Raw genomic sequence first — 72,089 nt, 5'->3', positions numbered from 1 at the left:
GACTGCCCTTTCACCTTTCACCTTTGCTAAATTGTAAATTGAAGAAAATGATATGGATTGATGATGCACGGTTTTGTTTGTTAAGTAATGTCCTTTAGTATCATAGCATATTCAATTACCTATAAATCACCTTCCGTATCCTTCATTATCATTCTGCCATCCAGGAGAATTGTTCATTTATTTGTTTACCTCACCTCAAAGTGTTTCAGGAACCACCTCTCCTATTACCACCTGGATGATGAGTAACATAAACAACATCCTATTTCCCTAAAACATTATCCTTGTCTGTCCATCTTTAGTACCACGTTGAGGCTGGGTTTTGCCCATACAGACAGGCATTACCTTTACAAGTGTCCAGCTGTACCTACGGGACTTGGACTAATACACCGTGGAAGGGCTAATAGCCCAGAAAGACATACATTATTGAAACCGTTTGCTCGTCGTAGGAAATTCTATTCTCACGGAGGTTTTAATGCACACGGTAATACAATTATAAAAATATTAAATACAATTAAACCTTTTAAAACTACTAATGATCTGAGATACCGTACCTGAGGCGAACCGTACTTATAGAAACAAATACGCATGTCAGTCTCTCTCGGCTAACGGTTGAGGAGAGACTGACTGGTGCACTTCTTGTTTTGATAAGAAAACATTAATGTGTTGGAAATTCCAAATCGCTTGCGTTGTGAACTTACACACAGCCCTGGCACACACACACACTTACCCCACCAGACATGCCACCAGGGGTCTTTTCACAGTCCACATATCCAGAACAAATTCAAGAAAGCGTACCGTATTATATAGAGCCCTTCTTGCTTTGAACTTCCTTTCATCTCATATTGCTCAAATAAACAGCAAACCTGGTTTCAAAAAACAGATATAGCAACACCTCAGGACACAATGCCTCTCCTCTATTTGACCGAGATAGTTTGTGTGTATACATTGATATGTAGGCTGGTAGGCTGTGTGTGCCATTTTTTAATTGATGTAGTTCTGTCCTTGAGTTGTTCTTGTCTATTAATGCTATTTGAAATGCCAATGACAGTTGATTTAGTGGTCTATATTCTCATACCAGTTGATTTAGTAGACTATATTCTCATGCCAGTTGATTTAGTAGACTATATTCTCATGCCAGTTGATTTAGTAGACTATATTCTCATGCCAGTTGATTTAGTCAAAATGATTCTCATGCCAGTTGATTTAGTAGACTATACTCTCATGACAGTTGATTTAGTCAAAATGATTATCATGCCAGTTGATTTAGTAGTCTATATTCTCATGCCAGTTGATTTAGTAGACTATATTCTCATGCCAGTTGATTTAGTAGACTATATTCTCATGCCAGTTGATTGAGTAGACTATATTCTCATGCCAGTTGGTTTAGTAGTCTATATTCTCATGCCAGTTGATTTAGTAGACTATATTCTCATGCCAGTTGATTTAGTAGACTATATTCTCATGCCAGTTGATTCAGTAGACTGCATCCATGTGTATTCTAGAAAATACCTGAGAACGTTCAGTAGATATGTATTGAATACATACAGCACCATTCCAGAATGAATGTAAAGGTCTTTACATTGTAGACATTTATTCTTACCCAGAGTGCCTTGCAGCTCATCTTAAGGTGGCTCAGAATGACAACCGCCTCTTACAGTCAGTGTCAAAATAACAATAAGAGTCATACTTTCCTCAAGCTGTACATAGTCCATCGGTAAATAGCCCGCCCATTTTCACCTACCTCATCCCCAAACTGTTTTTATTTTATTTACTTTTCTGCTCTTTTGCACACCAGTATCTCTACCTGTACATGACCATCTGCTCATCTATCACTCCAGTGTTAATTTGCTAAATTGTAATTACTTTGCTACTGTGGCCTATTTATTGCCTTACCTCCTCACACCATTTGCACACACTGTATATAGACTTTCTTTTTTTCTACTGTGTCATTGACTTGTTTTTTGTGTTATTGTCTTGTTTATTGTTTACTCCATATGTAACTCTGTTGTTGTTGTCTGTGTCACACTGCTTTGCTTTATCTTGGCCAGGTCGCAGTTGCAAATGAGAACTAGCCTACCTGGTGAAATAAAGGTGTTCTCAACTAGCCTACCTGGTGAAATAAAGGTGTTCTCAACTAGCCTACCTGGTGAAATAAAGGTGTTCTCAACTAGCCTACCTGGTGAAATAAAGGTGTTCTCAACTAGCCTACCTGGTGAAATAAAGGTGTTCTCAACTAGCCTACCTGGTGAAATAAAGGTGTTCTCAACCAGCCTACCTGGTTAAATAAAGGTGTTCTCAACCAGCCTACCTGGTTAAATAAAGGTGTTCTCAACCAGACTACCTGGTTAAATAAAGGTGTTCTCAACTAGCCTACCTGGTTAAATAAAGGTGTTCTCAACTAGCCTACCTGGTGAAATAAAGGTGTTCTCAACTAGCCTACCTGGTGAAATAAAGGTGTTCTCAACTAGCCTACCTGGTGAAATAAAGGTGAAATAAAATAAAGCAGCTATCGGCAAAGTTATTGGGGAAAAGAGCCACGTGTTCATCTTTACATGGCGTTTCCTATACATCAGGAGAAGGACCAACATTAGAAGTTGGATGATAGTACAGCTCACAGTAATAACACTATTGACCACTGAGTGAACCGTGCCCTATAATGTTCCTGTAGTGCTTGTTAGCGACCTGATGCAAATGTACCTAATGCATGTGTTTTTTTTAAATGTCATTAACAGAGACAGCCAATGTGCTTCCAAGACTCAGCAACAAAAACAAGCATACATCCCAAATTGCACCCTATTCCCTATATAGTGAACTACTTTGGACCAGAACCCAATAGAAACCCTAGTCAAAAGTAGTGCACTATATAGGGACTAAAGGTGCCATAGGGTTCCTGTCTAAATAGTGCACTATGTAAGGAATAGGGTTTCCATAGGGCTCTGGTCTAAAGTAGTTCACTATATAGGGAATAGGGTTCCATAGGGCTCTGGTCTAAAGTAGTTCACTATACAGGGAATAGGGTTTCCATAGGGCTCTGGTCTAAAGTAGTGCACTATATAGGGAATAGGGTTCTATAGGACTCTGGTCTAAAGTAGTGCACTATATAGGGAATAGGGTTTCCATAGGGCTCTGGTCTAAAGTAGTGCACTATATAGGGAATAGGGTTTCCATAGGGCTCTGGTCTAAAGTAGTTCACTATATAGGGAATAGGGTTTCCATGGGCTCATTAGTTCACTATATAGGGAATAGGGTTTCCATAGGGCTCTGGTCTAAAGTAGTGCACTATATAGGGAATAGGGTTTCCATAGGGCTCTGGTCTAAAGTAGTGCACTATATAGGGAATAGGGTTCTATAGGACTCTGGTCTAAAGTAGTGCACTATATAGGGAATAGGGTTCCATAGGGCTCTGGTCTAAAGTAGTGCACTATATAGGGAATAGGGTTCTATAGGACTCTGGTCTAAAGTAGTGCACTATATAGGGAATAGGGCCCCATCAGACTCTGGTCTAAAGTAGTGCACTATGTAAGGAATAGGGTTCCATAGGGCTCTGGTCTAAAGTAGTGCACTATATAGGGAAGAGGGGTGCTATTCGGGACGCAAATCCCAAAGCCTTAATGGGAGTAGATGAGTTGAGGCTCCCATTTACCTACAGCCATAAGAGCTTTGTAATAGCCATATTAGCCGTGTATTATCCATGCAAACCTCACACTGATAACTTCTATTGGATTAACTGGTACCTTGATCATCTAGGCAAATGGAACAGAATATGTTTAATGGTGTATTACATTCTCAACATCAAGCTTGATGGACATCATTAAAAAAAAACTTTTCTGCTGAGTTATGAAGAATCTGTATGATTATAAGCGATCACACAAGTTTTGTTGGAGAAGGAGTGTGTGTTCAACTGGACTGCTGGATTGTTGTACTGCTGGTGAAAGAGGGATATTGCAAATGTAATGATTGTTTCCAAGTCAACCTTATCAATGGCAGCTAAACAGTGCCCCCTATTGGTGCAGTAATAAATTACAGTTAGAAGGCCCAGGACCGTCAATGTTTTCCTCTTCTGGCCTCTGAGAAAGACTGTAGGTGTTCTGGCCTTATCTCAACGAAACTAAACTGTAGTCTATAATGTTATGATGATGATGATTACAGAAACAAGGACTAGGCAGGTAGCCTAGTGCTTAACGCGTTGGGCCAGTAACCCGAAGGTCTCTTGATCGAATCCCCAACCTGACAATGTAAAAAAAGGCAGTTGACCCACTCTGGTAGGCCGTCATTGTAAATAAGAATTTGTTCTTGCCTAGTTTTTTTGTAAAGTACAAAGGAAAAAAAGAAGCAGGTTTGGAAAAAGGACACAGTTGTCATACTTGAGTGAATGATAAGATACCTTCATAGAAAATTGCATACTTGAATAAATGATTAGATACCTTCATAGAAAACGGCAAAAGGGAAAGTCACCTGGTAAAATACTACTTATACTACTTAAGTATCAAAAGTAAAAGTAAAACTCATTTCCAAACCAGACGTCACCCTTTTCTTGTTAATTTATATATTTATACTACTTTTAGTATCAAAAGTAAAAGTAAAACTCATTTCCAAACCAGACGTCACCCTTTTCTTGTTAATTTATATATTTATGGATGTTCTCTGTTTAGTGAGTCCTCCAGACCAGAGGCAGTAGGTATGACCAGGGATGTTCTCTGTTTAGTGAGTCCTCCAGATCAGAGGCAGTAGGGATGACCAGGGATGTTCTCTGTTTAGTGAGTCCTCCAGGTCAGAGGCAGTAGGTATGACCAGGGATGTTCTCTGTTTAGTGAGTCCTCCAGATCAGAGGCTAGTAGGGATGACCAGGGATGTTCTCTGTTTAGTGAGTCCTCCAGATCAGAGGCAGTAGGGAAGACCAGGGATGTTCTCTGTTTAGTGAGTCCTCCAGATCAGAGGCTAGTAGGGATGACCAGGGATGTTCTCTGTTTAGTGAGTCCTCCAGATCAGAGGCAGTAGATGACCAGGGATGTTTTCTGTTTAGTGAGTCCTCCAGATCAGAGGCAGTAGATGACCAGGGATGTTCTCTGTTTAGTGAGTCCTCCAGATCAGAGGCAGTAGATGACCAGGGATGTTTTCTGTTTAGTGAGTCCTCCAGATCAGAGGCTAGTAGGGATGACCAGGGATGTTCTCTGTTTAGTGAGTCCTCCAGGTCAGAGGCAGATAGGGATGACCAGGGATGTTCTCTGTTTAGTGAGTCCTCCAGATCAGAGGCAGTAGATGACCAGGGATGTTCTCTGTTTAGTGAGTCCTCCAGATCAGAGGCAGTAGGTGACCAGGGATGTTCTCTGTTTAGTGAGTCCTCCAGATCAGAGGCAGTAGATGACCAGGGATGTTCTCTGTTTAGTGAGTCCTCCAGATCAGAGGCTAGTAGGGATGACCAGGGATGTTCTCTTGATAAGTGTGTGAATTTGACCATTTTCCTGTCCTGCTAAGCATTTAAAACGTAAAGAGGTACTTTTGGGTGTCAGGGAAAATGTATTGAGTAAAAAGTACATAGTTTTAATGAGGAAAGTAGTGAAGTAAAAGTAAAAGCAGTCAATAACTTTACCTTTTGTACATAAGCAATGAACAGTGTAAAAGTCTACTGAACGTTAATAGCACAGAAATAACACCGGAATAGGATTATTTACAAGCCGTGACGCTAGGTGGAACCCGTTCGCCTTTACAGCATAGACGCGCATTAAACATATCAACGAAGAAGAAGTACAGCAACATGGCGTCCGCTGTCACAGTGTTTATGTTGTCATTTTTGTCCAACGTATTGTTTATTTTGGAAGCAGCGGACAGCGATTTCCTGAGTACGTTAGGCGCATGCTACAAACCTATCCGGGACGGTAGACCTACATCTGTCAAGTAAGTGGTCGTTGATCAGAGATAGATTTTCTCAGTCGACTACTGTGAAGTTACATAAGGGAGTGAATGTTATTTATAGTTAAATTGAGAAAATCGTACCCATTCAATTAAAATGAATGGCCATCCCTTCAGCAAAATATACATTGAACAAAAATATAAATGCAAAATGTAAAGTGTTGGTCCCATGTTTCATGAGCTGAAGTAATAGATCACAGAAATGATCAATGTGCACAAATTTGTTTTTACATCCCAGTTAGTGAGCATTTCTCCTTTGCCAAGATAATCCATCCTCCTGACAGGGGTGGCATATCAAGAAGCTGATTAAACAGCATGATCATTACACAGGTGCACCTTGTGCTGGGGACAGTAAAAGTCCACTCTAAAATCTGCAGTTTTGTCACACAACACAATGCCACAGATGTCAAAATGTTTCAGTGAGCGTGCAATTGACATGTTGACTGCAGGAATGTCCACCAGAGCTGTTGCCAGAGAATTTAATGTTCATTGCTCTGCCATATTCCGCCTCCAACCGCCCTCCCAACCGCAGACCACGTGTAATCACGTGTAACCACGGCAACCAAGGGCCCTCATTTACCAACGTTATGTAGAAAAGATTCTAAATGAACTCGGACAAAGAAAATGTAGAATGTTCGCATGTACAAAAAAAGATGCTGGCATGCTTGGATTTACACATACCTGTAAGTATTTTTGCCTTGATAAATCAGACGCGTTCTAAAACACCGTGCTAGTACACGTGAAGTCTCATTTACATAAAGAACTGCCCTAAATGGCCATTTATGGTCACAAACCTTCCATTTAAATCTGCAAGAAATGTCACGAGTTTCTGTCCTCCAACCAAGAAGAAATCAAAGAAGACAAAGAAAAACAACTTTTCGGACGCGGAAATAGAACCTTTGATCACCAAAGTGGAAGCAAAACAAGCCGTACTTTTTGGAGCCCTCAGCAATAGCTGGTCAAATAAGAGAAAATATATGACTTGGGAGCAGGTTAAGAGCTTTGGGAAATTCTGCCTCATCTGAGTGCAGAACAGTTAATGAAATTAAAAAGAAATGGTTTGATTTGAAAACGTAAAACAAAATGATGATATAAGTACAACAGAAGAAGGGCAGAGAGACTCTTCACTGTCTGCTATGGACCAACACACTGTCTGCTATGGACCAGCACACTGTCTGCTATGGACCAGCACACTGTCTGCTATGGACCAGCACACTGTCTGCTATGGACCAACACACTGTCTGCTATGGACCAGCACACTGTCTGCTATGGACCAGCACACTGACCAGCACACTGTCTGCTATGGACCAGCACACTGTCTGCTATGGACCAACACACTGTCTGCTATGGACCAGCACACTGTCTGCTATGGACCAACACACTGTCTGCTATGGACCAGCCCACTGTCTGCTATGGACCAACACACTGTCTGCTATGGACCAACACACTGTCTGCTATGGACCAGCACACTGTCTGCTATGGACCAGCACACTGTCTGCTATGGACCAACACACTGTCTGCTATGGACACTGTCTGCTATGGACCAACACACTGTCTGCTATGGACCAGCACACTGTCTGCTATGGACCAGTCCCACTGTCTGCTATGGACCAGCACACTGTCTGCTATGGACCAGCACACTGTCTGCTATGGACCAGCACACTGTCTGCTATGGACCAGCACACTGTCTGCTATGGACCAGCACACTGTCTGCTATGGACCAGCCCACTGTCTGCTATGGACCAACACACTGTCTGCTATGGACCAACACACTGTCTGCTATGGACCAGCACACTGTCTGCTATGGACCAGCCCACTGTCTGCTATGGACCAACACACTGTCTGCTATGGACCAACACACTGTCTGCTATGGACCAACATACTGTCTGCTATGGACCAACACACTGTCTGCTATGGACCAGCACACTGTCTGCTATGGACCAGCACACTGTCTGCTATGGACCAGCACACTGTCTGCTATGGACTGCTATGGACCAGCACACTGTCTGCTATGGACCAACACACTGTCTGCTATGGACCAACACACTGTCTGCTATGGACCAACACACTGTCTGCTATGGACCAGCCCACTGTCTGCTATGGACCAGCACACTGTCTGCTATGGACCAACACACTGTCTGCTATGGACCAACACACTGTCTGCTATGGACCAGCCCACTGTCTGCTATGGACCAGCACACTGTCTGCTATGGACCAACACACTGTCTGCTATGGACCAGCCCACTGTCTGCTATGGACCAGCACACTGTCTGCTATGGACCAACACACTGTCTGCTATGGACCAGCACACTGTCTGCTATGGACCAGCACACTGTCTGCTATGGACCAGCACACTGTCTGCTATGGACCAGCACACTGTCTGCTATGGACCAACACACTGTCTGCTATGGACCAGCACACTGTCTGCTATGGACCAACACACTGTCTGCTATGGACCAACACACTGTCTGCTATGGACCAACACACTGTCTGCTATGGACCAGCACCACTGTCTGCTATGGACCAGCACACTGTCTGCTATGGACCAGCACCACTGTCTGCTATGGACCAGCACACTGTCTGCTATGGACCAGCACACTGTCTGCTATGGACCAACACACTGTCTGCTATGGACCAGCACACTGTCTGCTATGGACCAGCACACTGTCTGCTATGGACCAGCACACTGTCTGCTATGGACCAACACACTGTCTGCTATGGACCAGCACACTGTCTGCTATGGACCAGCACACTGTCTGCTATGGACCAGCACACTGTCTGCTATGGACCAGCACACTGTCTGCTATGGACCAGCACACTGTCTGCTATGGACCAACACACTGTCTGCTATGGACCAGCACACTGTCTGCTATGGACCAGCACACTGTCTGCTATGGACCAGCACACTGTCTGCTATGGACCAGCACACTGTCTGCTATGGACCAGCCCACTGTCTGCTATGGACCAGCACACTGTCTGCTATGGACCAGCACACTGACCAACACACTGTCTGCTATGGACCAGCACACTGTCTGCTATGGACCAGCACACTGTCTGCTATGGACCAGCACACTGTCTGCTATGGACCAACACACTGTCTGCTATGGACCAACACACTGTCTGCTATGGACCAGCACACTGTCTGCTATGGACCAACACACTGTCTGCTATGGACCAACACACTGTCTGCTATGGACCAGCACACTGTCTGCTATGGACCAGCACACTGTCTGCTATGGACCAACACACTGTCTGCTATGGACCAGCACACTGTCTGCTATGGACCAGCACACTGTCTGCTATGGACCAACACACTGTCTGCTATGGACCAGCACACTGTCTGCTATGGACCAGCACACTGTCTGCTATGGACCAACACACTGTCTGCTATGGACCAACACACTGTCTGCTATGGACCAGCACACTGTCTGCTATGGACCAGCACACTGTCTGCTATGGACCAACACACTGTCTGCTATGGACCAACACACTGTCTGCTATGGACCAACACACTGTCTGCTATGGACCAGCACACTGTCTGCTATGGACCAACACACTGTCTGCTATGGACCAGCACACTGTCTGCTATGGACCAGCACACTGTCTGCTATGGACCAGCACACTGTCTGCTATGGACCAACACACTGTCTGCTATGGACCAACACACTGTCTGCTATGGACCAGCACACTGTCTGCTATGGACCAACACACTGTCTGCTATGGACCAGCACACTGTCTGCTATGGACCAGCACACTGTCTGCTATGGACCAGCACACTGTCTGCTATGGACCAGCACACTGTCTGCTATGGACCAGCACACTGTCTGCTATGGACCAGCACACTGTCTGCTATGGACCAGCACACTGTCTGCTATGGACCAACACACTGTCTGCTATGGACCAACACACTGTCTGCTATGGACCAGCACACTGTCTGCTATGGACCAACACACTGTCTGCTATGGACCAGCACACTGTCTGCTATGGACCAGCACACTGTCTGCTATGGACCAGCACACTGTCTGCTATGGACCAGCACACTGTCTGCTATGGACCAGCACACTGTCTGCTATGGACCAACACACTGTCTGCTATGGACCAGCACACTGTCTGCTATGGACCAGCACACTGTCTGCTATGGACCAGCACACTGTCTGCTATGGACCAGCACACTGTCTGCTATGGACCAGCACACTGTCTGCTATGGACCAACACACTGTCTGCTATGGACCAGCACACTGTCTGCTATGGACCAACACACTGTCTGCTATGGACCAGCACACTGTCTGCTATGGACCAGCACACTGTCTGCTATGGACCAGCACACTGTCTGCTATGGACCAGCACACTGTCTGCTACCAACACACTGTCTGCTATGGACCAGCACACTGTCTGCTATGGACCAGCACACTGTCTGCTATGGACCAGCACCAGCACACTGTCTGCTATGGACCAGCACACTGTCTGCTATGGACCAGCACACTGTCTGCTATGGACCAGCACACTGTCCAACACACTGTCTGCTGGACCAACACACTGTCTGCTATGGACCAGCACACTGTCTGCTATGGACCAGCACACTGTCTGCTATGGACCAGCACACTGTCTGCTATGGACCAGCACACTGTCTGCTATGGACCAGCACACACTGTCTGCTATGGACCAACACACTGTCTGCTATGGACCAGCACACTGTCTGCTATGGACCAGCACACTGTCTGCTATGGACCAACACACTGTCTGCTATGGACCAGCACACTGTCTGCTATGGACCAACACACTGTCTGCTATGGACCAACACACTGTCTGCTATGGACCAACACACTGTCTGCTATGGACCAACACACTGTCTGCTATGGACCAGCACACTGTCTGCTATGGACCAGCACACTGTCTGCTATGGACCAGCACACTGTCTGCTATGGACCAACACACTGACCAGCACACTGTCTGCTATGGACCAACTCACTGTCTGCTATGGACCAGCACACTGTCTGCTATGGACCAGCACACTGTCTGCTATGGACCAACACACTGTCTGCTATGGACCAGCACACTGTCTGCTATGGACCAGCACACTGTCTGCTATGGACCAGCACACTGTCTGCTATGGACCAGCACACTGTCTGCTATGGACCAGCACACTGTCTGCTATGGACCAGCACACTGTCTGCTATGGACCAGCACACTGTCTGCTATGGACCAGCACACTGTCTGCTATGGACCAGCACACTGTCTGCTATGGACCAGCACACTGTCTGCTATGGACCAGCACACTGTCTGCTATGGACCAACACACTGTCTGCTATGGACCAGCACACTGTCTGCTATGGACCAGCACACTGTCTGCTATGGACCAGCACACTGTCTGCTATGGACCAGCACACTGTCTGCTATGGACCAGCACACTGTCTGCTATGGACCAGCACACTGTCTGCTATGGACCAGCACACTGTCTGCTATGGACCAGCACACTGTCTGCTATGGACCAGCCCACTGTCTGCTATGGACCAGCACACTGTCTGCTATGGACCAGCACACTGTCTGCTATGGACCAGCACACTGTCTGCTATGGACCAGCACACTGTCTGCTATGGACCAGCACACTGTCTGCTATGGACCAGCACACTGTCTGCTATGGACCAGCACACTGTCTGCTATGGACCAGCACACTGTCTGCTATGGACCAGCACACTGTCTGCTATGGACCAGCACACTGTCTGCTATGGACCAGCACACTGTCTGCTATGGACCAGCACACTGTCTGCTATGGACCAGCACATTGGCGCCGTAATCGGAGAGACCTGTTTCTGGCATCATTTGTGATGGTGATACTGAGGACCCACTCCCAGACCCTGAAGGAATAAATAAATAAATATAACATTTACATATATATATACATATATACATATATATACATGGGATAACATATTTGATACACTGCTGATTTTGCAGGTTTTCCTACTTACAAAGCATGTATATCTGTAATTTTTATCATGTATATATTCAACTGTGATAGATAGATATCTAAAACAAAAATCCATGAAAATCACATTGTATGATTTTATATAATTATATGCATTTTATGCAGGCAATATTATGTATCTTATGTTATTGTATAATATGCCAGACCGATGTAAATCCCGTTATATTTATTTATATAAAAATAAGGTGGATATTGGGTATGAACTGGGATGTGTTTCATCTCCTTTTCTCCCACTGTGTGTGTTTGGTTGCAGAGATACAATTAAATATGGAAAACTAAGCCACACAGTGGGAGACAAGTATTTGATACACTGCTGATTTTGCAGGTTTTCCTACTTACAAAGCATGTAGAGGTCTGTAATTTTTATCATAGGTACACTTCAACTGTGAGAGACAGAATCTAAAACAAAAATCCAGAAAATCACATTGTATGATTTTTAAGTAATTAACGTGCATTTTAGGCAGGCAATATTCGGCTCTTGGTTGGTTGTGAAATGCCAGACCGATCCGCAATCTCCCGTTGGAATGTTCCAGCGGCCAAAAATCCCAAGGTGGAGAGGCCTTGGGTATGAACTGGGATGGTACGTTTGCAGCTGCCTCGTGATGCAGCTGGGTCAGATCCTCCACAAAGTCACAATGCCTCGTGATGCAGCTGGGTCAGATCCTCCACCAAGTCACAATGCCTCGTGATGCAGCTGGGTCAGATCCTCCACCAAGTCACAATGCCTCGTGATGCAGCTGGGTCAGATCCTCCACAAAGTCACAATGCCTCGTGATGCAGCTGGGTCAGATCCTCCACCAAGTCACAATGCCTCGTGATGCAGCTGGGTCAGATCCTCCACCAAGTCACAATGCCTCGTGATGCAGCTGGGTCAGATCCTCCACCAAGTCACAATGCCTCGTGATGCAGCTGGGTCAAATCCTCCACCAAGTCACAATGCCTCGTGATGCAGCTGGGTCAGATCCTCCACCAAGTCACAATGCCTCGTGATGCAGCAGGGTCAGATCCTCCACCAAGTCACAATGCCTCAGTGTTGCCTTTTTATATAATTTAACAGGTTAAACTCAATTTCCTCCAACCTTACATACCACTCTCTTTCTAATTCACTTTTATTATTCAATTAGACTTAAATGGTTTCATGTTTATAGAATTTGATAGAAATGTATTAGTAGTTTTAAAAGAAATAAAATATATAAAATAAATACATTAATAAACTATTCATGTATTATATTTTTTCTTCATAGTTTTATGATTTGGTCCAGTATGTCAATCCTCTCTATTTTGGTGGATGGTATTTCACTATGCAGTTTGGCTTTTCACCCACAAGATGCTGTGTGTACGCAGGGTCGAGAGGTGTGCTTCAATTTACACACATTCTCAAGTAGAAGTACAAATTGATAAATCACACACTTTGCTTAGAAAGGATCGCACGCAGCGTAAGTTTACCAACGACTTCTGTTCGTAGGCAACATGGATAAATGAGGTCCCTGGACCTCCACTTCCTGCTTCTTCACCTGCAGGATGGTCTGAGACCAGCCACCCAGACAGCTGATTATATTGAGGAGTTGTTCGGTCTGTAATAAAGCCCTTTTGTGGGGGGAAATGATTTCTAATTGGCTGCCTGCCTTCCCAAGCCCACCTATGGCTGCACCTCTGCCCAGTCATGTGAAATCCATACCCCTTCAAATGAGTGGATTCGGCTATTTCAGCCACACCTTTTGCTGACAGGCCCTGTCCTGTTTCAGCATGAACAATGCCCCTGTGCACAAAGCGAGGTCCATACTGAAATGGTTTGTCGAGATCAGTGTGGAAGACCATTGAATGGCCTGCACAGAGCCCTGACCTCAACCCCATCGAACACTTTTGGGATGAATTGGAATGCTGACTATGAGCCAGGCCTAATCACCCTCAACATCGGTGTCCGACCTCACTAATGCTCTTGTGGCTGAATGGAAGCAAGTCCCCGCAGCAATGTTCCAACATCTAGTGGAAAGCCTTCCCAGAAGAGTGGAGGCTGTTATAGCAGCAATGTTCCAACATCTAGTGGAAAGCATTCCCAGAGGAGTGGAGGCTGTTATAGCAGCAATGTTCCAACATCTAGTGGAAAGCCTTCCCAGAGGAGTGGAGGCTGTTATAGCAGCAATGTTCCAACATCTAGTGGAAAGCCTTCCCAGGAGAGTGGAGGCTGTTATAGCAGCAATGTTCCTACATCTAGTGGAAAGCCTTCCCAGAAGAGTGGAGGCTGTTATAGCAGCAATGTTCCAACATCTAGTGGAAAGCCTTCCCAGAAGAGTGGAGGCTGTTATAGCAGCAATGTTCCAACATCTAGTGGAAAGCCTTCCCAGAAGAGTGGAGGCTGTTATAGCAGCAATGTTCCAACATCTAGTGGAAAGCCTTCCCAGAGGAGTGGAGGCTGTTATAGCAGCAATGTTCCAACATCTAGTGGAAAGCCTTCCCAGAAGAGTGGAGGCTGTTATAGCAGCAATGTTCCAACATCTAGTGGAAAGCCTTCCCAGAAGAGTGGAGGCTGTTATAGCAGCAATGTTCCAACATCTAGTGGAAAGCCTTCCCAGAAGAGTGGAGGCTGTTATAGCAGCAATGTTCCAACATCTAGTGGAAAGCCTTCCCAGGAGAGTGGAGGCTGTTATAGCAGCAATGTTCCAACATCTAGTGGAAAGCCTTCCCAGAAGAGTGGAGGCTGTTATAGCAGCAATGTTCCAACATCTAGTGGAAAGCCTTCCCAGGAGAGTGGAGGCTGTTATAGCAGCAATGTTCCAACATCTAGTGGAAAGCCTTCCTAGAAGAGTGGAGGCTGTTATAGCAGCAATGTTCCAACATCTAGTGGAAAGCCTTCCTAGAAGAGTGGAGGCTGTTATAGCAGCAATGTTCCAACATCTAGTGGAAAGCCTTCCCAGAAGAGTGGAGGCTGCTATAGCAGCGACGTTCCAACATCTAGTGGAAAGCCTTCCCAGAAGAGTGGAGGCTGTTATAGCAGCAAAGGGGGGGACCAACTCCATATTAATGCCCATGATTTTGGAATAAGATGTTCTACGAACAGGTGTCCACATACAGTCCTGGTTTTAACTGAACAGCCCTTCACTGACATGGAGGTAGGTTATTTAAAGAGTGCATTGTGGGTGGAGGAATTAACCAACAAATCTATGGATATAGCAGCTTATAGCCTAATGTCTGTCTAACAGGTAGGACCAACTCTCCCTTCTTAAATAGGAAGACATGGGCTCAAACACAAAGCCCTCTTGTTGTTAGTAGAGTCTAATTAAAATGAAGATGGTTTAAATGAATTGTACCTTCTGGAATGTGCCTACTTTCAGCACCGTGAGCTGTCCATTTCCCATTTCCTGTCCATTTCCCATTTCCTGTCCATTTCCCATTTCCTGTCCATTTCCCATTTCCTGTCCATTTCCCATTGATTGTGGCAGCTGCTGCTTCAAGTTTCAGAACCACAATGTCAGTTACTAGAATCTGTCTTAATGTGAGGTCAATAACCCAAGTGCATGTTTTGGGACTAGGCCTAATCCAACATTATTTTCAGAAGAAACCTTCGACTCTCCTCTTGAACTACCACTGTAGACCTATACAGCACAGTCATTGGTTAATAAGGAGCACACACAAAAACCAATGTTTTGATCAGGAAGGGCAGAGCAGGCTGGGGATCAGGGTTGGAATATCCATTGCAGTGTGTAATGCAGCCTCGTTTTATTCACACCGTCCCAGCAGCACAAAAACACTCAGGAAGGAAGTACATTTTCATAGATATATAACTTTGCTATGTGCTTCTCCGAGAATGTACTTTGTTAAACCTGCTGTATAGCCTGCTGTATAACCTTCTGTATAGCCTGCTGTATAACCTGCTGTATAACTATAACCTGCTGTATAACCTGCTGTATAGCTATAACCTGCTGTATAACCTGCTGTATAACTATAACCTGCTGTATAACTATAACCTGCTGTATAACCTGCTGTATAACTATAACCTGCTGTATAGCTATAACCTGCTGTACTGCCTGCTGTATAACCTGCTGTATAACCTGCTATATAACCTGCTGTATAGCCTGCTGTATAACCTGCTGTATAACCATAACCTGCTGTATAACCTGCTGTATAACTATAACCTGCTGTATAACCTGCTGTATAACCCGCTGTATAACCTGCTGTATAACCTGCTGTATAACTATAACCTGCTGTATAACCTGCTGTATAACCCGCTGTATAACCTGCTGTATAACCTGCTGTATAACCATAACCTGCTGTATAACCTGCTGTATAACTATAACCTGCTGTATAACCTGCTGTATAACCTGCTGTATAGCCTGCTGTATAGCCTGCTGTATAACCTGCTGTATAACCTGCTGTATAACCATAACCTGCTGTATAACCTGCTGTATAACCCTGCTGTATAACCTGCTGTATAACTATAACCTGCTGTATAACCTGCTGTATAACCATAACCTGCTGTATAACCTGCTGTATAACTATAACCTGCTGTATAACCTGCTGTATAACTATAACCTGCTGTATAGCCTGCTGTATAACCTGCTGTATAACCTATAACCTGCTGTATAACCCTGCTGTATAACTATAACCTGCTGTATAACCTGCTGTATAACCTGCTGTATAACCTGCTGTATAGCCTGCTGTATAGCCTGCTGTATAACCTGCTGTATAACTATAACCTGCTGTATAACTATAACCTGCTGTATAGCCTGCTGTATAACCCGCTGTATAACCTGCTGTATAACCTGCTGTATAACTATAACCTGCTGTATAACCTGCTGTATAACCTGCTGTATAGCCTGCTGTATAACTATAACCTGCTGTATAACCTGCTGTATAACCTGCTGTATAACTTGCTGTATAACTATAACCTGCTGTATAACTATAACCTGCTGTATAACTGTATAACCTGCTGTATAACTATAACCTGCTGTATAACTATAACCTGCTGTATAACTATAACCTGCTGTATTGCCTGCTGTATAACTATAACCTGCTGTATAACTATAACCTGCTGTATAACCTGCTGTATGCTGTATAACTATAACCTGCTGTAACCTGCTGTATAACTATAACCTATAATTGCCTGCTGTATAACTATAACCTGCTGTATAACTATAACCTGCTGTATAGCCTGCTGTATAACTATAACCTGCTGTATAACTATAACCTGCTGTATTGCCTGCTGTATAACTATAACCTGCTGTATAGCCTGCTGTATAACTATAACCTGCTCAATATCTAGCCTAATAATGAGCAACTCATTCTAAAATACTAAGAAATATTGAAATTTCATCATCATTACAAATGACATGACCCTCCCCTGTGTTAAAACAAATACTAAACACAAAGCATAACCCCTCCCCCCATTTTCCTCCAGGTAACCATTCTGTAAATTATGGTCCATCCCTAAACAGTGTTTTATTAACAAACTAGCATTATTTTGAATCTGTATCTCTATAAATAGTGCAGGAAATGGATATACATGCTGTTTGTTCTGGACATATCCCAGGACATATCCCCGACCACATGAATACATTAATGTATCTGAGCTGTTTGTTCTGGACATATCCCAGGACATATCCCCGACCACATGAATACCTTAATGTATCTGAGCTGTTTGTTCTGGACATATCCCAGGACATATCCCCGACCACATGAATACCTTAATGTATCTGAGCTGTTTGTTCTGGACATATCCCAGGACATATCCCCGACCACATGAATACCTTAATGTATCTGAGCTGTTTGTTCTGGACATATCCCAGGACATATCCCCGACCACATGAATACCTTAATGTATCTGAACTGTTTGTTCTGGACATATCCCAGGACATATCCCCGACCACATGAATACCTTAATGTATCTGAGCTGTTTGGGACTGGACATTGAGGGACAAACTATCCAGCATCACGAGGAACCAACACATTCCAATACCTTAATGTATCTAGCAGCTGTTTTTCTGGACAATATCCCAGGACATATCCTCCAATAATACACATTTGACCATTTCTGGATGAAACTACCTTGTTAAATGTATCAATGAACTTAACGCTGTTTGTTCTGGACATATCCCAGGACATATCAATGTAACCACAACTGTCATTACATTGTTAAAATGTCACCTTAATGTATCTGAGCTGTTTGTTCTGGACATATCCCAGGACATATCCATCAAGCGTGGTGGTACCCATGAATACTGTCTTAATGTATCTGAGCTGTTTGTTCTGGACATATCCCAGGACATATCCTATCAGGCGAAGAACCAAATGGGCCTATAACCTTAATGTATCTGCAGCTGTTTGTTCTGGACATATCCCTGATTTGGACATATCCCTAACTATTTTTCTGTACATGAATACCTTAATGTATCTGAGCTGTTTGTTCTGGACATATCCCTTGGACATATCCCACGACCACATGAATACCTTAATGTATCTGAGCTGTTTGTTCTGGACATATCCCAGGACATATCCCCAGACCTACATGAATGACCTTAATGTATCTGAGCTGCCCAGCAGTTTGGGACTGGAGAAACATTGAGGGTGAAAAAGCTCTATGTTCCAGAGTGTGAGCTGTTCAACATCATGTTCGAGGAACCAACACATTCCACAGTACTGTTCGAGTGTGAGCTGTTCAACCAGTGAGCCATGTTCTACAGGATCTAGCAGTGCAATTGAGCTGTTCAACCAGTAATTTCTCCTCCACAATGTTATACAATGTTGCCAAATTAAACTCCTCCAATAATACACATTTGACCATTTCTGGACTGATAACTCACTGACTTGTTACAATGTAACAATGAACTTAACGTGAACTATTAACTTGTTACAATGTAACAACATTGTAACAATGATCTTAACGTGAACAATTAACATGTTACAATGTAACAATTCACAAGCTGTCATTACATTGTTACAAATGTCACTCCCAGTGTTATATTTTTTACAGGCTATAACCTTGTGATAAAAGTGATCTAATAAACGTATGTACAGTCATGCCTCTATCATATCAATACATTTGTTGTTTTTCCCCCCCAGTGAGCTCTAGACCGTATCAACATCAGCGTGAGTGTGAGCTGTTCAACCAGTGGCCATCAGCCTATCTGTCTGTCCAGAGTGTGAGCTGTTCAACCAGTGAGCTCTATGTTCTACTGTGGCCATGCAGTGGTCCTGTTCTACGGAGCTGTTCAACCAGGACCACACAGGGTGTGTTCACCAGTGAGCTCACCAGAAGGGCATCCCTCTATGTTCTACAGACATGCAACAACTATCAGGCGAAGAACCAAAGTAGGGCCTATAACATGACTTTTAACATTTTGGGTTTTTTATCCTGCATCTTCTTTTGATTTGTGCTGAGTTTCCTCATAACACCTGATTTGGGTGATAAGAGATTTGTTTTTCTAACTATTTTTCTGAGTGTGACTGCACTAGTTTAATTAAAGCAGTGCACTATGGGGGATAGGGTGCATGGATTGTTACATTTGTTCTACAGATTTTGTCTCATAGCATCATCACTCATCCTTGTGCATAATTTACATTCTGTTCAAAGTACACTTTGAGTGTGAGTTTCCATCACTCACCCTTGTGATCTCTCTCAACCAGTGAGCTCTATGTTCAACAGAGTGTGAGCTGTTCAACCAGTGAGCTCTATGTTCTACAGAGTGTGAGCTGTTCAACCAGTGAGCTCTATGTTCTACAGTGTGAGCTGTTCTGTTCTACAGAGTGTGAGCTGTTCAACCAGTGAGCTCTATGTTCTACAGAGTGTGAGCTGTTCAACCAGTGAGCTCTATGTTCTACAGAGTGTGAGCTGTTCAACCAGTGAGCTCTATGTTCTACAGAGTGTGAGCTGTTCAACCAGTGAGCTCTATGTTCTACAGAGTGTGAGCTGTTCAACCAGTGAGCTCTATGTTCTACAGAGTGTGAGCTGTTCAACCAGTGAGCTCTATGTTCTACAGAGTGTGAGCTGTTCAACCAGTGAGCTCTATGTTCTACAGAGTGTGAGCTGTTCAACCAGTGTGGGACCTGTTCCTCTGATGTGTGTGCTGTGGTGCAGAACTACACCCTGTGGAAGGTTGGAGACTACGGGGAGGTGTCAGGACGAAACCAGATGAAGGCTGAGATATACACCAACGGGCCAATCAGGTGAGATCTGTGTTCTTTGGTTCGTCATGTTAACATTTCTCTCAGTCTGAAGAACAAAAGCACAAGTAAAAGTTTTTATTTTTATTTTAATTAATTAAAAAATCAAGAAGTAGAAAATAGGATTTTCCCATTTTGAATCTCAAAATAATATAATATTTTTGATATCAACAAAATGCCCTTTTTTTTTAGCCTTGAGTGTTGAAATGTATAACGTTAGCAATATGTACATGTAATACATGTAGTAAAATGTCCTTTGTAACTTGTGTTCTTGCTTTTGATAAACCTCATTCTCACATTGTGGCTGTTGTTCCGTCCTCTCCTCAGCTGCGGTGTGATGGCTACGAAGGGCCTGGAGGCGTATCGTGGTGGTGTGTTTGCCGAGTTCCACCCCTTGTCTCTAATGAACCATATCATCTCAGTAGCAGGCTGGGGGGTGGCGGAGGACGGGACAGAGTACTGGGTGGTCCGCAACTCCTGGGGAGAGCCTTGGGTTAGTCTCTCTTGTACAATACATTCATTATTTGACTTGTATGGAATATGTACAAAAGTATGTGGACACCCCTTCAAATTAGTGGATTCGGCTATTTCAGCCTCACCCGTTGCTGACAGGTATATAATTTTGAGCACACAGCCATGCAATCTCCATAGACAAACACTGGCAGTAGAATGGTCTTACTGAAGAGCTCAGTGACTTTCAACGTTCCAGAAAAGATGTCTGGGTTTAAACGTGTTCTATTGTACAGAAAGTGAATAGCTTAAGCAAGACGGTGCCGACAGTTATGGCAGCTCTGCTTCTAGCCCCTAAGCAACTTTGCAGTCATTTTTTTTTAACACCACCGGAGGAGTGGATCCTTTGTTCGTACCCCTCAGGGAAATTGAACTTATTCCAGAAGCTACAAGACTCCGCTGGAGGAGAGAAGAGGTATTCGGAGTGGACTTCTAGTCCGACTCAGGAGGCGCGCACATCACCCACCGCTTCCGAGTTTATTACTCGCTAATGTTCAGTCCCTGGACAATAAAGTAAATGAGCTCAGATTGAGGATCTCCTTCCAGAGAGACATCAGGGACTGTAACATACTCTGTTATTCTGTCCCCATCCATACAGCCAGCTGGGTTCTTAGAACATCACACAGACAGGAATAAAGAACTCTGGATATACTGTCCCCATCCATACAGCCAGCTGGGTTCTTAGAACATCACACAGACAGGAATAAAGAACTCTGGATATACTGTCCCCATCCATACAGCCAGCTGGGTTCTTAGAACATCACACAGACAGGAATAAAGAACTCTGGATATACTGTCCCTGTCCATACAGCCAGCTGGGTTCTTAGAACATCACACAGACAGGAATAAAGAACTCTGGATATACTGTCCCCGTCCATACAGCCAGCTGGGTTCTTAGAACATCACACAGACAGGAATAAAGAACTCTGGATATACAGCCAGTCCCACATCCATACAGCCAGCTGGGTTCTTAGAACATCACACAGACAGGAATAAAGAACTCTGGATATACTGTCCCTGTCCATACAGCCAGCTGGGTTCTTAGAACATCACACAGACAGGAATAAAGAACTCTGGATATACTGTCCCTGTCCATACAGCCAGCTGGGTTCTTAGAACATCACACAGACAGGAATAAAGAACTCTGGATATACTGTCCCCGTCCATACAGCCAGCTGGGTTCTTAGAACATCACACAGACAGGAATAAAGAACTCTCTGAGAAGAAAGGCGGGGTGTATGTTTCATGATTAACTACTCATGGTGTGACTGTGACGTACAGAGTCCTTTTGTTCACCCGACCAAGAATACCTCATAATCAAATGTCGACCATATTACCTCCCAAGAGAATTCTCTTTGGTTATAGTCACAGCCGTGTATATTCCCCCTCAAGCTGATACCACAACGGTCCTCAAATAACTACACTGGACTATGCAAACTGGAAACCACATACAGTGGGGCAAAAAAGTATTTAGTCAGCCACCAATTGTGCAAGTTCTCCAGATGAGAGAGGCCTGTAATTTTCATCACAGGTACACTTCAACTATGACTGACAAAATGAGAAGAAAAATCCAGAAAATCACATTGGAGGATTTTTATTGAATTTATTTGCAAATTATGATGGAAAATAAGTATTTGGTCACCTACAAAGAAGCAAGATTTCTGGCTCTCACAGACCTGTAACTTCTTTAAGAGGCTCCTCTGTCCTCCACTCATTACCTGTATTAATGGCACCTGTTTGAACTCGTTATCAGTATAAAAGACACCTGTCCACAACCTCAAACAGTCACACTCCAAACTCCACTATGGCCAAGACCAAAGAGCTGTCAAAGGACACCAGAAACAAAATTGTAGACCTGCACCAGGCTGGGAAGACTGAATCTGCAATAGGTTATGCAGCTTGTTTTGGAGAAATCAATTGTGGGAGCAATTATTAGGAAATGGAAGACATACAAAAAAAAAGTATTTTATCCATTTTAACCCATGACTACGTGGCCTCCAACTCATCGAATGGTCCACACAGACAAACTCAGGAGGCTGAAGAAATTTGGCTTGGCCCCTAAAACTCCCACAGACTTTTAAAGATGCACAATTGAGAGCATCCTGTTGGGCTGTATTACCGCCTGGTACAGCAACTGCAATGTCTGCAACCGCAGGACTCTCCAGAGGCAACAGTCTAGAAGGAGATCCCACATATGCTGAGCACTTGTTGGCTGCTTTTCCTTCACTCTGCGGTCCAACTCATTCCAAACATAAACAAAAAAATTGACTTGATTTGTTTTCATCAATTGATAGACAGAATTGTATTACTCCCCAAGTAAAGTCAGAAATGATTTGTCTCCTCGGCTATAGGAGGTTGTAGTTCAGCCTCGGAATGTCAAAGAAACTTAACAATGACATCTGTCTTCTGTTACAACACTCACTACCGAGTTCCAAACTGCTACTGGAAGCAACGTCAGCACAAGAACTATTCTTCGGGAGCTTCATGAAATGGGTTTCCATGGCCAAGCAGCCAGACACAAGCCTAAGATCACCATGAACAATGCCAAGCGTCGGCTGGAGTGGTGTAAAGCTCGCTGCCATTGGACTCTGGAGCAGTAGAAATACGTTCTCTGGAGTGATGAATCACGCTTCACCATCTGGCAGTCTGTTACAAATCTGGCCCGTTTCATGGTTGAGCACGCTAACTTCCCCAATGCATAGTGCCTATTTTGGTGGAAAGGAAATAATGAAATGGGGCTGTTTGTCCTGGTTCAGGCCCCTCTATTTCCAGTGAAATATTAGGTACAGCATACAAACATTCTAGACGGTAATCCAACTTTGTGGCAACAGTTTGGGGAAAGCTCTTTCCTGTTTCAGCATGAACAATGCCCCCGTGCACAAAGTAACTTTCTAACAAAAATGGTTTGTCCGAGTTCTAACTAGTGTATTTAACAAAGCCCTGACTTAAACCCCATGCCCATTTGGGATTGTCTTGGTTTCCCCTTTTCCCACCAGCAACAAAACACAAACATCATAACCAAAAACAATACTCACAGGTGATGACAAAGTCCTATGCAGCAATGTTCCATCAAAAGTGGAAAGTTCCCTGAAGAGTTGAGGCTGTTAAACAGCAATGTTCCACCATCATGGAAAGCCTTCCCAGAAGAGTGGAGCTGTTTGTTATAGCTGGGCAATGTTCCAACAAATGATGGAAAGCCTTCCCAGAAGAAACTGTGGGTTCCAAATCTAGTGGAAAGCTTCCCAGATATGCTGTTATAGCAGCAATGTCCCAACATCTAGTGGAAAGCCTTCCCAGAAGAGTGGAGGTGTGTCTTCTGAGGCTGTTATAGCAGCAATGTTCCATCATCTAGTGGAAAGCCTTCCCACACACAGGATACATACACAGCACAGGATAACTGTATCCAACATCTAGTGGAAAGCCTTCCCAAATCTGGGTTATGCATTTCCATCATCTAGTGGAAAGCCTTCCCAGAATGCATAGTGCAATGTTCCAACATCTGGTGGAAAGCCTTCCCAAAGGTCTGGGGCTGTTTGTCCTGTTCCAACATTTCCAGTGAAATATTCCCAGATACAATTACATTCTAGCAGCAATGTTCCAACATCTGTGGAAAGTTTGGGGAAAGCTGTTATAGCCAATGTTCCAACATCATGGAAAGCCTTCCCTGAAAAGTGAGGTTCCTACATAAATGTTTGTTGACATCTTGGATGGCCTTCACAGAAGCCCTGGACTTTAAACCCCATGTTCCAACATCTAGTGGAAAGCCTTCCCAGAAGAGTGGAGGCTGTTATAAACATCAATGTTCCAACATCTACTGGAAAGCCTTCCCAGAAGAGTGGAGGCTGTTATAGCAGCAATGTTCCAACATCTAGTGGAAAGCCTTCCCAGAAGAGTGGAGGCTGTTATAGCAGCAATGTTCCAACATCTAGTAGAAAGCCTTCCCAGAAGAGTGGAGGCTGTTATAGCAGCAATGTTCCAACATCTAGTGGAAAGCCTTCCCAGAAGTGTGGAGGCTGTTATAGCAGCAATGTTCCAACATCTAGTGGAAAGCCTTCCCAGGAGAGTGGAGGCTGTTATAGCAGCAATGTTCCAACATCTAGTGGAAAGCCTTCCCAGAAGAGTGGAGGTTGTTATAGCAGCAATGTCCCAACATCTAGTGGAAAGCCTTCCCAGAAGAGTGGAGGTTGTTATAGCAGCAATGTTCCCAACATCTAGTGGAAAGCCTTCCCAGAAGTGTGGAGGCTGTTATAGCAGCAATGTTCCAACATCTAGTGGAAAGCCTTCCCAGAAGAGTGGAGGCTGTTATAGCAGCAATGTTCCAACATCTAGTGGAAAGCCTTCCCAGAAGATTGGAGGCTGTTATAGCAGCAATGTTCCACATCTAGTGGAAAGCCTTCCCAGGAGAGTGGAGGCTGTTATAGCAGCAATGTTCCTACATCTAGTGGAAAGCCTTCCCAGAAGAGTGGAGGTTGTTATAGCAGCATTGTCCCAACATCTAGTGGAAAGCCTTCCCAGAGAGTGGAGGCTGTTATAGCAGCAATGTTCCAACATCTAGTGGAAAGCCTTCCCAGAAGAGTGGAGGCTGTTATAGCAGCAATGTTCCAACATCTAGTGGAAAGCCTTCCCAGAAGAGTGGAGGCTGTTATAGCAGCAATGTTCCAACATCTAGTGGAAAGCCTTCCCAGAAGAGTGGATGCTGTTATAGCAGCAAACGGGGGAACAACTCCATATTAATGCCCACGATTTTGGAATGTGATGTTCGACGAGCAGGTGTCTACATACTGTTGGTCATGTAGTGTATGAGCTTCCCTTTCTGTTGTTCCTGTTTTGGATGATCGTATAGATTAGGGCCAAACTGTGTCTTTTACTCATCTATACATCTATGATGTAACCATGGAGGGTAACGGTGTTTTGTTTTGTGTTTCTGCAGGGAGAGTACGGCTGGGCGAGGATCGTAACCAGTGCTTATAAAGGAGGGAAAGGTAACTGGTACAACCTGGCCATAGAGAAGAGCTGTGCTTACGGAGACCCCATCATTACATAGAGGACAAGAGGAAACGAGTGTCATAACCATCAACTGAATATTAATACTGGAGATTACCGTGCGTCACTCAAAACACTTGATCGGTGCTGCCGTCAACAGGAAGTGGTGTCAAATGGTTCCCATAGTAGGACGTTCAAGTTGATAGGGACAACATTGGGAAGATCTGCCCCCCCGTATTCATTAAAAAAAAACGTCTTAGAGTCAAGATGCTGATCGAGAATCAGTTTAGCCTTTTAGATTGTAGTGAATAAGAACTACATGGACAGAGAGGATCTGATCCGAGATCAGCACTCCTACTGTGAGACGCTTTGTGAATATAGGACCTGGAGCCTACCTCGTCCTTCATTAGTAGCCTCTCCTCCTCCTCTCCTACCTCCTCTCTCCTCCTTCTCTCCTCCTCTCCTACCTCCTCATCTCCTACCTCGTCCTTCATTAGTAACCTCTCCTACCTCCTTCTCTCCTCCTCCTCTCCTAACTCCTCCTCTCTCCTCCTCTCCTAACTCCTCCTCTCTCCTCCTCTCCTACCTCTTCCTCTCTCCTCCTCTCCTACCTCCTCCTCTCCTACCTCCTCTCTCCTCCTCTACTACCTCCTCTCCTACCTCCTCCTCTCCTACCTCCTCCTCTCTCCTACCTCCTCCTCTCTCCTACCTCCTCCTCTCTCCTCTCCTACTCTCTCCACCTCCTCCTCTCCTCCTCTCTCCTCCTCTCCTACCACCTCCTCTCCTCCTCTACTACCTCCTCCTCTCCTACCTCCTCCTCTCCTACCTCCTCCTCTCTCCTCATCCTCCTCTACTACCTCCTCCTTTTCCTCCTCTACTACCTCCTCCTCCTCTCCTACCTTCTCCTCTCTCCTCCTCCTCCTCTACTACCTCCTCCTCTCTCCTCCTCCTCTCCCTCCTACCCTGGCCAGGGAGAGAGATGGAAGGATAGACACATCTAAGATGCTTTTCTATCATTTATAGGTCAGGGTTTTATATTCATAAAGCAACTGAGTTTGAGTGCTGATCGAGGATTAGTGTAGCCTTTTAGATTGTTGTGAATAAGAACTACATGGACAGAGAGGATCTGATCTGAGATCAGCACTCCTACTGTGAGACGCTTTGTAAATACGGGCAGTTCTCTGTAACTAATCGCTAACTTTCCACTGATATTAGGAGTTTAATCTGAACATCAGGCCATGGCTTTCAGTCTTGCGACGGACTCCTTTCAACTCAGTGTTTCAGTCTTGTGACAACACTGAAACACTGTCAAACACAACGACACTAAACCTGTACAGGGCTATTTAACTGGTGTTTATTAATTAACAAATGTCTTTGAAAGAATAAACAATGATTTTTTTGTGTCTTTTTTCTTCTCCGTTTGGTTTGTAGTTTGTACAGCAAAACATGGCTCTAAACAAACCCGGTTTAAGCTGCTAATTGTACCTTAAAGCTGTTCATGGGTCAGGAAAGGTTAGGATGATCAGGATAATCTGGTTAGTTACATTACGCTCCTGATCTTTTCTTAGATTGGATAGTTTGCCAATCTGAGAGTCCAGTCCTGATGGTCAAATCCCAGATACAAACTAATCTCTACAGGCGAGGCGGTTGTCGTTAGTTTAGTAAATTAGATAGCCGCTCTAAAGACGTTAATCTCGTTTAAAGGCCCAGTTCAGTCAAAAACGTAGATATTTTTTAATATATATACTTCCACACTCTGAGGTTGGACTGATACTGTGGAATGATGGAAATTATGACAATGTTATTTTAGAGTAAGAGCTGTTTTGAAAAGGCTGCTTGAAATGCCAGCCTGTTTTCTGTGGGATGGAGTTTATTTGTTTGTCTCCCATCACAATACCATCACACAGCCTTAACTGCTTACCAAACATGTCACGTTGTGTAAGCATTGCAAAATACTTATACACATATATTATTCAATCATTTCATCCAAACTGCTCGCGTACGTCAACAGAGATTTGCGTAACCAGGGGCTAAAATTGAACTTGGTTCTATTTGAACCGAACTATTGGACCAGAACGTGGTTCTATTTGAACAGAACATGGTTCTATTGGACCAGAACGTGGTTCTATTTGACCAGAACGTGGTTCTATTTAAACAGAACTTAGTTCTATTTGAGCGGAACTATTGGACCAGAACGTGGTTTGATTTGAACAGAACCTGGTTCTGTTTTAGAGGCTTGAGATGCTGCAACAAAACTATGGGGCTGGCTTAGATTATTGAACACATGTTTTTGATTTTTATTTTACTAGGCAAGTCAGTTAAGAACAAATTCTTATTTTCAATGACGGCCTAGGAACAGTGGGTTAACTGCCTGTTCAGGGGCAGAATGACAGATGTACCTTGTCAGCTTGGGGGTTTGAACTTGCAACCTTCCGGTTACTAGTCCAACGCTCTAACCACTAGGCTACACTGCCGCCCCTGTGAATGTAAACTACATTTAGTCTCCAATGTTGATTGAAAAAATAAAGTTGCACAATGAGCACTTGTTATCTCTCAAATACATCGTAACAGTTGTTGGTTAGCTAGCTAGCTAAATGACATGAAATTTGTCCAAACACCTCAAGATAAAGATGAAACGAGCCACTTGTGATTCCCCTCGTGGCAGTTTCTTGTTCATTGTTGGTAGCTGTCTGGCCATCCAGACTCACGACAACACACGGTCTCCTGCCCCCATTGAAGCGTAACGCATCGTTTTCCTGATGTTGTCAGGTAACCCATCTACTGGTTTTTAGGAGGACCATGTGGGGGGGTCCACCATGTGGGGGGTTCACACTCCAGTCCAGCTGGAAACGGTGATGCACCTTAAAGGTAGTTGCCAACTGCCATATAAAATCCACAGAAGAAGAAAAGTGAAGATGAGAGATTAATAAGGGAAACTAACTTCCCTTTTATCTGTGGAATGGTTGGGAGTAGAGAAACACACGATTTTGTATAATTCAAAAATGGGTCAAAATTCTATAATAAATCCAGCTAAAAAGAAAAATGACCATATAATTTCAGGTCAAATAAAAACACCATGTTTATCTCCCAGGACAAATCAGCTAGAAACAGCCAGCTAGCTAAATGTCCATGAATGTTTCGTGTGTTTCTACATGTCCCCAAAAAATGAATATAGTTGATTCACAGTTTTGGTATTTTAACTTGCATGTCATGAGGATAGAACAAATCAACATGCAGCACGATGGCCGACGCAGACGCACAGAGCAGAGCCAGTTTGGTCAGCGTGTTACATTAGGCCCATATTGACTATACAGTTTACACCAGACCGTATCATTGGCCTGCACAGTAACGGCCTCAACGTGTTTAACTCAAAACCTTTGTGTATTGACCTTATTGACCAAAAAATGAACTGAAATATGTGTGAACTATATTATTGTAACGACCCTGGGTTTATAATTATTAGTTTATAATTATTAGTTTATAATTATTAGTTTATAATTATTATTATCCTACTATCAAGGAGTCGTTATGACCATTAGACAAGTGTGATGTAAATTCCGGGGGAAACACATTTACATTTACATTTAAGTCATTTAGCAGACGCTCTTATCCAGAGCGACTTACAAATTGGTGACATTTTGGTGACACATCCTCAGGAATTACATAAGAAACTATATTACTGAACGAGCCCTGGTGATAATGCCATTTAAAAGACCGCAGAATCCACAAAGTCTCCCATCAATTATGTCCCCGGAAGTGGTGAAAATATACCCTTTGAAGAGCACCCCCAGAACTCAACCGCTCACCAATCGACCGCTTGATTGGAGGAGATAAGGCTATCCGCCGCGGTCGGATCTTTGAATTTTTAAAAATTAATTATTATAGGCCAATACGGTATTTATATTACATGTTGCACAATGCGATGAGAACGTCACGCAGGCATTGATATTTAGGTTTGAAGATAATAATAAAAAGACGATGCCTGGTGAAGCGCGGCTCCATCAGTGCGCCTCTATTGCAGGTCATCTGAAAACAATAGATATATCATGTCGTGTTTGAGCGTCGCATGCAGCGCTGTTATTGTCCTGTTCGGAGCGGTTTGCAGCGTTTTCATATTCTGTGAGTATCTGATTTATTACGCCGCGATATTACAGTGTGGTTGGCCTGGGATCGACCATGGTGCCCCGGCGAGTGAGAGGAGCGCAGACGGCCAACCAGAGCCGGAGGTTCTCCGCGCTATGGTGCTGTCAGACACGCACCTCCTCGGCGCTGTCGGAGGGCACTGGTTCGACAAACTGCGAAGGTAATTCATCCTCATAAATCTATATGTTATTATGCATTTTATTTTATTGTGAAACAACAACAACAAAAAAGTATGTTCTGCATAGTTTCTAGGGAACGCATGACGCTCGGTGTCAGCCTATATCCACGCTGTCTCTAAGCAGATTAGAGCAGTTCAGTCGTCAGCAATAACAACAGGCAAGGGTAATGCATGGTGCGCTGAGCTGACGGATGAGATTGACTGATGTGTGGTCTGTCTCTGTGCAACCCAGGGAATGGCAGATGGAACGAGCTTTCCAGACCGCCCTGGCCCTGCTCCGACCTGAGGTCGTCTTTATACTGGGGGATGTGTTCGATGAGGGGAAATGGAGCTCTCCGAAGGTATGTAGCCATAACAAGCACCTTGTAGGTCTACTGCAGTGAACTTGGTGGTGTGCGTGTGTGTGTGTGTGGGGGGGGGATTCGAAACATACAACTCTTAGTCGGAGCCATGACGCAAAGAGGACCAAACCCGTTGATGTTAATTCTCGCAACGCTAGGCATCTTTCTGTAATGGTCATAGACCTAAAATATTTAGGTCAGAAACACTATTACATGTATCTGTAATAGTGTTTCTGTAATGGTGTATATATCTGCTATATTTATAACTATTGTTCTACTCTATTCTACTTCATGTATTCAAATATATATAAATATATATATATATATATATATATAGTTGAAGTCGGAAGATTACATACTTAGGTTGGAGTCATTAAAACTTGTTTTTCAACCACTCCACAAATGTCTTGTTGACAAACTATAGCTTTGGCAAGTCGGTGAGGACATCTACTTTGTGCATAACACAAGTCATTTTACCAACAATTGTTTACAGACAGATTATTTCACTTATAATTCACTGTGTCACAATTCCAGTGGGTCAGAAGTTTACATACACTAAGTTGACTGTGCCTTTAAACAGCTTGTAAAATTCCAGAAAATGATGTCATGGCTTTAGAAGCTTCTGATAGGCTAATTGACATAATTTGAGTCAATTGGAGGTGTACCTGTGGATGTATTTCAAGGCCTACCTTCAAACTCAGTGCCTCTTTGCTTGACATCATGGGAAAATCAAAAGAAATCACCCAAGTCCTCAGAAAAATAATTGTAGACCTTCACAAATCTGGTTCATCCTTGGGAGCAATTTCCAAACGCCTGAAGGTACCACGTTCATCTGTACAAACAATAGTACGCAAGTATAAACACCATGGGACCACACAGCCGTCATACCGCTCAGGAAGGAGACACATTCTGTCTCCTAGAGATGAACGTATTTTGGTGCAAATCAACCTTGTGAAGATGCTGCAGGAAAACAGGTACAAAAGTATCTATATCCACAGTAAAACAAGTCCTATATCGACATAACCTGAAAGACCGCTCAGCAAGGAAGAAGCCACTGCTCCAAAACCACCATAAAAAAAGCCAGACTACAGTTTGCAACTGCACATGTGGACAAAGATTCACTCAACTTGTTGTGGGAAGATTGTGGAAGGCTACCCAAAATGTTTGACCCAAGTTAAACAATTTAAAGGCAATGCTACCAAACACTAATTGAGTGTATGTAAACTTCTAACCCACTGGGAATGTGATGAAAGAAATAAAAGCTGAAATAAATCATTCTCTCTACTATTATTCTGACATTTCACATTCTTAAAATAAAGTGGTGATCCTAACTGACCTAAGACAGGTAATTTTTACTTTAAATGTCAGGTATTGTGAAAAACTGAGTTGAAATATATTGGGCTATGGTGTATGTAATCTTCTCAACTTCAACTAAACCATGGGGTTTATTTCCCCCCTCCACAGAACTGGGAGGATGATGTCTGTCGCTTCCAGAAGATGTTTAGACATCCCAGTGACACAGAGCTGGTAGTTCTGGTTGGAAACCATGACATCGGCTTCCACTACGAGTAGGTGAACATCCACCATGAACTGATGGCACATTATACTGTAGAATCAATACTGATGGCACATTATACTGTAGAATCTAGACTGATGGCACATTATACTGTAGAATCTAGACTGATGGCACATTATACTGTAGAATCTAGACTGATGGCACATTATACTGTAGAATCTATACTGATGGCACATTATACTGTAGAATCTAGACTGACGGCACATTATACTGTAGAATCTATACTGATGGCACATTATACTGTAGAATTTAGACTGATGGCACATTATACTGTAGAATCTAGACTGATGGCACATTATACTGTAGAATCTAGACTGATGGCACATTATACTGTAGAATCTATACTGATGGCACATTATACTGTAGAATCTAGACTGATGGCACATTATACAAATTATATTATACTGTAGAATCTAGACTGATGGCACATTATACTGTAGAATCTATACTGATGGCACATTATACTGTAGAATCTAGACTGATGGCACATTATACTGTAGAATCTAGACTGATGGCACATTATACTGTAGAATCTAGACTGATGGCACATTATACTGTAGAATCTAGACTGATGGCACATTATACTGTAGAATCTAGACTGATGGCACATTATACTGTAGAATCTAGACTGATGGCACATTATACTGTAGAATCTAGACTGATGGCACATTATACTGAAGAATCTAGACTGATGGCACATTATACTGTAGAATCTAGACTGATGGCACATTATACTGAAGAATCTATACTGATGGCACATTATTACTGTAGAATCTAGACTGATGGCACATTATTACTGTAGAATCTAGACTGATGGCACATTATACTGTAGAATCTAGACTGATGGCACATTATACTGATGAATCTAGACTGATGGCACATTATACTGTAGAATCTAGACTGATGGCACATTATACTGTAGAATCTAGACTGATGGCACATTATACTGTAGAATCTAGACTGATGGCACATTATACTGTAGAATCTAGACTGATGGCACATTATTACTGTAGAATCTAGACTGATGGCACATTATACTGTAGAATCTAGACTGATGGCACATTATTACTGTAGAATCTAGACTGATGGCACATTATACTGTAGAATCTAGACTGATGGCACATTATTACTGTAGAATCTAGACTGATGGCACATTATTACTGTAGAATCTAGACTGATGGCACATTATACTGTAGAATCTAGACTGATGGCACATTATTACTGTAGAATCTAGACTGATGGCACATTATACTGTAGAATCTAGACTGATGGCACATTATTACTGTAGAATCTAGACTGATGGCACATTATACTGTAGAATCTAGACTGATGGCACATTATTACTGTAGAATCTAGACTGATGGCACATTATACTGTAGAATCTAGACTGATGGCACATTATTACTGTAGAATCTAGACTGATGGCACATTATACTGTAGAATCTAGACTGATGGCACATTATTACTGTAGAATCTAGACTGATGGCACATTATACTGTAGAATCTAGACTGATGGCACATTATACTGTAGAATCTAGACTGATGGCACATTATTACTGTAGAATCTATACTGATGGCACATTATACTGTAGAATCTAGACTGATGGCACATTATACTGTAGAATCTAGACTGATGGCACATTATACTGAAGAATCTATACTGATGGCACATTATTACTGTAGAATCTAGACTGATGGCACATTATTACTGTAGAATCTAGACTGATGGCACATTATACTGAAGAATCTATACTGATGGCACATTATTACTGTAGAATCTAGACTGATGGCACATTATTACTGTAGAATCTAGACTGATGGCACATTATACTGTAGAATCTAGACTGATGGCACATTATACTGATGGCACATTATACTGTAGCCCAAGTTGCCATGTCCATACTGTAAACCTGAATTATGAATGTTATGTCAAGTCAATAAGGCCTTTTCAAAATCTATGTTTTTGCCTTCTCGTTTGCTGATTACGAAAAGGCCAAAGCATAATGTGGAATAGTGAAATAATTCAATGTATAGACCTAGTACCGTACGGTAACCTCTCTGTTACGTGAACATTCTGGTACCATACGGTAACCTCTCTGTTACTTGAACATTCTAGTACCGTGCGGTAACCTCTATGTTACGTGACCATTCTAGTACCGTACGGCAGCCTCTCTGTTACGTGAACATTCTAGTACCGTACGGCAGCCTCTCTGTTACGTGAACATTCTAGAACCGTACGGCAGCCTCTCTGTTACTTGAACATTCTAGTACCGTACGGCAGCCTCTCTGTTACGTGAACATTCTAGTACCGTACGGCAGCCTCTCTGTTACGTGAACATTCTAGTACCGTACGGCAGCCTCTATGTTACGTGAACATTCTAGTACCGTACGGCAGCCTCTATGTTACGTGAACATTCTAGTACCGTACAGCAGCCTCTGTTACGTGAACATTCTAGTACCGTACAACAGCCTCTCTGTTACGTGAACATTCTAGTACCGTACGGCAGCCTCTATGTTACGTGAACATTCTAGTACCGTACGGCAGCCTCTATGTTACGTGAACATTCTAGTACCGTACGGCCTTCTATGTTACGTGAACATTCTAGTACCGTACGGCAACCTCTATGTTACGTGAACATTCTAGTACCGTACGGCAGCCTCTCTGTTACGTGAACATTCTAGTACCGTACGGCAGCCTCTATGTTACGTGAACATTCTAGTACCGTACGGTAACCTCTGTTACGTGAACATTCTAGTACCGTACGGTAACCTCTATGTTACGTGAACATTCTAGTACCGTACGGCAGCCTCTCTGTTACGTGAACATTCTAGTACCGTACGGCAGCCTCTATGTTACGTGAACATTCTAGTACCGTACGGTAACCTCTGTTACGTGAACATTCTAGTACCGTACGGCAGCCTCTCTATTACGTGAACATTCTGGTACCGTACGGCATCCTCTCTGTTACGTGAACATTCCGGTTACGGTAACCTATCTGTTGCGTCAACATTCCGGTACGGTAACCTCTCTGTTACGTGAACATTCGTGATAAATGATGACTTGAGTCAAACTGTTAACGAGATGAAAATAAGCCCATAAAGTCTCACAAATAATCCACACAGCAGTTTGGACTTGGACTGAAGTCTAACTGTCTTGGTTCTTTGTCCTCCTGAAGAATGGACTGGTTCAAGTTACAGCGCTTTGAGAAGGCCTTCAATACCACCTCCACCAGAATGGTCACCAAGAAAGGAGTGAAGTAAGTCACTGCGCTGTTTGACCTCCTTATGTAAATCTCTCCATCCCCACTCTATCATCTCTACCCTGTCTCTCTTATCTCTGTCTCGCTTGTTCCCCTCTCTCTTCCCCTCTCTCTTCCTCTCTTCCCCTCTCTCTTCTTCTCACTCTATCATCTCTACCCTGTCTCTCTTATCTCTGTCTCGCTTGTTCCCCTTTCTCTTCCTCTCACTCTATCATCTCTACCCTGTCTCTCTTATCTCTGTCTCGCTTGTTCCCCTCTCTCTTCCTCTCACTCTATCATCTCTACCCTGTTTCTCTTATCTGTCTCGCTTGTTCCCCTCTCTCTTCCTCTCACTCTATCATCTCTACCCTGTCTCTCTTATCACTGTCTCGCTTGTTCCCCTCTCTCTTCCTCTCACTCTATCATCTCTACCCTGTCTCTCTTATCTCTGTCTCGCTTGTTCCCCTCTCTCTTCCTCTCACTCTATCATCTCTACCCTGTCTCTCTTATCTCTGTCTCGCTTGTTCCCCTCTCTCTTCCTCTCACTCTATCATCTCTACCCTGTCTCTCTTATCTCTGTCTCGCTTGTTCCCCTCTCTCTTCCTCTCACTCTATCATCTCTACCCTGTCTCTCTTATCTCTGTCTCGCTTGTTCCCCTCTCTCTTCCTCTCACTCTATCATCTCTACCCTGTCTCTCTTATCTCTGTCTCGCTTGTTCCCCTCTCTCTTCCTCTCACTCTATCATCTCTACCCTGTCTCTCTTATCTCTGTCTCGCTTGTTCCCCTCTCTCTTCCTCTCACTCTATCATCTCTATCCTGTCTCTCTTATCTCTGTCTCGCTTGTTCCCCTCTCTCTTCCTCTCACTCTATCCTGTCTCTCTTATCTCTGTCTCGCTTGTTCCCCTCTCTCTTCCTCTCACTCTATCATTTCTATCCTGTCTCTCTTATCTCTGTCTCGCTTGTTCCACTCTCTCTTCCTCTCACTATCATGTTTCTCTTATCTGTCTCGCTTGTTCCCCTCTCTCTTCCTCTCACTCTATCATCTCTACCCTGTCTCTCTTATCTCTGTCTCGCTTGTTCCCCTCTCTCTTCCTCTCACTCTATCATTTCTATCCTGTCTCTCTTATCTCTGTCTCGCTTGTTCCACTCTCTCTTCCTCTCACTATCATGTTTCTCTTATCTGTCTCGCTTGTTCCCCTCTCTCTTTCTCTCTCCATCCCCACTCTATCATCTCTATTATCTCTGTCTTGCTTGCTCCCTTCTCTCTCGCTCTCCCTCTCTCGGTGTGTCTTTCTTGCTAGTTCCCCTCTATCTCTTCCTCTCTTTCCCTCTGTCTCTCTCTATTCAACCCCCAGCCTGTATGTATTCTGTGAGGTCAGAATTTAAATCCCTTCATGATGATCCATCCTGTTTTATGTTTGTTGTGTCTCTGTCTCTCTACTGTATAAACCCTAAGGTGTTGTCTCTCTACTGTATAAACCCCAAGGTGTTGTCTCTCTACTGTATAAACCCTAAGGTGTTGTCTCTCTCTCTACTGTATAAACCCTAAGGTGTTGTCTCTCTACGGTATAAACCCTAAGGTGTTGTCTCTCTACTGTATAAACCCCAAGGTGTTGTCTCTGACTCTCTACTATATAAACCCTAAGGTGTTGTCTCTCTACTGTATAAACCCCAAGGTGTTGTCTCTGACTCTCTACTATATAAACCCCAAGGTGTTGTCTCTGACTCTCTACTGTATAAACCCTAAGGTGTTGTCTCTCTACTGTATAAACCCTAAGGTGTTGTCTCTCTACTGTATAAACCCCAAGGTGTTGTCTCTGTCTCTCTATTATATAAACCCCAAGGTGTTGTCTCTCTACTGTATAAACCCTAAGGTGTTGTCTCTCTACTGTATGAACCCTAAGGTGTTGTCTCTCTACTGTATAAACCCTAAGGTGTTGTCTCTCTACTGTATAAACCCTAAGGTGTTGTCTCTCTATTGTATAAACCCCAAGGTGTTGTCTCTGTCTCTCTACTATATAAACCCTAAGGTGTTGTCTCTCTACTGTATAAACCCTAAGGTGTTGTCTCTCTACTGTATAACCCCCAAGGTGTTGTCTCTCTACTGTATGAACCCTAAGGTGTTGTCTCTCTACTGTATAAACACTAAGGTGTTGTCTCTCTCTCTACGGTATGAACCCTAAGGTGTTGTCTCTCTACTGTATGAACCCTAAGGTGTTGTCTCTCTACTGTATAAACCCCAAGGTGTTGTCTCTCTACTGTATAAACCCTAAGGTGTTGTCTCTCTACTGTATAAACCCTAAGGGGTTGTCTCTCTACTGTATAAACCCTAAGGGTTGTCTCTCTACTGTATAAACCCTAAGGGGTTGTCTCTCTACTGTATAAACCCTAAGGTGTTGTCTCTCTACTGTATAAACCCCAAGGTGTTGTCTCTCTACTGTATAAACCCTAAGGTGTTGTCTCTCTACTGTATAAACCCTAAGGTGTTGTCTCTCTACTGTATAAACCCTAAGGTGTTGTTTCTCTCTCTATGGTATGAACCCTAAGGTGTTGTCTCTCTACTGTATAAACCCCAAGGTGTTGTCTCTCTACTGTATAAACCCTAAGGTGTTGTCTCTCTACTGTATAAACCCTAAGGTGTTGTCTCTCTCTACGGTATGTAGACCGCATTATCTACCAAGAGAATTCTCTTCGATTATAATCACAGCCGTATATATCCCCACCAAGCAGACACATCGATGGCTCTGAACGAACTTTATTTAACTCTTTGCAAACTGGAAACCATTTATCCGGAGGCTGCATTCATTGTTGCTGGGGATTTTAACAAGGCTAATCTGAAAACAAGACTCCCTAAATTTTATCAGCATATCGATTGCGCAACCAGGGGTGGAAAAACCTTGGATCACTGTTACTCTAACTTCCGCGACGCATATAAGGCCCTGCCCTGCCCCCTTTCGGAAAAGCTGACCGCGACTCCATTTTGCTGATCCCTGCCTACAGACAGAAACTAAAACAAGAAGCTCCCACGCTGAGGTCTGTCCAACGCTGGTCCGACCAAGCTGACTCCACACTCCAAGACTGCTTCCATCACGTGGACTGGGACATGTTTCGTATTGCGTCAGATAACAACATTGACGAATACGCTGATTCGTTGTGCGAGTTCATTAGAACGTGCGTTGAAGATGTCGTTCCCATAGCAACGATTAAAACATTCCCTAACCAAAAACCGTGGATTGATGGCAGCATTCGCGTAAAACTGAAAGCGCGAACCACTGCTTTTAATCAGGGCAAGGTGTCTGGTAACATGACTGAATACAAACAGTGCAGCTATTCCCTCCGTAAGGCTATCAAACAAGCTAAGCGTCAGTACAGAGACAAAGTAGAATCTCAATTCAACGGCTCAGACACAAGAGGCATGTGGCAGGGTCTACAGTCAATCACGGACTACAGGAAGAAATCCAGCCCAGTCACGGACCAGGATGTCTTGCTCCCAGGCAGACTAAATAACTTTTTGCCCGCTTTGAGGACAATACAGTGCCACTGACACGGCCTGCAACGGAAACATGCGGTCTCTCCTTCACTGCAGCCGAGGTGAGTAAAACATTTAAACGTGTTAACCCTCGCAAGGCTGCAGGCCCAGACGGCATCCCCAGCCGCGCCCTCAGAGCATGCGCAGACCAACTGGCTGGTGTGTTTACGGACATATTCAATCAATCCCTATACCAGTCTGCTGTTCCCACATGCTTCAAGAGGGCCACCATTGTTCCTGTTCCCAAGAAAGCTAAGGTAACTGAGCTAAACGACTACCGCCCGTAGCACTCACTTCCGTCATCATGAAGTGCTTTGAGAGACTAGTCAAGGACCATATCACCTCCACCCTACCTGACACCCTAGACCCACTCCAATTTGCTTACCGCTCAAATAGGTCCACAGACGATGCAATCTCAACCACACTGCACACTGCCCTAACCCATCTGGACAAGAGGAATACCTATGTGAGAATGCTGTTCATCGACTACAGCTCGGCATTCAACACCATAGTACCCTCCAAGCTCGTCATCAAGCTCGAGACCCTGGGTCTCGACCCCGCCCTGTGCAACTGGGTACTGGACTTCCTGACGGGCCGCCCCAGGTGGTGAGGGTAGGTAACAACATCTCCTCCCCGCTGATCCTCAACACTGGGGCCCCACAAGGGTGCGTTCTGAGCCCTCTCCTGTACTCCCTGTTCACCCATGACTGCGTGGCCATGCACGCCTCCAACTCAATCATCAAGTTTGCGGACGACACAACAGGGGTAGGCTTGATTACCAACAACGACGAGACGGCCTACAGGGAGGAGGTGAGGGCCCTCGGAGTGTGGTGTCAGGAAAATAACCTCACACTCAACGTCAACAAAACTAAGAAGATGATTGTGGACTTCAGGAAACAGCAGAGGGAACACCCCCTATCCACATCGATGGAACAGTAGTGGAGAGAGTAGCAAGTTTTAAGTTCCTCGGCATACACATCACAGACAAACTGAATTGGTCCACCCACACAGACAGCAACGCGAAGAAGGCGCAACAGCGCCTCTTCAACCTCAGGAGGCTGAGGAAATTCGGCTTGTCACCAAAAGCACTCACAAACTTCTACAGATGCACAATCGAGAGCATCCTGGCGGGCTGTATCACCGCCTGGTACGGCAACTGCTCCGCCCTCAACCGTAAGGCTCTCCAGAGGGTAGTGAGGTCTGCACAACGCATCACCGGGGCAAACTACCTGCCCTCCAGGACACCTACACCACCCGATGTTACAGGAAGGCCATAAAGATCATCAAGGACATCAACCACCCGAGCCACTGCCTGTTCACCCTGCTATCATCCAGAAGGTGAGGTCAGTACAGGTGCATCAAAGCAGGGACCGAGAGACTGAAAAACAGCTTCTATCTCAAGACCATCAGACTGTTAAACAGCCACCACTAACATTGAGTGGCTGCTGCCAACACACTGACACTGACTCAACTCCAGCCACTTTAATAATGGGAATTGATGGGAAATGATGTAAATATATCACTAGCCACTTTAAACAATGCTACCTTATATAATGTTACTTACCCTACATTATTCATCTCGTATGCATACGTATATACTGTACTCTATATCATCTACTGCATCCTTATGTAATACATGTATCACTAGCCACTTTAACTATGCCACTTTGTTTACATACTCATCTCATATGTATATACTGTACTCGATACCATCTACTGTATTTTGCCTATGCTGCTCTGTACCATCACTCATTCATATATCCTTATGTACATATTCTTTATCCCCTTACACTGTGTATAAGAAAGTAGTTTAGGAATTGTTAGTTAGATTACTTGTTGGTTATTACTGCATTGTCGGAACTAGAAGCACAAGCATTTCGCTACACTCGCATTAACATCTGCTAACCATGTGTATGTGACAAATAAAATTTGATTTGATTTGATTTGATTATGAACCCTAAGGTGTTGTCTCTCTACTGTATAAACCCTAAGGTGTTGTCTCTCTACTGTATAAACCCTAAGGTGTTGTCTCTCTACTGTATGAACCCTAAGGTGTTGTCTCTCTACTGTATAAACCCTAAGGTGTTGTCTCTCTACGGTATGAACCCTAAGGTGTTGTCTCTCTACTGTATAAACCCTAAGGTGTTGTCTCTCTACTGTATAAACCCCAAGGTGTTGTCTCTCTCTCTACTGTATAAACCCTAAGGTGTTGTCTCTCTCTCTACTGTATAAACCCTAAGGTGTTGTCTCTCTACTGTATAAACCCTAAGGTGTTGTCTCTCTCTACGGTATGAACCCTAAGGTGTTGTCTCTCTACTGTATAAACCCCAAGGTGTTGTCTCTCTACTGTATAAACCCCAAGGTGTTGTCTCTCTCTCTACGGTATGAACCCTAAGGGGTTGTCTCTCTACTGTATAAACCCCAAGGTGTTGTCTCTCTCTCTACGGTATAAACCCTAAGGTGTTGTCTCTCTACTGTATAAACCCTAAGGTGTTGTCTCTCTACTGTATAAACCCTAAGGTGTTGTCTCTCTCTCTACGGTATGAACCCTAAGGTGTTGTCTCTCTACTGTATAAACCCCAAGGTGTTGTCTCTCTACTGTATAAACCCTAAGGGGTTGTCTCTCTACTGTATAAACCCCAAGGTGTTGTCTCTCTCTCTACGGTATAAACCCTAAGGTGTTGTCTCTCTACTGTATAAACCCCAAGGTGTTGTCTCTCTACTGTATAAACCCTAAGGGGTTGTCTCTCTACTGTATAAACCCCAAGGTGTTGTCTCTCTCTCTACGGTATAAACCCTAAGGTGTTGTCTCTCTACTGTATAAACCCCAAGGTGTTGTCTCTCTCTCTACGGTATGAACCCTAAGGTGTTGTCTCTCTACTGTATAAACCCCAAGGTGTTGTCTCTCTACTGTATAAACCCTAAGGGGTTGTCTCTCTACTGTATAAACCCTAAGGTGTTGTCTCTCTGCACGGTATGAACCCTAAGGTGTTGTCTCTCTACTGTATAAACCCTAAGGTGTTGTCTCTCTACTGTATGAACCCTAAGGTGTTGTCTCTCTACTGTATAAACCCTAAGGTGTTGTCTCTCTACGGTATAAACCCTAAGGGGTTGTCTCTCTACGGTATAAACCCTAAGGGGTTGTCTCTCTACTGTATAAACCCTAAGGTGTTGTCTCTCTACTGTATGAACCCTAAGGTGTTGTCTCTCTACTGGTATAAACCCTAAGGGGTTGTCTCTCTACTGTATAAACCCTAAGGTGTTGTCTCTCTACTGTATAATCCCCAAGGTGTTGTCTCTCTACTGTATAAACCCAAAGGTGTTGTCTCTCTACTGTATAAACCCCAAGGTGTTGTCTCTCTACTGTATAAACCCAAAGGTGTTGTCTCTCTACTGTATAAACCCTAAGGTGTTGTCTCTCTACTGTATAAACCCTAAGGTGTTGGCTCTCTACTGTATAAACCCTAAGGTGTTGTCTCTCTACGGTATAAACCCTAAGGTGTTGTCTCTCTACTGTATAAACCCTAAGGTGTTGGCTCTCTACTGTATAAACCCTAAGGTGTTGTCTCTCTACTGTATAAACCCTAAGGTGTTGTCTCTCTCTACGGTATGAACCCTAAGGTGTTGTCTCTGTCTCTCTACTATATAAACCCTAAGGTGTTGTCTCTCTCTACTGTATAAACCCCAAGGTGTTGTCTCTCTACTGTATAAACCCTAAGGTGTTGTCTCTCTACTGTATAAACCCTAAGGTGTTGTCTCTCTCTACGGTATGAACCCTAAGGTGTTGTCTCTGTCTCTCTACTGTATAAACCCTAAGGTGTTGTCTCTCTACTGTATAAACCCTAAGGTGTTGTCTCTCTACTGTATAAACCCTAAGGTGTTGTCTCTCTACTGTATAAACCCTAAGGTGTTGTCTCTCTACTGTATAAACCCTAAGGTGTTGTCTCTCTACTGTATGAACCCTAAGGTGTTGTCTCTCTCTCTACTGTATGAACCCTAAGGTGTTGTCTCTCTACTGTATGAACCCCAAGGTGTTGTCTCTCTACTGTATAAACCCAAAGGTGTTGGCTCTCTACTGTATAAACCCTAAGGTGTTGTCTCTCTACTGTATAAACCCTAAGGTGTTGTCTCTCTCTCTACGGTATGAACCCTAAGGTGTTGTCTCTCTACTGTATAAACCCCAAGGTGTTGTCTCTCTACTGTATAACCCCAAGGTGTTGTCTCTCTACTGTATAAACCCTAAGGTGTTGTCTCTCTACTGTATAACCCCCAAGGTGTTGTCTCTCTACTGTATAAACCCTAAGGTGTTGTCTCTCTACTGTATAAACCCCAAGGTGTTGTCTCTCTACTGTATAAACCCTAAGGTGTTGTCTCTCTACTGTATAAACCCTAAGGTGTTGTCTCTCTACTGTATAAACCCTAAGGTGTTGTCTCTCTACTGTATAAACCCTAAGGTGTTGTCTCTCTCTCTACGGTATGAACCCTAAGGTGTTCTCTCTCTACTGTATAAACCCCAAGGTGTTGTCTCTCTACTGTATGAACCCTAAGGTGTTGTCTCTCTACTGTATGAACCCTAAGGTGTTGTCTCTCTACTGTATAAACCCTAAGGTGTTGTCTCTCTACTGTATAAACCCTAAGGTGTTGTCTCTCTACTGTATGAACCCTAAGGTGTTGTCTCTCTACTGTATAAACCCTAAGGTGTTGTCTCTCTACTGTATAAACCCTAAGGTGTTGTCTCTGTCTCTCTACTGTATAAACCCTAAGGTGTTGTCTCTCTCTACTGTATGAACCCTAAGGTGTTGTCTCTCTACTGTATAAACCCCAAGGTGTTGTCTCTCTACTGTATAAACCCCAAGGTGTTGTCTCTGTCTCTCTACTGTATGAACCCTAAGGTGTTGTCTCTCTACTGTATAAACCCTAAGGTGTTGTCTCTCTACTGTATAAACCCCAAGGTGTTGTCTCTGTCTCTCTACTGTATGAACCCTAAGGTGTTGTCTCTCTACTGTATAAACCCTAAGGTGTTGTCTCTCTACTGTATAAACCCTAAGGTGTTGTCTCTCTCTACTGTATAAACCCTAAGGTGTTGTCTCTCTACTGTATAAACCCTAAGGTGTTGTCTCTCTCTACTGTATAAACCCTAAGGGGTTGTCTCTCTACTGTATAAACCCTAAGGTGTTGTCTCTCTACTGTATAAACCCTAAGGTGTTGTCTCTCTACTGTATAAACCCCAAGGTGTTGTCTCTCTACTGTATAAACCCTAAGGTGTTGTCTCTGTCTCTCTACTGTATAAACCCTAAGGTGTTGTCTCTCTACTGTATAAACCCCAAGGTGTTGTCTCTGTCTCTCTACTGTATAAACCCTAAGGTGTTGTCTCTCTCTCTCTACTGTATAAACCCCAAGGTGTTGTCTCTGTCTCTCTACTGTATAAACCCTAAGGTGTTGTCTCTCTCTACTGTATGAACCCTAAGGTGTTGTCTCTCTACTGTATAAACCCTAAGGGGTTGTCTCTCTACTGTATAAACCCCAAGGTGTTGTCTCTCTACTGTATAAACACTAAGGTGTTGTCTCTCTACTGTATAAACCCTAAGGTGTTGTCTCTCTACTGTATAAACCCTAAGGTGTTGTCTCTCTACTGTATAAACCCTAAGGTGTTGTCTCTCTACTGTATAACCCCCAAGGTGTTGTCTCTCTACTGTATGAACCCTAAGGTGTTGTCTCTCTACTGTATAAACCCTAAGGTGTTGTTTCTCTACTGTATAAACCCTAAGGTGTTGTCTCTCTACTGTATAAACCCCAAGGTGTTGTCTCTCTACTGTATGAACCCTAAGGTGTTGTCTCTCTACTGTATGAACCCTAAGGGGTTGTCTCTCTACTGTATAAACCCTAAGGTGTTGTCTCTCTACTGTATAAACCCTAAGCTGTTGTCTCTCTACTGTATGAACCCCAAGGTGTTGTCTCTCTCTACTGTATAAACCCTAAGGTGTTGTCTCTCTACTGTATGAACCCTAAGGGGTTGTCTCTCTACTGTATGAACCCCAAGGTGTTGTCTCTCTACTGTATAAACCCTAAGGTGTTGTCTCTCTACTGTATAAACCCCAAGGTGTTGTCTCTCTACTGTATAAACCCTAAGGTGTTGTCTCTTTACTGTATAAACCCTAAGGTGTTGTCTCTCTACTGTATAAACCCTAAGGTGTTGTCTCTCTACTGTATGAACCCTAAGGTGTTGTCTCTCTACTGTATGAACCCTAAGGTGTTGTCTCTCTACGGTATGAACCCTAAGGTGTTTTCACTCTACTGGTGAACAGGTTTGCGTCTCTCGTTGTTTTTTTCTCTAGCTTTCTGTTGGTCAACAGCGTGGCGTTGCATGGTGACGGTTGTCCTATCTGCCAATCAGTGGAGAAACAGCTTCACACACTGTCCAGGGACCTCAACTGTTCACTACTACAGGTGGGTCTTCTACCACCCACACACCCTGTTCACCCACGACTGCGTGGCCAATCACGCCTCCAACTCAATCATTAAGTTTGCAGACGATACAACAGTAGTAGGCTTGATTACCAACAATGACGAGACAGCTTACAGGGAGAAGGTGAGGTTCTTCACCGCCTGGTACTGCAACTGCACCACCCGCAACCTCAGGGCTCTCCAGAGGGTAGTGTGGTCTCTCCAACCCATCACCGGGGACAAACTACCTGCCCTCCAGGACACCTAAACCACCCGATGTCACAGGAAGGCTGAAAAGATAATCAAGGACATCAATCACCCGAGCCACGTCCTGTTCACCCCGAGCTGGAACAGAGAGACTGAAAACAGCCTCTATCTCAAGGCCATCAGACTGTTAAATAGCCATCACTAGCCGGCTACAACCCGGTTACTCAACCCTGCACCTTAGAGATTTTACCACCCGGTTACTCAACCCTGCACCTTAGAGATTTTACCACCCGGTTACTCAAACCTGCACCTTAGAGACTGCACCACCTGGTTACTCACCCCTGCACCTTAGAGACTGCACCACCCGGTTGCTCAACCCTGCACCTTAGAGGATGCTGCTCTATATACATAGACATGGAAACACTGGTCACTTTAATAATGGAACACTTTAATCATGTTTACATACTGTTTAACTCATAACTACATTTCAGCCTTATTCTAAAATGGATTTTTAAAATGTTTTTCTTCAATCTACACACAATACCCCATCATGACAAAGAGAAAACAGGTTTTCCTAATTTATTCAAATTTAAAAACTGAAATACTTTATGTACATAAGTATTCAGACCCGTTGCTAGGAGACTCGAAATTGAGCTCAGGTGCATCCTGTTTCTATTGATCATCCTTGATGTTTCTACAACTTGATAAGAGTCCACCTGTGGTAAGTTCAATTGAATGAATATGATTTGGAAAGGCACACACCTGTCTGTATAAGGTCTCACAGTTGACAGTGCACGTCAGAGCAAAAAACCAAGCCATGAGGTTGAAGGAATTGTCCGTAGAGCTCCGAGACAGGATTGTGTCGAGGCACAGATCTGAGGAAGGGTCCCAAAAAATGTCTGCAGCATTGAAGGTCCCCAAGAACACAGTGACCTCCATCATTCTTAAATGGAGGAAGTTTGGAACCACCAAGACTCTTCCGGGAGCTGGCTGCCTGGAAAAACTAAGCAATCGGGGAGAAGGGCCTTGGAAAATATTGCACGCGCGATAAAACAGTGTGTATATTGCGACTGTATGTACAACAATGCTCCTCTCCTCTGTTTCACTTTAATGTTTTGTTATCTGCCAGAATTCTGAGTCCAGCATTATAAGAGAATACTGCCAAGACGCGTGGACCTATCCTTCCACTACACCTATCATCCTGCAGGTAGATGCAATCTTTATTACATAGTAACAACCCCTACTCTGTTACATAGTAATAACCCCTGTTACATAGTAACAACAACTACACTGTTACATAGTAACAACCACTACACTGTTACATAGTAATAACCACTACACTGTTACATAGTAACAACCACTACACTGTTACATAGTAACAACCACTACACTGTTACATAGTAACAACCACTACACTGTTACATAGTAACAACCCCTGTTACATAGTAATAACCACTACACTGTTACATAGTAACAACCCCTGTTACATAGTAATAACCACTACACTGTTACATGGTAACAACCCCTGTTACATAGTAATAACCACTACACTGTTCCATAGTAACAACCAATACACTGCTACATAGTAATAACCACTACACTGTTACATAGTAACAACCAATACACTGCTACATAGTAACAACCACTACACTGTTACATAGTAACAACCACTACTCTGTTACATAGTAACAACCCCTGTTACATAGTAATAACCACTACACTGTTACATAGTAACAACCACTACACTCTTACATAGTAACAACCCCTGTTACATAGTAATAACCACTACACTGTTACATAGTAACAACCCCTGTTACATAGTAATAACCACTACACTGTTACATAGTAACAACCAATACACTGCTACATAGTAACAACCACTACACTGTTACATAGTAACAACCACTACTCTGTTACATAGTAATAACCCCTGTTACATAGTAACAACCACTACTCTGTTACATAGTAACAACCCCTGTTACATAGTAACAACCACTACACTGTTACATGGTAACAACCACTACTCTGTTACATAGTAATAACCCCTGTTACATAGTAATAACCCCTGTTACATAGTAATAACCCGTTACATAGTAATAACCCCTGTTACATAGTAATAACCCCTGTTACATAGTAACAACCACTACACTGCTACATAGTAATAACCTCTGTTACATAGTAATAACCACTACACTGTTACATAGTAACAACCCCTGTTACATAGTAACAACCACTACACTATTACATAGTAACAACCACTACACTGTTACATAGTAATAACCCGTTACATAGTAACAACCACTACACTGCTACATAGTAATAACCCGTTACATAGTAATAACCCCTGTTACATAGTAATAACCCCTGTTACATAGTAACAACCACTACACTGCTACATAGTAATAACCCCTGTTACATAGTAATAACCCCTGTTACATAGTAACAACCACTACACTATTACATAGTAACAACCCCTGTTACATAGTAACAACCACTACACTGCTACATAGTAATAACCCCTGTTACATAGTAATAACCCCTGTTACATAGTAATAACCTCTGTTACATAGTAATAACCACTACACTGTTACATAGTAACAACCCCTGTTACATAGTAACAACCACTACACTATTACATAGTAACAACCACTACACTGTTACATAGTAACAACCCCTGTTACATAGTAACAACCACTACACTATTACATAGTAACAACCACTACACTATTACATAGTAACAACCACTACACTGTTACATAGTAATAACCCCTGTTACATAGTAACAACCACTACACTATTACATAGTAACAACCACTACACTGTTACATAGTAATAACCACTACACTGCTACATAGTAATAACCCGTTACATAGTAATAACCCGTTACATAGTAATAACCACTACACTATTACATAGTAATAACCACTACACTGTTACATAGTAATAACCCCTGTTACATAGTAACAACCACTACACTGCTACATAGTAATAACCCCTGTTACATAGTAATAACCACTACACTGTTACATAGTAACAACCACTACTCTGTTACATAGTAATAACCCGTTACATAGTAACAACCACTACACTGCTACATAGTAATAACCCGTTACATAGTAATAACCCCTGTTACATAGTAATAACCCCTGTTACATAGTAACAACCACTACACTGTTACATAGTAACAACCCCTGTTACATAGTAACAACCACTACACTGTTACATAGTAACAACCCCTGTTACATAGTAACAACCACTACACTATTACATAGTAACAACCACTACACTATTACATAGTAACAACCACTACACTGTTACATAGTAATAACCCCTGTTACATAGTAACAACCACTACACTATTACATAGTAACAACCACTACACTGTTACATAGTAACAACCACTACACTGCTACATAGTAATAACCCGTTACATAGTAATAACCCGTTACATAGTAACAACCACTACACTGTTACATAGTAACAACCCCTGTTACATAGTAATAACCACTACACTGTTACATAGTAATAACCCCTGTTACATAGTAACAACCACTACACTGCTACATAGTAATAACCTCTGTTACATAGTAATAACCACTACACTGTTACATAGTAACAACCACTACTCTGTTACATAGTAATAACCCGTTACATAGTAACAACCACTACACTGCTACATAGTAATAACCCGTTACATAGTAATAACCCCTGTTACATAGTAATAACCCCTGTTACATAGTAACAACCACTACACTGTTACATAGTAACAACCCCTGTTACATAGTAACAACCACTACTCTGTTACATAGTAATAACCCCTGTTACATAGTAACAACCACTACTCTGTTACATAGTAACAACCACTACACTGTTACATAGTAATAACCCCTGTTACATAGTAACACCCACTACACTGTTACATAGTAACAACCACTACACTGTTACATAGTAATAACCACAACACTGTTACATAGTAATAACCCCTGTTACATAGTAATAACCACAACACTGTTACATAGTAATAACCACTACACTGGTATAGTAATAACCCCTGATAAATAGTAACAACCCCTGTTACATAGTAATAACCCCTGTTACATAGTAATAACAACTACACTGTTACATAGTAACAACCCCTGTTACATAGTAATAACCCCTGTTACATAGTAATAACAACTACACTGTTACATAGTAACAACCCCTGTTACACAGTAATAACCCCTGTTACATAGTAATAACAACTACACTGTTACATAGTAATAACCCCTGTTACATAGTAATAACAACTACACTGTTACATAGTAACAACCCCTGTTACATAGTAATAACAACTACACTGTTACATAGTAATAACCACTACACTGTTACTTAGTAATAACCCCTGTTACATAGTAACAACCACTACACTGTTACATAGTAACAACCACAACACTGTTATAGTAACAACCCCTGTTACATAGTAACAACCCCTGTTGCATAGTAACAACCACTACACTGTTACATAGTAACAACCACTACACTGTTACATAGTAACAACCACTACACTGTTACATAGTAATACCCACTACACTGTTACATAGTAACAACCACTACACTGTTACATAGTAATACCCACTACACTGTTACATAGTAACAACCACTACACTGTTACATAGTAATAACCACTACACTGTTACATAGTTATAACCCCTGTTACATAGTAATAACCACTACACTGTTACATAGTAACAACCACTACACTGTTACATAGTAATAACCACTACACTGTTACATAGTAACAACCACTACACTGTTACATAGTAATAACCCCTGTTACATAGTAAAAACCCCTGTTACATAGTAACAACCACTACACTGTTACATAGTAACAACCACTACACTGTTACATAGTAATAACCCCTGTTACATAGTAACAACCACTACACTGTTACATAGTAATAACGACTACACTGTTACATAGTAACAACCACTACACTGTTACATAGTAATAACCACAACACTGTTACATATTAATAACCCCTGTTACATAGTAACAACCACTACACTGTTACATAGTAACAACCACTGCACTGTTATAGTAATAACCCCTGATATATAGTAACAACCCCTGTTACATAGTAACAACCACTACACTGTTACATAGTAATAACCACTACATGGTTACATTGTAATAACCACTACACTGTTATAGTAATAACCCCTGATAAATAGTAACAACCCCTGTTACATAGTAATAACCCCTGTTACATAGTAATAACAACTACACTGTTACATAGTAATAACCACTACACTGTTACATAGTAATAACCCCTATTACATAGTAACAACCCCTGTTACATAGTAACAACCACTACACTGTTAAATAGTAATAACCCCTGTTACATAGTAACAACCCCTGTTACATAGTAATAACAACTACACTGTTAAATAGTAATAACCACTACACTGTTACATAGTAATAACCCCTGTTACATAGTAACAACCACTTCACTGTTATATAGTAACAACCCCTGTTACATAGTAATAACCACTACACTGTTACACAGTAATAACCACTACACTGTTACATAGTAACAACCACAACACTTATAGTAATAACCCCTGTTACATAGTAACAACCCCTGTTACATAGTAACAACCACTACACTGTTACATAGTAACAACCACTACACTGTTACATAGTAATAACCACTACACTGGTACATAGTAATAACCACTACACTGTTACATAGTAACAACCCCTGTTACATAGTAACAACCACTACACTGTTACATAGTAACAACCCCTGTTACATAGTAATACCCACTACACTGTTACATAGTAACAACCCCTGTTACATAGTAACAACCACTACACTGTTACATAGTAATAACCCCTGTTACATAGTAATACCCACTACACTGTTACATAGTAATAACCCCTGTTACATAGTAATAACCACTACACTGTTACATAGTAATAACCACTACACTGTTACATAGTAACAACCCCTACTCTGTTACATAGTAATAACCCCTGTTACATAGTATTAACCACTACACTGTTACATAGTAATAACCACTACACTGTTACATAGTAATAACCACTACACTGTTACATAGTAACAGCCACTACACTGTTACATAGTAATAACCACTACACTGTTATAGTAATAACCCCTGTTACATAGTAATACCCACTACACTGTTACATATTAATAACCCTGTTACATAGTAACAACCACTACACTGTTACATAGTAACAGCCACTACACTGTTACATAGTAATAACCCCGTTACATAGTAATAACCCCTGTTACATAGTAATAACCCCTGTTACATAGTAACAACCACTACACTGCTACATAGTAATAACCCCTGTTACATAGTAATAACCCCTGTTACATAGTAACAACCACTACACTATTACATAGTAACAACCCCTGTTACATAGTAACAACCACTACACTGCTACATAGTAATAACCCCTGTTACATAGTAATAACCCCGGTTACATAGTAATAACCTCTGTTACATAGTAATAACCACTACACTGTTACATAGTAACAACCCCTGTTACATAGTAACAACCACTACACTATTACATAGTAACAACCACTACACTGTTACATAGTAACAACCCCTGTTACATAGTAACAACCACTACACTATTACATAGTAACAACCACTACACTATTACATAGTAACAACCACTACACTGTTACATAGTAATAACCCCTGTTACATAGTAACAACCACTACACTATTACATAGTAACAACCACTACACTGTTACATAGTAACAACCACTACACTGCTACATAGTAATAACCCGTTACATAGTAATAACCCGTTACATAGTAATAACCACTACACTATTACATAGTAATAACCACTACACTGTTACATAGTAATAACCCCTGTTACATAGTAACAACCACTACACTGCTACATAGTAATAACCCCTGTTACATAGTAATAACCACTACACTGTTACATAGTAACAACCACTACTCTGTTACATAGTAATAACCCGTTACATAGTAACAACCACTACACTGCTACATAGTAATAACCCGTTACATAGTAATAACCCCTGTTACATAGTAATAACCCCTGTTACATAGTAACAACCACTACACTGTTACATAGTAACAACCCCTGTTACATAGTAACAACCACTACACTGTTACATAGTAACAACCCCTGTTACATAGTAACAACCACTACACTATTACATAGTAACAACCCCTACACTATTACATAGTAACAACCACTACACTGTTACATAGTAATAACCCCTGTTACATAGTAACAACCACTACACTATTACATAGTAACAACCACTACACTGTTACATAGTAACAACCACTACACTGCTACATAGTAATAACCCGTTACATAGTAATAACCCGTTACATAGTAACAACCACTACACTGTTACATAGTAACAACCCCTGTTACATAGTAATAACCACTACACTGTTACATAGTAATAACCCCTGTTACATAGTAACAACCACTACACTGCTACATAGTAATAACCTCTGTTACATAGTAATAACCACTACACTGTTACATAGTAACAACCACTACTCTGTTACATAGTAATAACCCGTTACATAGTAACAACCACTACACTGCTACATAGTAATAACCCGTTACATAGTAATAACCCCTGTTACATAGTAATAACCCCTGTTACATAGTAACAACCACTACACTGTTACATAGTAACAACCCCTGTTACATAGTAACAACCACTACTCTGTTACATAGTAATAACCCCTGTTACATAGTAACAACCACTACTCTGTTACATAGTAACAACCACTACACTGTTACATAGTAATAACCCCTGTTACATAGTAACACCCACTACACTGTTACATAGTAACAACCACTACACTGTTACATAGTAATAACCACAACACTGTTACATAGTAATAACCCCTGTTACATAGTAATAACCACAACACTGTTACATAGTAATAACCACTACACTGTTATAGTAATAACCCCTGATAAATAGTAACAACCCCTGTTACATAGTAATAACCCCTGTTACATAGTAATAACAACTACACTGTTACATAGTAACAACCCCTGTTACATAGTAATAACCCCTGTTACATAGTAATAACAACTACACTGTTACATAGTAACAACCCCTGTTACACAGTAATAACCCCTGTTACATAGTAATAACAACTACACTGTTACATAGTAATAACCCCTGTTACATAGTAATAACAACTACACTGTTACATAGTAACAACCCCTGTTACATAGTAATAACAACTACACTGTTACATAGTAATAACCACTACACTGTTACTTAGTAATAACCCCTGTTACATAGTAACAACCACTACACTGTTACATAGTAACAACCACAACACTGTTATAGTAACAACCCCTGTTACATAGTAACAACCCCTTTTGCATAGTAACAACCACTACACTGTTACATAGTAACAACCACTACACTGTTACATAGTAATACCCACTACACTGTTACATAGTAACAACCACTACACTGTTACATAGTAATACCCACTACACTGTTACATAGTAACAACCACTACACTGTTACATAGTAATAACCACTACACTGTTACATAGTTATAACCCCTGTTACATAGTAATAACCACTACACTGTTACATAGTAACAACCACTACACTGTTACATAGTAATAACCACTACACTGTTACATAGTAACAACCACTACACTGTTACATAGTAATAACCCCTGTTACATAGTAAAAACCCCTGTTACATAGTAACAACCACTACACTGTTACATAGTAACAACCACTACACTGTTACATAGTAATAACCCCTGTTACATAGTAACAACCACTACACTGTTACATAGTAATAACGACTACACTGTTACATAGTAACAACCACTACACTGTTACATAGTAATAACCACAACACTGTTACATATTAATAACCCCTGTTACATAGTAACAACCACTACACTGTTACATAGTAACAACCACTGCACTGTTATAGTAATAACCCCTGATATATAGTAACAACCCCTGTTACATAGTAACAACCACTACACTGTTACATAGTAATAACCACTACATGGTTACATTGTAATAACCACTACACTGTTATAGTAATAACCCCTGATAAATAGTAACAACCCCTGTTACATAGTAATAACCCCTGTTACATAGTAATAACAACTACACTGTTACATAGTAATAACCACTACACTGTTACATAGTAATAACCCCTATTACATAGTAACAACCCCTGTTACATAGTAACAACCACTACACTGTTAAATAGTAATAACCCCTGTTACATAGTAACAACCCCTGTTACATAGTAATAACAACTACACTGTTAAATAGTAATAACCACTACACTGTTACATAGTAATAACCCCTGTTACATAGTAACAACCACTTCACTGTTATATAGTAACAACCCCTGTTACATAGTAATAACCACTACACTGTTACACAGTAATAACCACTACACTGTTACATAGTAACAACCACAACACTTATAGTAATAACCCCTGTTACATAGTAACAACCCCTGTTACATAGTAACAACCACTACACTGTTACATAGTAACAACCACTACACTGTTACATAGTAATAACCACTACACTGGTACATAGTAATAACCACTACACTGTTACATAGTAACAACCCCTGTTACATAGTAACAACCACTACACTGTTACATAGTAACAACCCCTGTTACATAGTAATACCCACTACACTGTTACATAGTAACAACCCCTGTTACATAGTAACAACCACTACACTGTTACATAGTAATAACCCCTGTTACATAGTAATACCCACTACACTGTTACATAGTAATAACCCCTGTTACATAGTAATAACCACTACACTGTTACATAGTAATAACCACTACACTGTTACATAGTAACAACCCCTACTCTGTTACATAGTAATAACCCCTGTTACATAGTATTAACCACTACACTGTTACATAGTAATAACCACTACACTGTTACATAGTAATAACCACTACACTGTTACATAGTAACAGCCACTACACTGTTACATAGTAATAACCACTACACTGTTATAGTAATAACCCCTGTTACATAGTAATACCCACTACACTGTTACATATTAATAACCCTGTTACATAGTAACAACCACTACACTGTTACATAGTAACAGCCACTACACTGTTACATAGTAATAACCCCGTTACATAGTAACAATCACTACACTGTTACATAGTAACAACCACTACACTGTTACATAGTTATAACCACTACACTGTTACATAGTAACAACCACTACACTGTTACATAGTAATAACCACTACACTGTTACATAGTAATAACCCCTGTTACATAGTAACAACCACTACACTGTTACATAGTAATAACCACTACACTGTTACATAGTAATAACCCCTGTTACATAGTAACAACCACTACACTGTTACATAGTTATAACCACTACACTGTTACATAGTAAGAACCACTACACTGTTACATAGTAATAACCCCTGTTACATAGTAATAACAACTACACTGTTACATAGTAATAACCACTACACTGTTACATAGTAATAACCCCTATTACATAGTAATAACCCGTTACATTGCAATACCCACTACACTGTTACACAGTAATAACCCCGTTACATAGTAACAATCACTACTCTGTTACATAGTAACAACCACTACACTGTTACATAGTAATAACCCCTGTTACATAGTAACAACCACTACACTTTTACATAGTAATAACCCCTGTTACATAGTAATAACAACTACACTGTTACATAGTAATAACCACTACACTGTTACATAGTAATAACCCCTGTTACATAGTAACAACCACTACACTGTTACATAGTAACAACCCCTGTTACATAGTAATACCCACTACACTGTTACATAGTAATAACCCCGTTACATAGTAACAACCACTACACTGTTACATAGTAATAACCACTACACTGTTACATAGTAACAACCCCTGTTACATAGTAACAACCACTACACTGTTACATAGTAACAACTACTACACTGTTACATAGTAATAACCCCTGTTATAGTAACAACTACTACACTGTTACATAGTAATAACCCCTGTTACATAGTAACAACCCCTGTTACATAGTAACAACCCCGTTACATAGTAATAACCCCATTACATAGTAATAACCCCTGTTACATAGTAACAACTACTACACTGTTACATAGTAACAACCCCTGTTACATAGTAATAACCGCTGTTACATAGTAACAACCACTACACTATTACATAGTAACAACCACTACACTGTTACATAGTAATAACCACTACACTGTTACATAGTAACAACCCCTGTTACATAGTAACAACCACTACACTATTACATAGTAACAACCACTACACTGTTACATAGTAACAACCCCTGTTACATAGTAACAACCACTACACTATTACATAGTAACAACCACTACACTGTTACATAGTAATAACCCCTGTTACATAGTAACAACAACTACACTATTACATAGTAACAACCACTACACTGTTACATAGTAACAACCACTACACTGTTACATAGTAACAACCACTACACTGCTACATAGTAATAACCCGTTACATAGTAATAACCCCTGTTACATAGTAATAACCACTACACTGTTACATAGTAACAACCACTACACTGTTACATAGTAACAACCACTACACTGTTACATAGTAACAACCCCTGTTACATAGTAACAACCACTACACTGTTACATAGTAACAACCCCTGTTACATAGTAATACCCACTACACTGTTACATAGTAACAACCACTACACCGTTACATAGTAATAACCACTACACTGTTACATGTTACATGTTACATGTTAATGCCCCTTCATGCTTCAAGAGATAAAGTGAGGAGAGTTTTGTCCTGTTTTCAAGACGCTGCAGTTGTTTCTAATTTTCAAATGTATCTGGAACTTGTGACATCGACTTTTGTATTTTTCTGCACTATTTCATGTACCTGTTGGAAAGCCAGGTTTTCAACAGCTTTTCCTGTCCGTTTCTCCCTCAGCATTACCCTCTGTACCGGGTGAGTGATGCGGGCTGTACGGGTCGGGATGCTGCTCCTCCTGAAGAGCGCCACCTGCTGTTCAGAGAGAAGTACGACGTGCTGTCTCAGGAGGCCTCTCACAGGGTACGTGGACCACTGATAGACTGGTCCCAGATCAGTTTGTGCTCTTGCCAACCTCCATTGCTGTCATAATGAAGCCCAACGTGTTTTGAATAATAACTGACAGGGAGATGACATGACAACACGGACAGACTGGCAGCCACTATGGTCATCATGTTTTTAGTTTTTTTTAACGAGGCAAGTCAGTTAAGAACAAATTCTTATTTACAAAGACGGCCCTAGGAACAGTGGATTTTTACCTTGTCAACTTGGGGATTCAATCCAGCAACCTTTCGGTTACTGGCCCAACGCTCTAACCACTAGTCTTCCTGCCGCCCCGCTAGTCTTCCTGCCTCCCCGCTAGTCTACCTGCCTCCCCGCAAGTCTACCTGCCTCCCCGCTAGTCTACCTGCCTCCCCGCTAGTCTACCTGCCTCCCCGCTAGTCTACCTGCCTCTAACGACTAGTCTACCTGCCGCCCCACTAGTCTACCTGCCTCCCCTATAGTGTGGTCATCATGTTAGCTTTCCCCATCTATAGTGTGGTCATCATGTTAGCTTTCACCATCTATAGTGTGGTCATCATGTTAGCTTTCACCATCTATAGTGTGGTCATCATGTTAGCTTTCACCATCTATAGTGTGGTCATCATGTTAACTTTCACCATCTATAGTGTCATCATGTTAGCTTTCACCATCTATAGTGTGGTCATCATGTTAGCTTTCACCATCTATAGTGTGGTCATCATGTTAGCTTTCACCATCTATAGTGTGGTCATCATGTTAACTTTCACCATCTATAGTGTCATCATGTTAGCTTTCACCATCTATAGTGTGGTCATCATGTTAGCTTTCCCCATCTATAGTGTGGTCATCATGTTAGCTTTCACCATCTATAGTGTGGTCATCATGTTAGCTTTCACCATCTATAGTGTGGTCATCATGTTAGCTTTCCCCATCTATAGTGTGGTCATCATGTTAACTTTCACCATCTATAGTGTCATCATGTTAACTTTCACCATCTATAGTGTCATCATGTTAGCTTTCACCATCTATAGTGTCATCATGTTAGCTTTCACCATCTATAGTGTGGCCAGTGGTCATCATGCAGCTCTCTCTGACCTCTCTGACCTCTCTTACTTATGGGCGTCTTGGTTATCCAGTAAATTATTAATTTGTTGAGGGCCACCCGGTACTATAGGATATACAGAGCATTCAGAAAGTATTCAGACCCCTGGACTTTTCCCACATTTTGTTATGTTTCAGCCTTATTCAAAAATGGATTAAATCGTTTTTTTCCTCATCAATCTACACACAATACCCCATAATGACATCACAATACCCCACAATGACATCACAATACCCCATAATGACATCACAATACCCCACAATGACATCACAATACCCCACAATGACATCACAATACCCCACAATGACATCACAATACCCCACAATGACATCACAATACCCCACAATGACATCACAATACCCCACAATGACATCACAATACCCCACAATGACATCACAATATCCCACAATGACGCCACAATATCCCACAATGACATCACAATACCCCACAATGACACCACAATACCCCACAATGACACCACAATATCCCACAATGACACCACAATACCCCACAATGACACCACAATATCCCACAATGACACCACAATACCCCACAATGACACCACAATATCCCACAATGACACCACAATACCCCACAATGACACCACAATATCCCACAATGACACCACAATACCCCACAATGACACCACAATATCCCACAATGACATCACAATACCCCACAATGACACCACAATATCCCACAATGACACCACAATACCCCACAATGACACCACAATACCCCACAATGACATCACAATACCCCACAATACCCCACAATGACATCACAATACCCCATAATGACATTTTTGAAAATGTATTTAAAAAAAATATAGAACTATCACATTTCCATAAGTACTCAGACCCTTTACTCAGTACTTTGTGGAAGCACCTTTGGCAGTGTTTACAGCCTTGGGTCTTCTTGGGTATGACGCTACAAGCTAGGAACCTCTCATTCTTCTCTGCAGATCCTCTCAAGCCCTGTCAGGTTGGATAGGGAGTTTTCAGCTGTCTCCAGACATGTTCAATCGGGTTCAAGTCTGGGCTCTGGCTAGGCCATTCAAGGACAGAGCCTTGTCCTGAAGCCACTCCTGCATTGTCTTGGCTGTGTGCTTAGGGTCGTTGTCCTATTGGAAGGTGACCGTTCAATTTTGGAACCCTTCCCCAGATCTCTGCCTCGACACCAGTTTTCTCTCTTTTTGTTTTCTCTTTGTCATTATGGGGTATTGTGTGTAGATTAATGAGGGGGGATAATTTGATCTATTTTAGAACGTAACAAAATGTGGAAAAAGGGGTCTGAATACTTTCTGAATGTAAAGTCAGATTTTCATCTCGTGATCAAAACACAGATACAGGAACTGAGTGTTTGATTGGTTCTCACCCTCCTTCCCAGCTGCTGCAGTGGTTTAAGCCCCGCCTGGTTCTCAGTGGCCACACCCACAGTGGTTGTCAGGTTCTCCATGACAACAAGTACCCAGAGATCAGTGTTCCGTCCTTCAACTGGAGGAACCGCAACAACCCCAGTTTCATACTGGTAAGTCACTAACTAACTAACTTAGAAATTAACTAATTATACCTACTGTACCGCAACTCTAATAATGCCTTGGTACCTCTTAGCCTGATCCCACATCAGTTTGTGCTTCAGCCATCTCCTTTAATCCCAGGATGTACACACACACATCTCTACCTCTACCTCTCTCTCTCCTCTCCCTCCGTCACCTCCCTCTCTCTGTCCTCCTCCTCTGTCACCCCCTCTCTCTCGTCCCCCTCTGTCACCCCCCTCTCTCCCTCTCCTCTCCCTCCGACACACATCTCTCCGTCACCCCCCTCTCTCTCTCTCTCCATCCGTCCTCTCCATCCTACACCCCCCTCTCTCTCTCTTCCTGTCCCTCCGTCACCCCCTCTCTCTCTCTCTCTCTCTCTCTCTCTCTCTCCGTCACCCCCTCTCTCTCTTCTCCCTCCGTCACCCCCTCTCTCTCTTCTCTCTCTCCGTCACCCCCTCTCTCTCTCTCTCTCTCTCCTCTCCCTCCGTCACCCCCTCTCTCTCTTCTCTCTCCGTCACCCCCTCTCTCTCTTCTCCCTCCGTCACCCCCCCTCTCTCTTCTCCCTCCGTCACCCCCTCTCTCTCTTCCCCTCCGTCACCCCCACTCTCTCTTCTCCCTCCGTCACCCCCACTCTCTCTTCTCCCTCCGTCACCCCCCACTCTCTCTTCTCCCTCCGTCACCCCCTCTCTCTCGTCTCCCTCCGTCACCCCCTCTCTCTCGTCCCCCTCCGTCACCCCCTCTCTCGTCCCCCTCCGTCACCCCCCCTCTCTCTCGTCTCCCTCCGTCACCCCCTCTCTCTTCTCCCTCCGTCACCCCCTCTCTCTCTTCTCCCTCCGTCACCCCCCCCTCTCTCGTCTCCCTCCGTCACCCCCCTCTCTCTCGTCTCCCTCCGTCACCCCCTCTCTCTCTCTCCCTCCGTCACCCCCCCTCTCTCTCGTCTCCCTCCGTCACCCCCTCTCTCTTCTCCCTCCGTCACCCCCTCTCTCTTCTCCCTCCGTCACCCCCTCTCTCTCTCTCCCTCCGTCACCCCCTCTCTCTCTTCTCCCTCCGTCACCCCCTCTCTCTTCTCCCTCCGTCACCCCCTCTCTCTCTTCTCCCTCCGTCACCCCCTCTCTCCTCTCCCTCCGTCACCCCCTCTCTCTCGTCTCCCTCCGTCACCCCCTCTCTCTTCTCCCTCCGTCAACCCCCTCTCTCTTCTCCCTCCGTCACCCCCCTCTCTCTTCTCCCTCCGTCACCCCCCTCTCTCTCTTCTCCCTCCGTCACCCCCTCTCTCTCTTCTCCCTCCGTCAACCCCTCTCTCTCGTCCCCTCCGTCACCCCCTCTCTCTGGGCGTCTCCCTCCGTCACCCCCTCTCTCTCTCCCTCCGTCACCCCCTCTCTCTCTTCTCCCTCCGTCACCCCCTCTCTCTCGTCTCCCTCCGTCACCCCCCTCTCTCGTCTCCCTCCGTCACCCCCCTCTCTGCTCTCCCTCCGTCACCCCCTCTCTCTCGTCTCCCTCCGTCACCCCCTCTCTCTCTTCTCCCTCCGTCACCCCCTCTCTCTCTCTTCTCCCTCCGTCACCCCCTCTCTCTCGTCTCCCTCCGTCACCCCCTCTCTCTGAAGTCTCCCTCCGTCACCCCCTCTCTTTCTCCCTCCGTCACAACCCCCTCTCTCTTCTCCCTCCGTCAACCCCCTCTTCTTCTCCCTCCGTCACCCCCTCTCTCTCTTCTCCCTCCGTCACCCCCTCTCTCTCGTCTCCCTCCGTCAACCCCCCCTCTCTCTCTCTTCTCCCTCCGTCACCCCCTCTCTCTCGTCTCCCTCCGTCACCCCCTCTCTCTCGTCTCCCTCCGTCACCCCCTCTCTCTCGTCTCCCTCCGTCACCCCCTCTCTCTCTCTCTCTCCCTCCGTCACCCCCCCTCTCTCTCTTCTCCCTCCGTCACCCCCTCTCTCTCTTCTCCCTCCGTCACCCCCCTCTCTCGTCTCCCTCCGTCACCCCCTCTCTCTCGTCTCCCTCCGTCACCCCCTCTCTCTTTCTCCCTCCGTCACCCCCCTCTCTCTTTCTCCCTCCGTCACCCCCTCTCTCCCTCCGTCACCCCCTCTCTCTCCCTCCGTCACCCCCCCTCTCTCTCTCCCTCCGGATCAGAACCCCTCTCTCTCTCCCTCCGTCACCCCCCTCTCTCTCTCTCCCTCCGTCACCCCCCCTCTCTCCCTCCGTCACCCCCCCTCTCTCTCCTCTCCAAGGGTTCGTTCTCCTCCAGTGGTTATGGCCTGTCTAAGTGTTTCCTTCCAGAGGAGAGTACAGTGATAGCCCTCTACTGCTCTACAGGAGCCAGCCTCCTCTTCCTCCTCCCTCTGGTCCACTGCCTGTGGATGCGAGGCCTTCTCCGATGCCTCATCCTCTGTCCAATCAGCAAACACAAGTTTCTCTGACGGTCTCAGGTAGAGGTTGTCCCTGACTGCTGAATGATACAGGGTGAGATATGGGCTACATCCCATCTCAAATGGCACCCTATTCCCTATTAAGTGCACTACTTTTAACCAGGTTAGCCCACAGGTGCTCTGGTAAGAAGTAGTCTACTACGTAGGGAATAGGGCGCAACTTGGGGGTCGCAGACACGCTGTCCTCCCCCTAAAGCAGGGGTGGCTGGTGCTCCTGCCCTGGGAGGCTGCTGTGGGTTTGCAGGGTTGTGCTCCACCACAGCACTGACTGACATGTTCATGTGAACACAGGACCAAGTCTTGCTGGTTTGCTGACAGGTTTGTTAGAGTAGGGCTGAAACAAAAGCCTGCACACCCAGTAGCCTTCCAAAAGGAAAATTGGTCATCCTATTGGGAGGTAAAGTAATCTGACTCTAGATCTGTAGTTAAGGACAGCCTCTACCTGGAGAGAACCTGTGTGACCCCTTCCCCCCCACAGAGACTTGGACGTTTTTGAAATTCTGTATTTTTCTTTCTTTAAAGCTGTGAAATTCCACATTCCAAAAAGAACAAAGAACAGAGTTCAGGATAGAGAACGGGGGTCAAGATGGAGAACAGGGGTCAGGATAGAGAACAGGGGTCAGGATAGAGAACAGGGGTCAGGATAGAGAACAGGGGTCAGGATAGAGAACAGGGGTCAAGATGGAGAACAGGGGTCAAGATGGAGAACAGGGGTCAGGATAGAGAACGGGGGTCAGGATAGAGAACAGGGGTCAGGATAGAGGTCAGGGGTCAGGATAGAGAACAGGGGTCAGGATAGAGAACAGGGGTCAGGATAGAGAACAGGGGTCAGGATAGAGGTCAGGGGTCAGGATAGAGAACAGGGGTCAGGATAGAGAACGGGGTCAGGATAGAGAACAGGGGTCAGGATAGAGAACAGGGGTCAAGATGGAGAACAGGGGTCAGGATAGAGGTCAGGACAGTGCATCAGGATAGAGAACAGGGGTCAGGATAGAGAACAGGGGTCAGGATAGAGAACAGGGGTCAAGATGGAGAACAGGGGTCAGGATAGAGGTCAGGACAGTGCATCAGGATAGAGAACAGGGGTCAGGATAGAGAACAGGGGTCAGGATAGAGAACAGGGGTCAAGATGGAGAACAGGGGTCAGGATAGAGAACGGGGTCAGGATAGAGGTCAGGACAGTGCATCAGGATAGAGAACAGGGGTCAGGATAGAGAACAGGGGTCAGGATAGAGAACAGGGGTCAGGATAGAGAACAGGGGTCAGGATAGGGAACAGGGGTCAGGATAGGGAACAGGGGTCAGGATAGAGAACAGGGGTCAGGATAGGGAACAGGGGTCAGGATAGAGAACAGGGGTCAAGATGGAGAACAGGGGTCAGGATAGAGGTCAGGATAGAGAACAGGGGTCAGGATAGAGAACAGGGGTCAGGATAGAGAACAGGGGTCAGGATAGAGAACAGGGGTCAGGATAGAGAACGGGGGTCAGGATGGAGAACAGGGGTCAGGATAGAGAACAGGGTCAGGATGGAGAACAGGGGTCAGGATAGAGAACAGGGGTCAGGATAGAGAACAGGGGTCAGGATAGAGAACAGGGGTCAGGATAGAGGTCAGGGGTCAGGATAGAGGTCAGGGGTCAGGATAGAGAACAGGGGTCAGGATAGAGAACAGGGGTCAGGATAGAGAACAGGGGTCAGGATAGAGAACAGGGGTTAGGATAGAGGTCAGGGGTCAGGATAGAGGTCAGGACAGAGAACAGACAACCTGATCCACTATCCTGACCACTGTTCTCTATCCTGACAACGCCAGAGGCCCGGAGCCAGTGTTTTCATACCCTCACCTTGTACAGAGGTCGTTGTCCTTGTTCTGGCGTTTGGAAACGGACCATTCAACTACGATGAAGGACAACTTCACTGTCAGTCATCTAGATGTTCCCCTCTTCGCACCAGGAAGTATACTGTCTCCCATCTTCCTCTGTGTGGCCCGTAACCATGAAGCAACTCAGAGGAGCTGATCTAGGATCAGGCTGTCCCTGTCTTCAGGGGCTCCCGAGTGGCGCAGCGGTCTAAGGCACTGCATCTCAGTGCTAGAGGCGTCACAACAGACACCCCGGATAGATTCCAGGCTGTATCACAACCGGCCGTGATTTGGAGACCCGTAAGGACGGCGCACAATTGGCCCCAGCTTCGTCCCGGGTTTGGCCGGTGTAGGCTGTCATTGTAAATAAGAATTTGTTCTTAATTGACTTGCCTGGTTAAATATTATTATAAAAAAAAAAAAAAATCTTGTTCAAAGGCTAACCTGATTCTAGATCAGCAGTCCTACCCAGAGAGGCTTTGTGGGTAACGGGTCCTGATCTCAATTATAGATACTGATACCAGAAGTGCATGTCTTCAAGCAGCATTTAATGTATTAAAGACACACGTCGCTCTGACAGCGGTAATGGACTTTTATAACCGTTGTTTTCATTCTTTTTAAAAATAAACGTGTTTTTTCTCCTCCTGTATGCAAATGTATGTAAATATATTTAAATTCCTGATGTAAATACCAATAAAGTAAATTATGTCAACCGTTTTTAGAGTTCAGGTGAATTTTGTCGTGAGTGTAGGACTCTGCGGAAGAACCCATTTTATCTAGAGGTAGTAACCCTTTCTGTTATGGTGGGTGGATAACCAGTTGACCAGGAACTAACTAGGCCTGAACTGTTTTCTGAGGTTTAAATAGCGATCGGCTACTTTATTGACACAGTCATTTAGTTAAGAAAAGTGCAAGACGAGTAGGTTGTTGTTGTTGTTGTTTAAAAAAAGGTGGAAAGTAGCCTGGGAACCATAGCGACCTATTTATGAAAAGTATCACCATCTAAACAGATGACGTGACTTACAGAAAACGGATGTGTTTAAAGGGGCCAGCTGCTTCCACCACGCTATAACTCAGCATAGCAGAATTACAACATAACTGACTAGAGAAAATAGTCACACAATGAACACTGGCTGGGTTCTGAGAGGGAACCCATAGGACCCTAGTCTAAAGTAGTGCACTATGTAGAGAATGGGGTTCTATAGGACTCTGGTCTAAAGTAGTGCACTATGTAGAGAATGGGGTTCTATAGGACTCTGGTCTAAAGTAGTGCACTATGTAGAGAATGGGGTTCTATAGGACTCTGGTCTAAAGTAGTGCACAGGGTTCTATAGGACTCTGGTCTAAAGTAGTGCACAGGGTTCTATAGGACTCTGGTCTAAAGTAGTGCACTATGTAGGGAATAGGGTTCTATAGGGCTCTGGTCTAAAGTAGTGCACAGGGTTCTATAGGACTCTGGTCTAAAGTAGTGCACTATATAGGGAATAGGGTTCCATAGGGCTCTGGTCTAAAGTAGTGCACTATATATAGGGAATAGGGTTCTATAGGACTCTGGTCTAAAGTAGTGTACTATATAGGGAATAGGTCTCTGGTCTAAATTAGTGCACTATATGGGGAATAGGGCTCTGGTCTAAAGTAGTGCACTATATAGGGAATAGGGTTCTATAGGACTCTGGTCTAAAGTAGTGCACTATATAGGGAATAGGGCTCTGGTCTAAATTAGTGCACTATATGGGGAATAGGGCTCTGGTCTAAAGTAGTGCACTATAGGGAATAGGGTTCTATAGGACTCTGGTCTAAAGTAGTGCACTATATAGGGAATAGGGCTCTGGTCTAAATTAGTGCACTATATGGGGAATAGGGCTCTGGTCTAAAGTAGTGCACTATATAGGGAATAGGGTTCTATAGGACTCTGGTCTAAAGTAGTGCACTATATAGGGAATAGGGCTCTGGTCTAAATTAGTGCACTATATGGGGAATAGGGCTCTGGTCTAAAGTAGTGCACTATATAGGGAATAGGGTTCTATAGGACTCTGGTCTAAAGTAGTGCACTATATAGGGAATAGGGTTCTATAGGACTCTGGTCTAAAGTAGTGCACTATATAGGGAATAGGGTTCTATAGGACTCTGGTCTAAAGTAGTGCACTATATAGGGAATAGGGTTCTATGGGACTCTAGTCTAAAGTAGTGCACTATATAGGGAATAGGGTTCCATAGGGCTCTGGTCTAAAGTAGTGCACTATATATAGGGAATAGGGTTCCATAGGGCTCTGGTCTAAAGTAGTGCACTATATATAGGGAATAGGGTTCTATAGGACTCTGGTCTAAAGTAGTGCACTATATAGGGAATAGGGTTCCATAATAGGGTTCCATTGGTGATCTTGTTGGGTGCTGCTGACAGCCTGGTTGAGCCATGTCGGAGCGCATCAGGGCTCTTCATATCCTTCCTCCTCTCCCTCTCCCTTCTTTAACATGCGGACTTACACTCAACGTAAAGAACATTAGGAACACTTTCCTAATATTGAGTTGCACCCCCCTTGTGCCCTCCGAACAGCCTCACTTCGTCGGGACAGGGACTCTACAAGGTGTCGAAAGCGTTCCCACAGGGATGTTGGACCATGTTGACTCCAATGCTTCCCACAGTTGTGTCAAGTTGGATGGATGTCCTTTAGGTGGTGGATCATTCTTGATACACACAGGAAACTGTTGAGTGTGAAAAACTCAGCAGCGTTGCAGTTCTTGACACAAACCGGTTGACATGGCTCCTACTACCATACCCTGTTCAAAGACACTTAAATATTTCGTCTTGCCCATTCACCCTCTGAATGACATACATACATAATCCATGTCTCAATTGTCTCAAGGCTTAAATCCTTCTTGAACCCATCTCCTCCCCTTCATCTTATCTTTAAAATAACTTACCTAGTTAAATAAAGGTTAAATAAAAAACAGGGTTCAATTACAGTGCCAACAGGCTGACAACAGGTACGCAAGTCATGGCGTTCATTCGCTACGCCCCATCTTCTCCTCGAAGGTTGGTGGCTCATTTGCATAACATATTCAGGGTTCTATTTTTTATTTGTTTTGCTAAACAGCATTTCCTTTTTATTATAAAGCAGAGACTCTGTAAAGAGAAAGGGGTGTCTCTACAACACCACAGTCAGAGTCGTCTCACCAGTCTGATCTGTCGTCTCACCAGTCTGATCTGTCGTCTCACCAGTCTGATCTGTCGTCTCACCAGTCTGATCTGTCGTCTCACCAGTCTGATCTGTCACCTCACCAGTCTGATCTGTCGCCTCACCAGTCTGATCTGTCGCCTCACCAGTCTGATCTGTCACCTCACCAGTCTGATCTGTCGCCTCACCAGTCTGATCTGTCGCCTCACCAGTCTGATCTGTCCCCTCACCAGTCTGATCTGTCCCCTCACCAGTCTGATCTGTCACCTCACCAGTCTGATCTGTCACCTCACCAGTCTGATCTGTCACCTCACCAGTCTGATCTGTCACCTCACCAGTCTGATCTGTCGTCTCACCAGTCTGATCTGTCGTCTCACCAGTCTGATCTGTCGTCTCACCAGTCTGATCTGTCGCCTCACCAGTCTGATCTGTCGTCTCACCAGTCTGATCTGTCGTCTCACCAGTCTGATCTATCGCCTCACCAGTCTGATCTGTCGCCTCACCAGTCTGATCTGTCACCTCAGTCAGAGAGTCGTCTCACCAGTCTGATCTGTCGCCTCACCAGTCTGATCTGTCGTCTCACCAGTCTGATCTATCGCCTCACCAGTCTGATCTGTCGCCTCACCAGTCTGATCTGTCACCTCAGTCAGAGAGTCGTCTCACCAGTCTGATCTGTCGCCTCACCAGTCTGATCTGTCGCCTCACCAGTCTGATCTGTCGCCTCACCAGTCTGATCTGTCGCCTCACCAGTCTGATCTGTCGCCTCACCAGTCTGATCTGTCGCCTCACCAGTCTGATCTGTCGCCTCACCAGTCTGATCTGTCGCCTCACCAGTCTGATCTGTCGCCTCACCAGTCTGATCTGTCGCCTCACCAGTCTGATCTGTCGTCTCACCAGTCTGATCTGTCACCTCAGTCAGAGAGTCACCTCACCAGTCTGATCTGTCGCCTCACCAGTCTGATCTGTCACCTCACCAGTCTGATCTGTCACCTCACCAGTCTGATCTGTCGTCTCACCAGTCTGATCTGTCGCCTCACCAGTCTGATCTGTCGCCTCACCAGTCGGATCTGTCACCTCAGTCAGAGAGTCGTCTCACCAGTCTGATCTGTCGTCTCACCAGTCTGATCTGTCGTCTCAGCAGTCTGATCTGTCGCCTCACCAGTCTGATCTGTCGTCTCACCAGTCTGATCTGTCGTCTCACCAGTCTGATCTGTCGCCTCACCAGTCTGATCTGTCGCCTCACCAGTCTGATCTGTCGCCTCACCAGTCTGATCTGTCACCTCACCAGTCTGATCTGTCGCCTCACCAGTCTGATCTGTCGCCTCACCAGTCTGATCTGTCGCCTCACCAGTCTGATCCTCACCAGTCTGATCTGTCGCCTCACCAGTCTGATCTGTCGCCTCACCAGTCTGATCTGTCGCCTCACCAGTCTGATCTGTCGCCTCACCAGTCTGATCTGTCGTCTCACCAGTCTGATCTGTCGTCTCACCAGTCTGATCTGTCGTCTCACCAGTCTGATCTGTCGTCTCACCAGTCTGATCTGTCGTCTCACCAGTCTGATCTGTCACCTCACCAGTCTGATCTGTCACCTCACCAGTCTGATCTGTCGTCTCACCAGTCTGATCTGTCGTCTCACCAGTCTGATCTGTCGCCTCACCAGTCTGATCTGTCGTCTCACCAGTCTGATCTGTCGCCTCACCAGTCTGATCTGTCGCCTCACCAGTCTGATCTGTCGCCTCACCAGTCTGATCTGTCGTCTCACCAGTCTGATCTGTCACCTCACCAGTCTGATCTGTCCCCTCACCAGTCTGATCTGTCACCTCACCAGTCTGATCTGTCGTCTCACCAGTCTGATCTGTCGTCTCACCAGTCTGATCTGTCGTCTCACCAGTCTGATCTATCGCCTCACCAGTCTGATCTGTCGCCTCACCAGTCTGATCTGTCGCCTCACCAGTCTGATCTGTCGCCTCACCAGTCTGATCTGTCGCCTCACCAGTCTGATCTGTCGCCTCACCAGTCTGATCTGTCGTCTCACCAGTCTGATCTGTCACCTCACCAGTCTGATCTGTCGCCTCACCAGTCTGATCTGTCACCAGTCAGTCAGAGAGTCGTCTCACCAGTCTGATCTGTCGCCTCACCAGTCTGATCTGTCGCCTCACCAGTCTGATCTGTCGCCTCACCAGTCTGATCTGTCGCCTCACCAGTCTGATCTGTCGTCTCACCAGTCTGATCTGTCACCTCACCAGTCTGATCTGTCGCCTCACCAGTCTGATCTGTCACCTCAGTCAGAGAGTCGTCTCACCAGTCTGATCTGTCGCCTCACCAGTCTGATCTGTCGTCTCACCAGTCTGATCTGTCACCTCACCAGTCTGATCTGTCGTCTCACCAGTCTGATCTGTCGCCTCACCAGTCTGATCTGTCGCCTCACCAGTCTGATCTGTCACCTCAGTCAGAGAGTCGTCTCACCAGTCTGATCTGTCGCCTCACCAGTCTGATCTGTCGTCTCACCAGTCTGATCTGTCACCTCAGTCAGAGAGTCGTCTCACCAGTCTGATCTGTCGCCTCACCAGTCTGATCTGTCGTCTCACCAGTCTGATCTGTCACCTCAGTCAGAGAGTCGTCTCACCAGTCTGATCTGTCGCCACCAGTCTGATCTGTCGTCTCACCAGTCTGATCTGTCACCTCAGTCAGAGAGTCGTCTCACCAGTCTGATCTGTCGCCTCACCAGTCTGATCTGTCACCTCACCAGTCTGATCTGTCACCTCACCAGTCTGATCTGTCGTCTCACCAGTCTGATCTGTCACCTCAGTCAGAGAGTCGTCTCACCAGTCTGATCTGTCGTCTCACCAGTCTGATCTGTCGCCTCACCAGTCTGATCTGTCGTCTCACCAGTCTGATCTGTCGCCTCACCAGTCTGATCTGTCACCTCACCAGTCTGATCTGTCACCTCACCAGTCTGATCTGTCGCCTCACCAGTCTGATCTGTCGTCTCACCAGTCTGATCTGTCGCCTCACCAGTCTGATCTGTCACCTCACCAGTCTGATCTGTCACCTCACCAGTCTGATCTGTCGTCTCACCAGTCTGATCTGTCACCTCAGTCAGAGAGTCGTCTCACCAGTCTGATCTGTCGTCTCACCAGTCTGATCTGTCACCTCACCAGTCTGATCTGTCACCTCACCAGTCTGATCTGTCGTCTCACCAGTCTGATCTGTCGTCTCACCAGTCTGATCTGTCGTCTCACCAGTCTGATCTGTCACCTCACCAGTCTGATCTGTCGTCTCACCAGTCTGATCTGTCACCTCAGTCAGAGAGTCACCTCACCAGTCTGATCTGTCGTCTCACCAGTCTGATCTGTCACCTCACCAGTCTGATCTGTCACCTCACCAGTCTGATCTGTCGCCTCACCAGTCTGATCTGTCGTCTCACCAGTCTGATCTGTCACCTCACCAGTCTGATCTGTCACCTCAGTCAGAGAGTCGTCTCACCAGTCTGATCTGTCGCCTCACCAGTCTGATCTGTCGCCTCACCAGTCTGATCTGTCGTCTCACCAGTCTGATCTGTCGTCTCACCAGTCTGATCTGTCGTCTCACCAGTCTGATCTGTCACCTCACCAGTCTGATCTGTCGTCTCACCAGTCTGATCTGTCACCTCAGTCAGAGAGTCACCTCACCAGTCTGATCTGTCGTCTCACCAGTCTGATCTGTCACCTCACCAGTCTGATCTGTCACCTCACCAGTCTGATCTGTCGCCTCACCAGTCTGATCTGTCGTCTCACCAGTCTGATCTGTCGTCTCACCAGTCTGATCTGTCACCTCACCAGTCTGATCTGTCACCTCAGTCAGAGTCGTCTCACCAGTCTGATCTGTCGCCGCTGCATGTGCTTCTATAGACAGGGTTGTTGACATCAAGCTGTACAGGTCAAGGGGTTAGGAAACATCCATCCCAGCTCAATGTACAGGTACAGACATAATGAAGGCACAACGATTACAAGTAGATTTGTTTCTTTCAATAAAGTAGTTGCACAAAATACTATTACATTTTACAGTCTGTACAGGATAAATCAAGAAGCCTTGTTCAGTTCAGTACAAGTTTTTAAACTAACAAAAAAAAAATAATAATAATAATAAATGGAATAAATTCTGTCGCCGCCCGCCCCTCTGTCCATCCCCCGCACGCCCCTCCCATCCCCCCCTCTGTGTGTCCCCCGCCCCTCTGTCTGTCTCCCCCGCCCCTCTGTCCATCCCCCTCCCGTCCCCCTGTCTGTCCCCCGCCCCTCCGTCTGTCTCCCCCGCCCCTCTGTCCATCCCCCGCACGCCCCTCCCGCCCCCACTCTGTCTGTCCCCCCGCCCCTCCGTCTGTCTCCCCCCCGCCCCTCTGTCTATCCCCCGCCCCGCCCCTCCCGCCCCCCACTCTGTCTATCCCCCGCCCCGCCCCTCCTGTCCCCCCTCTGTCTGTCTCCCCCGCCACTCTGTCTGTCCCCCACCCGCCCCTCCTGTCCCCCCTCTGTCTTTCTCCCCCGCCCCTCTGTCTATCCCCCGCCCGCCCGTCCCCCTCTGTCTCCCCCCCCCCGCCCCCGCCGTCTGTCTCCCCCCCGCCCCTCCGTCTGTCTCCCCCCCGCCCCTCCGTCTGTC

General features: G+C 44.0%; 2 protein-coding genes across 2 annotated transcripts; both read left to right on the top strand.

Moving 5' to 3' along the window:
- The first annotated feature begins 18,499 nt into the window (after positions 1-18,499).
- On the top strand, positions 18,500-26,949 carry LOC135518598 (cathepsin Z-like). The gene is made up of 5 exons (XM_064943757.1): positions 18,500-18,555; positions 19,080-19,201; positions 19,909-20,056; positions 20,381-20,546; positions 25,494-26,949. The coding sequence occupies exons 1-5, from the start codon at positions 18,500-18,502 to the stop codon at positions 25,605-25,607; spliced, it is 606 nt and encodes a 201-aa protein (XP_064799829.1). The 3' UTR covers positions 25,608-26,949.
- A 2,391-nt stretch (positions 26,950-29,340) lies between these two features.
- LOC135507562 (metallophosphoesterase 1-like) lies at positions 29,341-62,531 on the top strand. Its single transcript, XM_064927081.1, has 9 exons — positions 29,341-29,849; positions 30,100-30,208; positions 31,673-31,776; positions 34,961-35,041; positions 44,889-45,000; positions 46,334-46,411; positions 57,245-57,367; positions 59,859-59,999; positions 62,229-62,531. The coding sequence occupies exons 1-9, from the start codon at positions 29,593-29,595 to the stop codon at positions 62,415-62,417; spliced, it is 1,194 nt and encodes a 397-aa protein (XP_064783153.1). The 5' UTR covers positions 29,341-29,592; the 3' UTR covers positions 62,418-62,531.
- Positions 62,532-72,089: the final 9,558 nt, after the last annotated feature.

Source organism: Oncorhynchus masou, chromosome 3, assembly GCF_036934945.1.
Source record: "Oncorhynchus masou masou isolate Uvic2021 chromosome 3, UVic_Omas_1.1, whole genome shotgun sequence".
Taxonomy (NCBI): Eukaryota; Metazoa; Chordata; class Actinopteri; order Salmoniformes; family Salmonidae; genus Oncorhynchus; species Oncorhynchus masou.
Note: the sequence above shows the minus strand (reverse complement) of the source record. Positions and strands in the feature narration are given on the sequence as shown.

Bases quoted from the DNA above. Each gene is read 5' to 3' on its own strand.
- LOC135518598 (XM_064943757.1), top strand. From the start codon at position 18,500: ATGTTCGAGGAACCAACACATTCCACAGTACTGTTCGAGTGTGAGCTG. The intron at 19,202-19,908 runs GTAGGGCCTATA...TATGTTCTACAG, and splicing joins CTATCAGGCGAAGAACCAAA to AGTGTGAGCTGTTCAACCAG. The intron at 20,547-25,493 runs GTTAGTCTCTCT...GTGTTTCTGCAG, and splicing joins ACTCCTGGGGAGAGCCTTGG to GGAGAGTACGGCTGGGCGAG.
- LOC135507562 (XM_064927081.1), top strand. From the start codon at position 29,593: ATGTCGTGTTTGAGCGTCGCATGCAGCGCTGTTATTGTCCTGTTCGGA. The intron at 30,209-31,672 runs GTATGTAGCCAT...CCCCCTCCACAG, and splicing joins GGAAATGGAGCTCTCCGAAG to AACTGGGAGGATGATGTCTG. The intron at 60,000-62,228 runs GTAAGTCACTAA...CTCCTCTCCAAG, and splicing joins ACAACCCCAGTTTCATACTG to GGTTCGTTCTCCTCCAGTGG.